This window comes from Equus przewalskii, chromosome 31 (assembly GCF_037783145.1).
Source record: "Equus przewalskii isolate Varuska chromosome 31, EquPr2, whole genome shotgun sequence".
NCBI classification, from domain to species: domain Eukaryota; kingdom Metazoa; phylum Chordata; class Mammalia; order Perissodactyla; family Equidae; genus Equus; species Equus przewalskii.
In genome coordinates, this window is record NC_091861.1 from 20,466,359 (window position 1) to 20,538,447 (window position 72,089).

The 72,089-nt window shown below is 36.4% G+C and overlaps 1 long non-coding RNA gene across 1 annotated transcript; it reads right to left on the minus strand.

Annotated features, from left to right (window-relative positions):
* Positions 1 to 21,407: 21,407 nt before the first annotated feature.
* On the minus strand, positions 21,408 to 49,127 carry LOC139080642 (uncharacterized). The gene is made up of 3 exons (XR_011535313.1): positions 48,790 to 49,127; positions 36,355 to 36,473; positions 21,408 to 21,872 (listed from the first exon to the last, which is right to left on the minus strand). It is a non-coding gene; the product is annotated as an uncharacterized lncRNA (long non-coding RNA).
* Positions 49,128 to 72,089: the final 22,962 nt, after the last annotated feature.

The window sequence follows — 72,089 nt, forward strand, 5'->3', positions numbered from 1 at the left end:
CGCACGAACTTAACTACTCGACCACGGGGCCAGCCCCAGTAACGAGAATTTTGATCAGAATAATTCAAGCATGTTACCAGTATTTCACAAATATTTTATTCTGATTTCATTGTTAAAATTCATTATCAAATTACAAACATTATAAAATGCAATTTGATTATTTTTAAAACTTATGAAATAAAACACACCTATGTTAAATACCACAATTAGGAAAATTAACATATATTAAACTCTGCTGTTACGTTACCTCATTTTTGTGTAAACAACTATTAATAATTATACTATAAATATGGTGTGTGTTTTATCTATTCAATAATTGATCTTTAACATCAAAATTAACACTTTTCTTTAACTTTCTTTAAACTTTTCTTTAACACTGTCCAAGGTCAAATCTCAGCTCTGCCTCTTACTGATTATGAGATACTAGACAAGTAACTTAACCTTCTTTGATTTTTTCTTCTTTAAAAATGGGCGGGGGGAGGGTCATGTTATTAACTTCCTAAGGATATTATAAGAATGAAAAGAGAGAAAAATATAAAGTTCTTGTGATAACTCAGCCAAGAAAAAAATGGTGGCTTGGATGAGGATAGCTGCAGTGGTGGTGTTGAGAAATGTGCAGATTTTGGATATATTTGGGTGTATTATAAGATACATTTAGTCAAATGGATGAGAAGCATCAGAGAGGGAAGAGTCAAAGAGAATATCAAGACTTTTGACCTGACCAACTAGAAGACAATATTTGCTATTAAATAAGATGAGAAGTGGTTTGGAGTTAAACCAAAGTGGTTTGGAGTTTTGAACGTATTAGTTAAATTTGAGACATATTAAGTTTAAAATGCTAACTAAAACATTTAAGTGGAGTACAAGGGAGACAATTGGACTACAGATAAAAGTTGGGGTCATCAATATATACTATGATATTTAAAGCTGTGTAACTGAATAAGATCACAAAGAGAGAACATGATACAGAATAGATTCAAAGACTGAGTTTTAGCATTTTCACATTGAGATATTAGTACATAAAGAGACGCCACATGAAGAAAAGAAGATGGAACAGTCAGTGAAGTAGAAGGAAATCCAGAATGTATGTCCTGCACGCCAAGTGAAGAAAGTGTCTCTGGGGGATAAGATCCAGCCTGTCGAGGAAGATGAATGCCCATCACCGACCTTTTGACCAATATTTCCTAGTTAACATATACTAATCCCTTTGGACCCAAATAGCAAAATATGACCAATTTTAGCAATTCCTGAGTGTTTTGATTCTTTTCACGTCACAGTTTCCCCTTTCCTAGCCCCACAGTCTTTATGGTGAAAGGAAACAGCAATAATCATCGTTCTGACTTTGGATCAGTAGTTCATTATAATCCACAGCTGCAGTTTGCATTGTAGTGTAAGTGTGTGTGAATGGGACTTTAATTCCATAAGAATGTATTATTTTTTATTAAATAAATCAGTTTTATTATTTTATTAATTGCACACCAGTATTCCTTGCTAAAAGAAAAATGTGTCACATTTTTCTGTTCTCTTTATGACATCTCAATGTTTCCAGTGCTTTATAATTGCATTTGGCTTTAAGCCTAAAGTTACTTGGCCCAATGATGCAATTTGTCACTTTTATGTGTAACTTCCAAATGATTTCAACGTGTCTTATGCATGTAAAAAAATGCAGGACATGTCCCTGAAGATGGTGAGAACATATTTTTGAATTACATGGTGAATTTTTATTCCTGAAATATTGACTTTTCTACTCAAGATACACTATTGAATGCCCTGTGGATATGATGTGTAAAAGGAATACCCAAGTAAAGCTGAGCATTGCTAACTCAGAGCTAACTGCTTTATCAACCAAGAGGCAATCACAAGAGCGATCTGGATCCTTTGTTTCCAGTATAACACTCATCACCATGCCCAGTGCTCCTGTAAAATAAAGAAAGCAGCTTAAACTGCTGCCTTAATAATAATAATAATAAGCCCTTGATCAATCACTGATTCAGTGAAGAACTTTCTTATGAAGTATATGCTGTTTACATTGAGTTATTTGTTGTAGGGGATATGAAAGAAAATTTTTTATTACCCATTCTCTACACTTAACAGAGAAACATGACTAAGGCCTGCAAAAATAGAGAACAAAGCACTGTATATTTAAGTTCTAAATTCTCTGTCATATGCTTACAAGCTATAGGATTCCAGCAAAGGGAAAGATCGCTGTGATTTAGGATACTTAAGGAAGATATTACGGAAAGAATGCAGTTGAGTTTTCAGATTTTCTTCTTGGATATGGAAAATCCATTTTAGAAGACAGATGGTAAATATCTTAATTTCTGCAGTCCCCAACTTGACCTAATAGTATTTAAGTTCTGCTGGAAAATAATTGCATGACTGAGTGGCTCAGGTAGCTGGAGAAAAGAGAAGTGACTTAGTGATCTCCGCAGGCAGAAGAACCCTAGAAGGAACAAAAATGTAAATGAGCTCAGCCTATTCAGGCCAAATATGGTAATGATCTTGGTTAGAACAAAATGGAAGTTCTGTGGTAAATCAATTCAGAAGAATAGGGTTCCACTTGCACACATCATTTAATAACATATCAAACCAGAATGATTTTAGAGGATGAAGATTTTATATTGAGAGCTTCTAATATATTATTCCCTTCAAATGTTCATTTAGTTTTCCTTAATTGTCATGTCCACAAATAGCTATGGAGATTTAGAGACAAATAATTTGAGAAAAGATATGATGGAATTGTTGAAAGCACTTTGCTAATCAAAATATAGGTACTGCTTAATTAATATTTTTCTAGACGAGTAAATTGTTTCAGTTGGTCTGATTAGGAAAAAATGTATTGTTCCTACTATTTAATTTTTTTTTAACTTTCTAAGCCCTCTAGCCACTTTTTTGCCCTGTTTTCAACCCTGAATATAGTTGGCCATAGTCAGAATAGGCTTAGGTAGAAATTATGATGCTTCTGGGCTACTACAAAGCATGTAAGAGGGAAACAGTAGAAACTAAGAGAGATCAACTAAGTCAAGTGTATAGGCTTGTCACTAAGTAAAGGGTAGGGCTGGGGGCAATTTATTCAGCTGCAGGGGCTGGCTTTGTTAATAATGGTCCAAGGTGCACAGAAAATGGAGAACTTAGACCTGGTACCAAAAAGAAGAATTTGGGCACCAGGTGACTCCACGCTGTGGTTCTGGTAGAGCTCTGACTCATGGCAGAACTCCAGCCATTGACTGGATACCTGGTGAGTAGAACTGAGTACAGGAACGAGCAAGGGCAGGTCAAGGTATCAGAGCTCCAGTATAAATGACTGAGACTGGGGACTCTGAGATAAAAACCAAGAGAAGAGAAACATGGGATGGAATTAGAGAGGGTTGCAAATGAAGGGCCTTAAAGATTTGCTAAATTTGTTCTCGATGCACAAATACGAGACCTGTATGAAATTAAAGGGTCTCACAGCTGCGTGGCAAGGGGTGACCTCTGCAATCTAAGAGCATAGAAATAATATCCAAGCTGAATCATGAAAACAGGAGAACTATATCTATATTAGTATACTTTGTGTTTCCAGAAATAAGCAGAATGCGTGTAACATAAGCCATTCAGAGAATTTTTTGAATGTCTAAATCAAAGAATGAAACAATGAAAAAACAATGGTCCTGATCTTTGAGGCTAGGATGGTTGACATTATTCCAAATTCCACCAGGTGATGGGGTTGATTCTGCTCTAGTTCTTGAACTAAGCAAGGAAGATGGCATTAAATTTTTCACAGACTCAGCAAACTTTAAGACCCAAACTGATAGTAAATACATGTTATTTCTTGCTTTGGTTGTCTTTGGTAACTGAGACCATCTGTGTCAATGTGACTTAAAGATTTGCCTGGGAAGGGTAAGACTATAAAACAACAAATTACTTCACTGTTGGCTTTTGGAAATTCCTTAAGATCAATTTATTGAAGACAAGAATCTTCTCAGCTGAGCAACCATCACTCCTCAGAATAATAGTTTACTGACTTTAACACCATCCCCTCACTGTGTTGATCAATGCTAAACTACTATATCAGGAATTTTGCTCAATCCCACCATTGGTCCACCTTGAAAGATCCACCTTAAAAGACGTGAGGTTAGCCTAGACTCTAACAGCCTATTCTGAACTTACCCCCTCTTTTGAATCAATCCTAAGACTCACTCATCCTGCAGAGAGTTGGAATTAGTTTATCTTTGCATTTGTGTGTGTGTGTGTGTGAGGAAGATTGGCCCTGCACTAACATCTGGGCCAATCTTCCTTTATTTTATGTGGGATGCTGCCACCACATGGCTTGATGAGAGGTGCTAGGTCTCCACTCAGGATCCGAACCTGGGAACCCAGGCCTCTGAAGCAGAGAGCACAACACCACCAGACCTGTCCCTATCTTTGAATTTTCTAAATAAGTTGTCTCGTGATGGTTTGGTAAATTCAACACCTTTCTTGAACTTGATGCCTTTCAACTGTTTCTTCTTGGCTACATTGCTAGTTCTGGTTCCCGGCAATCGTTTGTTATGTCACCATTCATAACAAGAGGGGACATATTTGCGTTAACACAGATTACCTTAAACTCAGAATTGTATAGTACAAGGTGTTGAATGAATTGCTGTGATTATATATAAAGTCATCCAGGAGGCCTCTTAAACAAGAAGGATGATACAGTATTAGAAAGAGCTTAAAGGCAAATGTGGATTTTAATGTGGGAAAGATCAAATTCTAAACGATGTATTACATGCATAATAAATAGAGAGAAAGCAAGCAACTAAACTATTATTAGTTATCATGAATAATTCACCAACCAAAGCATCATCGATACTAGCACGAACTAAATTTGTGATTTTAATTAATGTTTAACAACCAGAACTATTCTGCCTTATAGAACATGATAAATGACAAGGAGAAAAAGCACAATGCTTTTATCATTTAACACTATTATTAAAAATCAGGTTCTTAAAATGCTTTTTTTGGAGCTTCTTATTCAACTCATTATTTGCAAAATTTAGGTAAGCAAGCTAAATTCTAGCCCTTTCTTAAATTCTTCTGCTCAAGCACTATTTATGGAACATCATGTGTTTCCTATCATTCAGCTTCAATAAAGTATCAAAAATAATGTAGTAGTCCTCGTAATGTTAAATAATTTGCAATGTTAAATAAAAAGTTTGTGAAATAATTTTAAAAAGTGAGAGGGATGCTAAACTAGTTTATGCCTTACTCTCAACATGTGATTTTTCTAAGGCTGGGGATTGGTAGAATTCTAAATTTGACCTATGAGAACGGAAACCGTCTAGCATCAGAGATTTACTCTCTAAATTAACATGACTTCACTAAATTACAGGAACTGTTGCTTAGGAAGTAAGGCTGCAGGTCACTTTATTTATTTTAGGAATTTTCTGAAAATCTATTTACTCAGAAATAGACTCTTTGGCTTTCTCTCATCAGAGGGAAGTTCCTTGCAGAGCAATATCGCTCAACTAGACCTGTCACACAGCTGTCTACTTTTCAATCAACTGCTTAACACACCCTGCCTGGCTGTGTCTGCCAATCCGAATCAACTTTGCACAAGCCTAATCAGCACGTCCTGTTGAAAGGACCACCCTTGGGTACCAAAAAATATATAAATACTATGCTTGTGACCCCTCCCTTCATAGGCACTAAGTACAGAGGCCTTCCTTGCTGCAGTGGCTGTAAATTTGACTTTTCTTGTTCAATAGGTCATATTGGTAGTTCCTTGGTGAGTCAATACTTGGTATCTGACCAATGATAAAATCAGAATCTATCAAAACGGGAGAGCGTTAGGAAATTAGCTCTAATGTTATACAATATAATAATATACTATATACGTATATATTATATACGTTGATAGCACACATATATATAATCTCAATTAAAGTGAATTTTTTTATGTATGTTTTAGTTCCCCCTCTAAAAAGGAATATTTTTTAAATAAATTTCATGTGAATCCAAAAAAGACAATTTGGAGAATATTTATATAAAGAAGAGTATTAAAATGTATTCATTTCTGTGTTTGCAATCTTCACCATCCTTCAAAAGCACAATAGAGAATACACAAGAGTTGGTTGGAAATGAGATAGTGATGTCTACTGGAATTAGAGATTAAAATGCCTTTTTTCGAGGACTGTTTTTAACACTGCCTTCTGTGAAGCACCAGTTCCGGGAGATGTTAAAAGATGCATGTGAATTTTCTTCTATAGTCAAATATGGTTAGGAAAGTCTACATATTCCAACCGCTTTTGAGGGTCACAATGCTCATTAGTATCTTCAAGGTTTAAGAATTCCCCCAGTTAACTCCCAGGGTCTTCTAAAGTAATTTGACTATATAACCCTTTATCAGAGGAACAGCAGCTAGCTCCTTTAAATGCAATCCAAGGTAGTAATCACTAGACATTTCTATTTCAGAAACTCTGACCCAGTGCTTAAGTGTCTTTTTAAACTATGAATCATGTAATTTTAGCACCGAATATTCTGTACCATTCTCTAACCTACTGCTGTGTACCCACATTCTAGACACATGATCACCATCCATCCTCTGCTTGAAAATTCCATTGACTGAACAACTCATTACCCTCATGGCATCTTCCTTGTGTACAGATAATATGATATGCTATAAATATTCTTATTCATGACCAAAATACGCCTCCATCAAAAGTCTTATTATGGATATTCCTTTCCTTTTTTTTTATTCCAGAGTCTCAGAAATCAACTTAAATCTATAAAATAGTTTTTCAATCATTTGGTAGTATCAATCATGTCCCACGTACATTTCTTTTCTGGTCTAAAACTACCCCATCCCAGTTATGCATTTCTTAGACATGGTTTAAACTTCCATTTCTTCTATAAATGAAGTCTAGCTTTTAATTTTTCCTTTTGAATGTGTTGTCAAAGGTTGAGTACAGTTTTCAAGGCCTAGCCTCATAAATGTAGAGTAGATTGGGACCATCAACTCCCTATACTAGATACACTTCATTTCTATTCAGATTATGAAAACAATGTGGTAGCCTTTTATACAAAATTAAAAAAAAAAAAAAAACAAGAAAACCTCATCTTTTTTTATTTACTGTTTTTTAGTACTCACTTCCCCATAAATTTTATAGATGTTTTGCCACTATTTGTCCTATTGTTTGTGAGAGATTCCTAGTCACTTCCCAACGTTGAATCTCCTCATTCTCTTGAGTTGTTGGACCTAATTTCAAACTGGGCACATTGTCATGAAACTAAAACTTTATATTGTTCAATATGCCCTGTAGCTAGGTGTCTATGGCTGAGTAAATGAAAATAAAATATTAAGAGAAATTCCATGAGGGAACTTTAAGACATCTCCCTGAAAGGTAAAGAGATAATTTGATTTCACCCCCTCCTTCCTGAGACGGCAATGCAGCATAGCCATTTTGGACCAATAGCCACAGAGGCAGTGACAACCCACAAAGAGCGAACTAGAACAATGGCAAGGTAATGAAAAGACACATTCTCTTTCTTCGTTCTTCCTCTCCACCATAATACTACAAAAAAGTTATAATTAGAAAAGAGAGGGAAAGAGGTAGTAACACAAAAGAAGACGTGCTTTTTCTCTCTTCATTCCACGGGGAGAAAAAGTAAAGTTCCCTTGTGCCGCTAGCCTACCTGGTGAAGAGGGAGGGAAAAACATGGAACCGAATGTGAGCTTGGTGGTACGAATTAGACAGATTTTTAGCAACTGATAGTGACGTAAAATTTAAGTATTCCACCCTAGATATTGTTAAGGAACTTGCTACTTTTTTAGGAAATGGTGATTCATCATAGGAAGTTTGGGGAAATACATTGTAGGAAAAAAGATCTGTTTTATGTTTATTTCTTATTAAATTGAGACTCTTCAAGAAACTAGATGTATTTGTGTAGCATAGCTCAGAATTACAGTTTTAAGATACATTTGGAAGTCAATAACTATCTAAATAAATTACGTTGACCAAAATAAGCAACACATTGAAAAGTCAAGTAACACAGTTATAATTTATCATAGGTATTAATCATCAATCTGTAATGTAAGACTATTATTTGAGCTGATGAACACTGAGTTGCTCCTTGTTTCATTAGTCTAATTAAAACCTAATACCCTAATTCAAGATGAATTTTAAAGTTTTTCATTACCTTCTAATCGGTACAGATTCACGTGGTATGGACATCCATATCTCTTGTACCATAATCAAAAAATGTGCATGCTACCCTCAACCATTTATAGATTCAAACGCAATCCCAATCAAAATTCCAAGAGTATTTTTCACAGAAATAGAAAAAACAATCCTGAAATTCATACGGAACCATAAAAAAACTCCGAGTAGTCAAAGCAATGCTTAGAAAGAAGAACAAAGCTGAAAGCTGCACATTTCCCGATTTCAAACTATGTAACAAAGATATGATCATCACAATAGTATGGTACTGGCATAAAAATAGACACATAGACATATGGAACAGAATCAAGACCCTAGAAATAAACCCTTGCATATACAGTCAAATAATATTGGACAGGGATCCAGGAATACTCAGTGGGGAAAGCACAGTTTCTTCCATAAATGGTGTTAGGAAAAGTGCATAATCTCATGCTTAAGAAAGAATTTGGACCCCAATCTTATACCACTCACAAAGTCAATTTAAAATGGATTAAAGACCTAAACATACGACCTGAAACTGCAAAACACCTAGAAGAAAACGTGAGAAAAAAGCTCCTAGACATTGGTCTTGGAAATGATATTTTGGATATGACATCAAAAGCACAAGAAACAAAAGCAAAAATTAATAAGCAGGACTACATCAAACTAAAAAGCTTCTGCACAGCAAATGATCAGCAAAATGAAAAGCAACCCATAGAATACGAGAAAATATTGGCAAACCATCTATCTGATAAATGATTAATATCTAAACTATATAAAGAACTCATACAACTCAATAACAAAAGAAAACACAACCTGATTAAAAAATGGGCAAAGCATCATTGTGATTTTGATTTGCATCAATTAAAAAGAAAACAATCTGATTTAAAAATGGACAGAAGAACTGGATAGACGTTTTTCTAAAGAAGACATATAAATGGCCGGCAGGTACATGAAAAGGTGTTCAGCATCACTAATCGTCAGGGAAATGCAAATCCAAATCACAATGAGATGTCACCTGACATCTGGTTAGAACAGCTATCGTCAAAAAGACAAGAGGTTACAAGAGTCGGCAAGAACATGGAAAAAAAGAGAACTCTGGTGCCCTGTTGGTAGGAATGTAAATTGATGCAGCCACTATGGAAAACAATATGGAGGCTCCTCAAAAAATTAAAAATAGAACTATCATATGATCCAGTAATTACACGTTTGGGTATATATCCAAAGAGAATGAAATCAGGATCTCAGAGAAATATCTGTCCTCCCATGTTTATTTCAGTGTTATTCACAATAACAAGATATAGTAACAACCTAAGTGTCCTTGCAAAAACATGGATGAACCTTGAGGGGAGTATGTTGAGTGAAATAAGTCAGGCAGAGAAAGACAAATACCGCATGGTGTCACTTATATGTGGAGTTGAAAAAAGATGAACTCATAGAAACAGAAAGTAGAATGGTGATTGCCAGAGGCTGGAGAGTGGAGGAAATGGGGAGATGTTGGTCAAAGGGTACAAACTTCCCATTATAAAATGAATAAGTTCTGGAGAGCTATTATACAACATGGTGACTACAGTTAACAATACTGTATTGTGCACTTGAAAGTTTCTAAGAGAGTGGATCTCAAATGTTCTCACCATAAACAAGAAATGGTGATTACGTGAGGTGAAGTACTGGGCCTGTTAACTCCCCCTACCGTGATATGCTCCTTTTGAATATGTACGTGCATCAAATCATCACAATGTACACATTAGACTTCTAGAATGTTATATGTCAATCATATCTCAATAAAGCTGAAGAAACTTTTTAAACTTGGGAAGATTTTACATTCCTATCATGTAGGTAAGTTTATGTGACTTGATTTAGACGAGGACATTCGAGGAAAGTGATTGTTGATTCCGGGAAGAATCTTTAAGAAATGGCATATGGTTCATTTCATATTCTTTCTTATAGGATTCCTCTATCATGACAATTATGTCAAGCTGTCAATCCTCCATCAGCCAGGATTCTTAAGTGACTCTGATGAATATCTATCCCTTGATAATCTGCAATGGGCATCTAGCATAAGTGAAAACTTAAACATTTATATTTTATACTACTATACTTTCAGGGTTGTTTGTCACTGCAGCATGGCATACTCAAGCTGAGTATATCAAAAGGAAAAAATATCTTGAAAAGGTTTTTACTAAATTGAAATGTAATATATTTGCTATCATGTACACTCAATCACACAAAACATCATCCATTTTCAACAGTAAACCAAATTTATCCAGACAGCAAAGCAGCTAAGCAAACGATAGATGAACTAAACTTTATTTGTACTAATATGAAGACAGATTTTTATTTAATTCACCTGAATTACCGTTACAATTATTTTGCCAGAGTTTTGTTATACTCCATAGTATTCAGTTCTTAATTAACATTCCCTGCCTAAGATTATTGGCAGATCAGTTATTTTTTTCATTATTACCATTAAAAATAGGCCAACATATTGGTCAACATTAATAAACAGAAAGCTTAGCAATTCATAATAGTAGTTAATTGTGAAGTATTATCAATAATAATTAATATTTTCGTATGGACACTTTGTGGCTGTGCAGTAAAGGGTTAACTCAGCTAGGATTGGGCTGCTCCAATTCTGCACATTCCAAAGAAAGGAGTGGCTCTTGACTACCTCATGGGAGAAAAACCTCGGAGCCATTAAAATGTAATACCTGAGAAGCATATTTTTATATTCCTGAGACCTTGGGCCTCATTCTAGCAGTTTGATCAGGTAGTCTATGCTAAGAGTGGACTATGATAAGAAACCATTTTTGTGTGCTTGAGGTCCTGGGCCAGGCTGTGTTAGTTTGATCTCTGGGGAGCTAGAAATCAAAGAGGTAAGGTAGTCATGAGCTAAAGACTAACAAGATGGACGCCCAATAAAAAACTCTTGACACCAAGGCTAGCGTGAGCTTTCCGGGCTGCCAATCAGGTGAGCTTTCCTAGCTGCCAGTCTGTACCTGTTGACACTGAGCATTGCTGAGAGAATTAAGCTCACCTCTGTGTGATTCCAGGGAGGGGACACCTGGAAGCTTATTCATGTTTTCTCCAGGACCTTGTCTAATTCATCTTTTCCCTTTGCTGATTTTAATCTGTATCCTTTCACTAAAATAAACTGTAACCATGAGTATAACAGGTTTTCTGAGTTCCAAGATTCTTTCTAGTAAATTACATAGTCTGAGGGTGATCTTAGGGACCCCTGATACAATAACAAATGTTGAAATATCTTAATATATTCTAAGATTATTTTAACTACTAAATATGTTTATAAAAATTAAAAACTATGACACTAAAAGCAAAGGCAACAAAAGCAAAAAAAAACCCAAGTGAGACTATATTAAACCTAAATGTTCTGCACAGCAAAGGAAATCATCAACAAAAAGAAAAGGCAACTTACCAAATGGCAGAAAATATTTACAAGCCATATATCTGAGAAGGAGTTAATATCAAAAACATAAAAATAACTTATATAACTCATTAGCCAAAAAAAAAAATCCAATTAAGAAATGAGCAGAGAACCTGAATATACATTTTTCCAAAGAAAACATACAAATGGCCAACAGGTGTGTGAAAAGGTGCTCAACAACACTAAGCATCAGGGAAATGCAAATCAAAACCACAATAAGATATCATACCTGTTACAATGGCTATTATCAAAAAGACAAGAGAGAAGTAAGAGAGTAGATCTTAAAAGTTCTCATCACAAGAAAAAAAGAAATTTGTAACTATATATGACAGTGGATGTTAACTAGATTTATTGTGGTTATTTGCAACATATACAAATATCACATCACTATGTTGTATACCTGCAACTAATATAATGTTATATGTCAATTATACCTCAATAAAAAAACTCAAAAAAATACAACTTTATTAAAGAAATTAGAAAAGACTGACCACAGCAAATCAGCAAATGTTGAAGATGTGGAACCACTGAAACTCTCATACATTTCTGGTTAATGTGTAAAGTGATGAAATCACTTTGGAAGACTAACAGTTCCTTGTAAAGGTAGATGTAAATCTATTCTCTGACCCAACAATTCTACTTGTAGATATTCACCCAAGAGCAATAATATATGTCCACAACAATACCTCTACAGGCATGTTCCTAGCTGTTTTAGTCATAATACCCAAAACTTGAAACAACCCAAAAGTTCACCAACAAGACAATATATGAATAATAGATACTCATAAAAACAGAAAATGAGTAAGTGAAAACAACATTTGAAATATTTATGCAATCAACAAAAATATGATATGGAGTAAAGGGCAGGCACAAAAGAAAACAAAATGTATGATCCAAGTTTAAGAAGTTCATGGGGCCCATCCCACAGCATAGTAGTTGAGTTTGGCATGCTCTGTTTTGGTGTCCTGGCTTCACAGGTGCTGATCCCAGGTTCGGACCTACACCACTCGTCAGCCATGCTGTGGCAGTGACCTACACGCAAAATAAAGGAAGGTTAGCACAGATGTTAGTTCAGTGCTAACCTTCCTCAGCAAAGGATAAAAAAATAAAAAATAAATAGAAAGCTCAAGAATATGCAGAATAATCTATGATAGAAATCAGAACAGTTGTTTCCTATGTGGTGTGGGAATGAACTGGAAAAAGATATGAAGGAAATTTCTGGATTATGGATATGTTGCATGCCTTGCTTAAGGTGTCTGATACATGAAGGAAATTTCTGTCCAAATTAATAAAATTGTATAATTAGGATCCATGACTTTCTTTATAAATAAATTTTGCTTCATTAAAAAAAAATGGGTATTGCCTGAATTTTCTTGGCATTAGAACTAGCAGTGTACCCTTTTAGTTCTTTCTCCAATACTTTTTCTTCCCATCTTCTAAAGGAACCTTCAGTTTACCTTCTTTGCAGGCCTTTTCCTTTGGACGGGGCACTGCAGTGCCATCTGAATGAACAGGGGACTTGGTTTTAAGCCAATCACAACGTTCTTTCTTCTTTTCCAGTGATTACTTTTTGTGAAGGTGGGTTATGTGATTCTGGCAGATAAGATGAGATGCTAAGCCAGTTGACAGTTTCCTGGGAAAACATTCTTTTGTTCCTAATGAATACACAGTTTCATCTTTTTTTAAAAAAAATTATTGTCATGTTTATTTGAACGGGGACATGTTTTTGTGATCATTGTAATTCAAGCCTGAAGACAACCTAATATCAAGAAAGAAAAAGGAGAAAGATGGAAAAGCCTCGTCCTGTCTGATGCCACTGATTCAACAAATAAACCTACCCAGGGCCACTCTACCTGCGGATGACTTTTTGGGTGGATATAAAAGTTCCATACTATTAAAGTTACTTTAACTTGTGTCCTTTTTAACTTGAAGCCAAAAATGGCCTTACTGATACACCTCCCCCGAAACTTTCTTTATCGGTTTAAAAAGCAATCAAATAAGAATTTTTTTTGATACTCAAATGATAAATAGTTTGCCACACAAGACAGTGAAGAGCAAAATTGTATCAGCAGCAATTCATCAAATAGAAAAAATATAGGTTAATCAGCTATCCAATGTTGTGATTCAAATGCCTTGATCATCAAAAAGTTGCTTAATAGTCTAGGGCAAAACATAATTTCGCTGTTCCTGTATGCCCCAGTATGACAAATAATGATAATATATTTATAAATATATTCATAAATGATTTAAAAGAAAAAAATTTCCCAAGTACCAAAATACGCTATAAGATACACAGAGTGTATCTTATGGATACTCCATGTGATATTAACTTAGTACATTTACTCTTACTAAGGCTAATGTGTATTTCAAAATGTATCATTCACCAACACTAAATTCATTTTCAAATTTTATTTCCAACATTAATGATTAACAAATCAGTGATTATTACTTGACGCTGCCTTTCGCTTGACTTTGCAAAAGAACTTTCATATCACGAAATCGGCACCTGAAGTCTAAGAAGATATTAAAAGAAATTTTATTACAGTGATTCTTAATGACATACTAATTTAATCAGTTTCTAAGAAGTTTGCTTTCTAGAAAGAACTCCCAGTTGTTCTGAAACCAAAACTACTCTGTCTTCAGAAGAGAACTGATTGGAAAGCTACAAAATATGTACAGTAGAGTGTAGACAATGAATACAGAGTAGGCAGCTTCATGTGGATTTCTTCTAGTCAATTTCACTTTTTAGTTCTCAGCAAAAGTGCCTGAAGTGCTAGCAGAATATTTAAATGCTAAAGAGAACCATTTTCTCTTAAGATTCTAATATGATTTACATTAATTTTGTATTTTATAAAATCTTAAGATACATATTTAAGCATTATACTTTCTACAACAATGCTTTTTTAAGCTTTCAAAATGTACCTTCATGGATCATAAGAAGTGTTATTTGGTAGGAATTGAAAGAAAGTAGAATATTTAAATAGAATGCATTTTATTTAGGCTTGACACATATTTTCCAGTAAGTAAAAGACACTGAATCTTAAATCACTAACACATTATTACGAGGGCTGAGTAAATTAACTTAGCCAATTGACCTTTCTGAAAATAAATCCCTCAATAGGTTTATAAATGTTCAATTAATTTTCCTTTCATTACCTTCCCTTTCATTCTTATACACCCTTGAACTTACGCATTCAGAGCAGTTCTCAAAAAATAACAAGGAAAAAAAAACACAAGAAGAGTTTTCTTTGTAGCTTATGAAAGTTCATAATTCTCTTTTTTCAAGAGAGTTTTTTACTTTGATATGAATTCCATCAATCAATGTTATTTAGTGTTGTGTCCTGAAAATTGTACCTTACTGTATTTAAGCATTATCATAATTTCACATAGAAAATTTTTCCTACCATAAAGCTTTGTTAAGAAGTGATAATTTTTATTTGAACAGACAGAAAGAGAGAGAAAGGAGAAGGAAGGAAGGAAAGAAGGAAGGAAGAAAGGACAGAACACAATACAAATCCATTTTTCGCATACTACAGATTAGCAGTGAACTAACATAACCTACACTCATATCTGAATCTACTTCATATCTAGCATGAAGTCTTTCCAGTACGTTGAATAGATCAATGCTTTGGGGATTTCATACACTGAGAGATAATCTTTTGACAGTACGTAATACCCAAATATTTACATCATAACATCAGCAGTACTGCTTTACTCTGTACTATGGCATTTGATGGACATTGTAAATTACTGAAGGCACATATCACAACTATAATATCAGTATTGCACAAAAGAAACCAATATCGGATCAGATTTTCTATCTGACTTAAATTTGAGAGTTTTATCACACATCGCTTTACAGATTTGCTTTATTCAGAGTGTAGTCTAAATCTTGATGGCACTCTTTGTGATGATTATTGTAAAGGGAGAAAGGACCTCACATGCAAGACTGAATCAAAACATTTCAGAAATGAAAGGTAACTTCAAATAGAATACTGTCCATGATATTCAGTAAGAATGCTTGCATTTCAGCAGAATAAGGAATTCCTTATTCTGGATAATCAACCAGTCAGTTTATTTACAACTTCTCAGATCATACTATGCTTCTAAAGTTATGGAGGATGAGTACAGACTCCTCAAGAGGCAGGATCGAATTTACAAAAAATGCAACACTTTCTGGTTATGGAATATATCCTTTCTATAATTTCATATAACTTGCAATTAGGTCAAAGTCTGGTGTTTCAGAAATGTTTCCAACAGAGTATTTGATGAAAGAATGAATGCTGTTTAGTACCTAACAATACTTCTCATGTTCATCTAATGTTATTTGAAACATGTAGGCCACCTAACAGGAAGATTGAGAATATCCACACGAGAATTTCTAATAGCAGTTATTTTTGAAGCAATTTATACTTTCAAAGCACATGGATACGGATAATTAAAATGCAAAAGCATAAAAGCACACACCTGAAATCAATTATAGAAATGGTTTCAGATATAGTATATTATTTGATACAAAAAAAAGTCACTAGAGAATAAATCTGTAAACCTGTGTTCTGGTCCCTTCAAATGATTTACCAGCATCTTAGTCCTTGGGCATTTATGTAATTTTTCCCTGCTTTAATCAAGTCTGTTGTAAGATTTGGACAAATGGTTGCTTATGTAAGCAACTTGATAATTATAAAATCTATACAAATGAAAAGTATTATTACTGCCATCAAGAATGAGTTCTATACTCACCTAAGCATTACATTTATTTTTATATTTTGTGCTAATTACATTATTCTTGTTGTTCAGCAATATAGAAATGCAAGTTTATTAAAAGCAAATGAAAAATTCTATCTAACTTTGAATTCAAGGAAAACCTAACAAAACTTATAACTTTATCCAAAGAACAAGAGTTGTACCATCAAGTACAATTTTGTAAATCTACCAAAACTCATCCAAGACACTTCAAATGGAAGTTTTTATATAATTTAAATAAAAGAGTCATTAAACCATAAGTTACTTAGGACTTCTGTAAAAAATATATAATCTGTATACATTACTTATTTCTATTTCACATTTTTATTCATTTTATATTCTGATTACAATAAAGAATATTTTTTATTAAAATAAGTCAAACAAATTAGAAGTAGGCAAAATAGAAAGTATGTTTGCATTTTTAGCCCCAAAGACAATGGCAAAAGCTTTGATTTCAAGTTTTCCCATTTTCTTCTTTGTGTATATATACACTAACCTACAGTATAATAGTGATAATAATTTTTGCTTGTTCACAGGATATTTTTCCCAAATTCATATTATATTGGCAAATTATATATACCTATCTTGTGTGTGTGTGAAAGAGAGAGGATGATTGACCCTGAACGAACATCTGTGCCAATCTCCTTTTATCTTATGTGAGATACCACCACAGTGTGGCTTGATGAGTGATGTGTAGGTCCACACCCGAGATCTGAACCAGCAAACAGCCATCCCCCAAAGCAAGGGTGCACGAAATTCACCACTATGCCACTGGGCCAACTGCTGCAAATGATATTTTTTAACTTTACTATAAACTTGGTAACCCATTTCTGTATATAAAAGATTATGACATTCTTTTTTTGAGAAGTGCACAATACTCCATTGAGTGGACGTACATTTCCCCTTTAATGGACCTTTGTAATATAGTCAAGGTGTGCCATGAAATACAATGCTACACTCCTTATTCTTGTATGTATAATTCCAACTATTTCTTGGACTGTTTCCTAGGCTAATTACCAAGAGTCATTACTAAGCATCATACATCTTTATATTTAGAGAAATAAATAATTATCATGACTCTATCACTGCCAAATAGTAAGTTTAGGTGAGGTTAGGAAACAAAAATTTATGGTTGAGCTCTGTTTAAAGCACTTGTATTGTTGACAGTCAGTTGCTGATGAATCAGGCAACTAAATCTTTAGATATCAGAGTGCAGGCTACAGAGTGACACTTTTTTTTTAATTTAGAAGAAACAAAGTTATTCTAATCCAGAGGGTCCAGCTCATAGTCACAGAGAAATTAATAGCGCTTAAGCCTGAGGCCAGTTTTTTTTCAACTGTTACAGTACTTCCATAACTCCTAGCTGGGCACCTAATGTTGTTCAGCATAATTTATGGGTGGGTGATTTAAATCTTGGTATAAAAGTATGGATTTTACATTATGCCAATAGAATTCAAAATAATTCCCCCAGAAAGATATAGAAGGGGTTTTCATTTTAAAATGAACCAGAGGGGTGGGCCCTGTGGCCAGTAGTTAAGTTTGCGCCATCTGCTTTTGTGGCCTGGGGTTTTCCAGTTCAGAGCTTGAGTGCGGACTTACACACTGTTCATGAAGCCGTGCTGTGGTGGTATCTCACATAGAAGAATTAGAATGACCTACAACTAGGGTATACAACTATGTACTGGGGCTTTGGGGAGAAGGAAGAAAAAATAGGAAGATTGGCAACAGATGTTAGCTCATGGCCAATTTTCCTCACCAAAAAAGAAAAAGAAAAGCATACCTAAAAAGAAATCCTGAGCGTACAAATGCTGTTTACAAAAAAAAAAATGAACCAGAATGAGAAGGCCTGAGTCAAGCAACACTAAATTTGATGCCTATTGTTATTTTTCTTTATGGTTGTACTTTATTTCTCCCAGCTTTACAGAAGTATAATTGACAAATAAAAATTGTATATATAGAAGGTGTTCAACATGATGATTTGATATACATACATTCGTTGTGAAATGATTACCACAATTAAGATAATTGACATATCCATCACTCCACAAGGTTACCATATTTTACGGGGGTTGTGAGCACACTGAAGATCTACACTCTTAGCAAAGACCAGATTATTATGGGGTATATAAAAATTATTTTTTCAAAAATATAAATTAGAGATGCTTCCAAAACTTCGAACATTGGAAAATGATGCACTCAAAAGTCACATCTCTTGTGAAGCAATAATATTAAAGACTATTATTAAGGTTACAATTGTAAAGTTAGCAACTTCTATTTGGCCTTTCCTATTTGCCTCTTTCCAGAAGAGGATTTGTAGTCTGTGGATTGTATATATTAAACAATCAGCAATATTCATGAAGACTGCCAACAAATATTTCTGGTTCTTCTTTCGAACACACAGTCAGACTGCATTCTCTGCTCCCCTGGCAATTAGGTGAGGTCGTGTGACTTGATTTGCCAACAAAATGGGAACCAGAGCAATGCACACCATTTCTTGGAGAAAGAATTTAACAGTCTGTTTGTGGTTTAGTTTCCGTCTCCTTCTACCTCGTGCAAAAACAGTGCTTTCGTAATGAACAGTGAGATCTCCATCACCTTGGATCTTGTTTCAAGGACATCACAGGGCAGAAATCTTTCCCCATCAACACTCAGTGGACATGCTACTTGAGCAAGGATGTGTGAAGAGGGAGATTTTGATGTTGCTTATTACTGTAACCTGATCAATTCTGCATGATAGATATATAACCTTTAAGGAAGAATAATTATCCATTTACTATTTGGAGAGTTGCTGGTTTATTATTATAAATACGGTTAGACACAACTTATGCTTTGTGATTAAAAAAACATCTTTTAATTAACAAATTTTATTGGCTTTATAGGCCAGGACATTTAAAAACCAAGATTTCATCTAGAAAATAATTCACCTAAACAGTAACTGGATATTATTATCACTTAATAAGCATATTGAGGTTCCATGATTGAAATAACTTACCAATTAGATTTGTAGTTTAGCCACGCTAACCTAACACATAAGTAATGCAGCCATAAGCAAAACCCAACATGACTAAGTCATCCTCCAACCCCTTGATCGCAAGTCCAGAAATTTTATAGTCCATGAAGGTAGGAAGTATGCTGGTCATGTTAACACATATATCTGCTGAGCCGTGCCCACTGCATCTACAATAGTAAATGTTAATAAATATCTGCTTAAGATGGTGAAGATTCTTTAATCTTCGCTATGGTCATGAGTTAAAGAAAGAAGCGGACTTTTTTCTGGAAAAACAATAATTTCAATATTTTCTCACAGTTAACTTGACGTGTTCTCTGAGACCAATATTCAGTTTTCAAGATTTCAATTAAAACAAAGGTTATATTTCTAAAAACTCTGATGTGAATGCATAGTGTGACATTTACTGGAAACTTTTCTTTCATTGTCACCTGATAACACTACTAAAAATAAAAAGGACTGGTAAAGAACATGTTTGAAGCAATATGAATTACTGTCATAAACGGTCTTACTCTCAGAGCATGCCAACCGCAGGGAAAGAATGGAGAAAACTAGCACTAATTGCTAGCCACATTTTTGGTAAGGTAGTTCATTTAACAAGCACATATATATGCATTGTTGATCATGTATTGGGCTTAATTCTGTACAAATTTCCACATACTATTAATCAGCTTATGAGATAAATACTACTAGCATCCTTTTTAATAAAACAGATACTTAGGATAAATAAATTTTCTAAGCCACAGAGATATTAGGTAAAGAAATGAGAATTTAAATCAAGTATACCTAACTTATTAGGAATTATTACTTATTCTCAAAACCCAAGCTTTTCCACTTATTCTGTGGTACCGTTGAAGAAATTCATCAGCTAATCTCTCAAGGCATTCTCTATGGTGGGCTCCTGTGAGCGTGAGCAATTGCTACTCCACATGACCTCACTTCATTTCATTTTATTTCAACGGTAATCGATGATAGCAATAAAAAGGTAATAAAATACGGATCTCTGCCCTAAGGATATGGTATCTTAGACATTACATCCATACAATTGGAAACTAGAATTATATTTTGCTTAAGAAATAAAATGAGTCATTTTTGTGTCTAAGTAAAAAAAAAAGAAGGTATGAGTGGTTATATCTATTATGCCATATTAGAAGATCTACAATAATAAAACAATTTTGTTGTTGTTGTTGAGAATACACTATTTTCAGGAAAGATGTAAAGTGCCTTCATGGTATTATCCCTAAGCCACAAAATAATGTTCCTGTCACATCTGATCATCTCCAATACTGTAAAAATGGAAACTGAAAATCAGAGATGGGAACTCACCCTGAGACATAAAGTCACATAGCTGAGATTACAACCTTCTGGATTTAACATGTATACATTTGTTTCTGCCATATTGCACACGATAAGAGGCACCTATAGGATGGGAAGAAGTTGATTTCCTGCCACGGTAATTGAGGTCTTTAGGTTAGTGCCATCCTCAGGTTTATCAGTAGCAATTGGAAAGCGTATTGCTATTTAAAGGTACCATGACTCAACTCACTTGAAATTGACTGGGTAACTTTTTAAAAGCCATATAGCAGTGATGGTTCAGCTACATCTGTAGTGGCTGCCACGGAATCCCAAAGGAAGGAGAAATACAGTTGTAATTTTCTGGGCTGCATATCCACAGATATGTAGATATTGTAGAGCCACTGGGTTTTTCTACACACAGTACTATGATTGAAGCAATCTCATAAATACAACTTTTCTGATTAAAAAAAAAAAGTTGTCTAAACCAGGTACAATATGATGGGTTAAAAACATTAGAGAAGGGGTTGAAATGGTTATTGTTAACCATCTTGTGCATTTGAGGGCATTTGAAATAGACATTGAAATGATTTAAGACAGGGTTAGACTGGAGTAGAGTGAGAAAAATTAGAGCCTGTTATTTTTCCATATTTGTTTTATTTTGTTTCTTAACTAATGTCCTGTATATACATTTATACAATAATCTAAAATAATGTAGAGTAAATTATCCATTTTATGGGTATTTAGAAAAACTGAATCAAAATGGTGCCAAAGTTCATATTTAATAAGACAACTAAAAAGAATGCAAACATTTTCATTTAAATACAGAATACGTAAGATCTGCTTTTATAAAAGGATCTAAATTGTTTTTAGAATAAATTTTCACTTGAATAGATTAAAATTTTTAATTTAAATGCCTCTTTAAACAGCAAGTCATAATTGAATCTTCTTTCAAGATCCAGGAACAATATTTTTCTTCTGACCCTGGAATTAACACAAGGCATTTCCTCTGCATCAATTTGAGAATCTCTTATAGAAAAGTGCTTTGAAGAAAAGCTCTAACTTTTAATCAGGAGGGGTGTCCTTGAATCAACCATGCGTCCTGCTCAGCTTCATCAGTTCTGCCACCACACAGCTTGTTGCTAAGGCGATGAGATGGAGGACCAGCAGACGTCTGATGCACTTAATGCTTCTTTGTTTGTGACTGATAGCCTTCATTTTTGAGTCTCTATAATGTGAATTTGGAATTGATCAGTTAATTTTAATAGAATAGCGACACTGCAGGTGACGTTATTTTCTTCTTAAAGAATATTGGTTTTTATGCAGTAAATTTCCTTTCTAAAAGAACAACGAAGATACCCAGGGTGTTCTCCATACATTTATTTTATGTGAGCACCAAGTGGAGAGCACCTTGTATGGGGAGGGAGCAAGAGTAAGGAGAAATGGTTAGTTTTAGGTATGTTTTAAGTATAAGTGGTATCAACAGGACTGGCTAATGGACTAGATAGAGGATATGAGAAAGTAAGAAGAATCAATAATGAATTATGCTTCAGTGTGCATTAACTCTCTCTTTCTGCCGCAGTAATAAAACTGATGAGTCTGTTTTATCCAAGAACATTGATGAAAGAAGTCTGTGCCATGTGGGATGGCTTTAGACACACACACACAAATACTATCGCATCTTTACCTTACTGTAGAATAGGGATTGATTTAATTGCTTTATACGTATTATCATTCTTAAACTTCAGGTCGTCTGATGAGGTAGAAAATTTTATTATCCCAATTTAAGGTGAGGAAAATGAGGCAGAGGGCAGTTAAGTAGCTTTCACAAGTTTGGTCATACAGCTATTAAATGGTAGAGCAACTTAAATGCCAATAGTCCATCTCCAAATCTGGGCTCTTAACCACTATTTTATAATGCTTCCCAAGCATGCCTTTTTTTTAAAATTAAAGTATACCTTTTTTTTTTTTTTTTTTTGGTGAGGAATATTGACCCTGAGCTAACATCTGTTCTCAAGCTTCCTCTTTTTTTTTTCTCCCCAAAGTCCCAGTACATAGCTGTATATCCTAGTTGTCAGTGATTATAGTTCTTCTACGTGGGGTGCTGCCACAGCATGGCTTGAGGAGCAGTGTGTAAGTCTGCGCCCAGGATCCAAACCAGTGAACCATGGGCCGCCAAGCAGAGAGTGTGAACTTAACCACTCGGCCACTGGGCTGGCCCCCAAAGCATGTCTTATAAATTTATGCAGGTATTTACCAGTTAGGGAGAAGAGGGAACATTATAAATTTAATCTTAAAAATAGCATTTCTAAGAGTCAGGTCAAAAGAATAAATTAGGGGGGCCAACCCAGTGGCGCAACAGTTAAGTTTGCACATTCTGCTTTGGAGGCCCAGGGTTCCCCAGTTCAGATCTTGGGTGCGGACGTGGCACTGCTTGTCAAGCCATGCTGTGGCAGGCGTCCCACATATAAAGTAGAGGAAAATGGGCATGGATGTTAGCTCAGGGCCAGTCTTCCTCAGCCAAAAGAGGAGGATTGGCAGCAGATGTTAGCTCAGGACTAATCTTCCTCAAAAAAAAAAAAAGAAAGAAAGAATAAATTAAACAAATTGAATTAAATAAGTAGAGAATTAAAGTCAAGAGATATTTCCTGATTTGTTTAAAACTCAGCGACTTCTCTGATATTCATAAACTATTATTTCAGAAATAAAAATAGAATTTTGACATCTGTTTCTTAATTTTTCCTTCTAGCTTGTATTTGCCTTTGTGAAATGCATTGCTGTTTGAGCGGAGTTTTTTCCTTTGTATCACAACGTTCTATATACATCTTACTCTTCTTTTACATTCACTTTTTGTAAACTTGTATTTCAATGTGACAATCAATTTTCACCTGTCTCAAAAATTTACTTTGCTTTTTTCACTCCTATTTTTTTTCCTGTATGGCACAAAAGCTGTATGTATGATTTCAATGAAAAGTGTGGAGGATGAATTATAGGTGAGACCAAGAAAACTGAAAAATACTTGGAAAAGGGTTGTCCTTTCAAGAACGGTCACTATTTAATACAGTGGCGTGAATGGCTAGGATAATTTACACCATTACTTCAAGTTTGATTTGAGTTGTGCCCATAAAGCTGGTGGGTTTGGGTAAAACTTGACTTACACTCACATATACTTCTAAACAAGATAAGAGACGCTCAATTTTAGTGCCATTAAGGTTCACCTCCCTCACATGTTCACATCTGGAGTACCCCCAAATTGGATTCAAGCTATCTATGTTCAAATCAAATCATATTTGCCTAATCAATTCTTGTGTCATGTTTAGCAGGTTCACTGTCCTAAGTTTCATTTATCTCAACTACTGGATTCTGAAAAAACTACTGCCTATCTCATAGTTCTTAGGTTTATGTGAGAAAGTAGTTATTCTACAAGTTTATCCAACTACGCCATAATGACTGTGTTCATTCTCTTACTATATATCTGTTAATATCACTGCTTGTTTGTTGCTCGAAGTGTAATGGAATTACATAGACTATCACTTCTAGACCAATTATAATGCTAATGATTAATGATAGTCACAGCAGTGTATCTGTGTATTGTTCTTAACTTTAATGATAAATTTTTATTTTTTCATCATGGTGTAATTATTATATAACATTAATTATAGTATGTTTATGTTATATTTAGTATATTATACTGTATTATGTTACAGGACTATCCAACTATTTACATTTAATAAGGTTGTAAGTTGAAATAAAAGTTACATTTGCTCAAAGACTATGTTTATATCTAAAGAGAGCATCATGTTTTTAATCTTTGACCTAGTAACATGGTGAACCGTATGAATACATTTCTGAACTTGGAAACAACTTTCTCTGGACCGGAATGTGTTTGCGTGTGCCAGGCTCTTCTTTTCAGGGCTCCTAGATTTGGTTCTGTAACAGAGAGGGGAGAAGGGAGTAGAGACTGGGTGTAGATGAAATTTGAGAGAGAGGCTGAGAGTAGATCAAATAGGAGCTTGATTTGAGTAATTTAAAATCTCTTCAGGAGAAATTTAGATTCTATTTTAAGTGCACACCATTTTATACCTTCTCTCTTCTTGACACATCATCCTCTCTCCTCTTTCTCAGCTGATGAACTTGCTTATTTGACTGAGAAATAAGAAGCAATCAGAAGAGAATTGCTTAATGATCCCATTCTAACTCTAAAACCTCTCTACATCTGTACTCTACCTTCCTTCATCTAAAATTAGTGAAAAGTATCTTCTACTCTCTAAGGAAACTAGGGCACTGGAGAGAATCTTTTTTTTTTTTTTTTTTTTTTTATTGTTTACCTGTCTCTTCAAGGAATTTGCTATTACAATTAACCTCTTCATCTCTTGCATCAATATTTTTTTCTTTTTTCTTTTGTTTTACTTTCTAGTTGAAAATTCCCATCAGGCCACTAATATATTAAAATGTCTCTCATCTCCAACAATAACAGCATTAGCAATGATAACAACAAAGCAATGAGAGTTGTGATTCCATTTTCCTCCAATACTACCTCATTTCTCTTCTTTTCTTTGTAGCAAAACTCCTCCAAGTGTTGCTTGTATTTACTGTCTGCAATTCCTGATGCCCCAGTCTCTCCTAAACCCATCTCATTCCAACTTTTTTTTCACCATTACTCACAATACACTACTCTTTATTTATTTATTTTTTGCTGAGGAAGATTGGCCCTCAGCCAACGTCTGTTGCCATTCTTCATCTTTTTGCATGAGGAAGATTTGCTGTGAGCTAACATCTATGCCAATCTTCCTCTATTTTGTATGTGGGTTACCACCAGAGCATGGCTGCTAAGGAGTGGTGTTGGTCTGTGCCCAGAAACTAAACCTGGTCCACCAAAGCAGAACATGCCAAACTTAACCAATAGTCCACAGAGCTGGCTCCTCAAACTACTCTTTAAATCATCGTTCCCTGATATTGCCAGATCCAAAGATTAATTCTCACTTATTGTTTCCTGAAGTCTCAGCTGCATTCAAAATAATTGATTTCCTTTTATTTCTTGAACAATTTTCTTTACTTTGCTTCCAGGAAACCACATGCTTTTCTGCCTGCTTCTCTGTTTGCTCCTTTTCTATCATTATGTTCTCTCTTGACCCTCTTTTGACCTCTAAATGTTGTAGGGCTCCAGAGCTCAATCTGTGGATGCCTTCACCTCTCTAACTAACCCCACTCCCTTTCTCAAGACTTTAAACACCACCTATTAGCCAATGCTCAGATCTGCCACAGAAGTCTCATATTCAAAAGTCCAACTGTCACATTAGCATGTCAACTTGGATATCTAATATGTATTAAAATGTAATGTGTTCAAAATCCAACTCTTGATTTCCACCGCCATGCCCCACACAAACTAGCCCCTTACTCAATCTATTCATCTCAATGAAGGGTAATACTATTCATTAATTGCTCAGGTCTAAAACCTAAAGGACATTTTTGATTTCTCTCATTTTTCACATCCCATATCCAGTCCATTTGCCATTCTGTTGTTACCACTTATAATTAAAATATATCTAATCACTTCTCACTACCCCCAGGGCTACCATCCTAATCAAGGCCACTTCTCTCTCTCTTACAATATCGCTACATCCACTGAAGTGGACTCGTTTTCACTCCTGATCCCTCTATATACAGGGTGCTCTCCACATAGCACTCACACACTCTAAAACTGTATTTTAGTTTATTTTACTCCCCTGTCCCTCCCAAGGGCTTCTAATCATACTTAGAATAAAACTCAAGGTCTTTATTAAACTTGAACGTGCCTTATATATTCTGATTCCTGTATACCCTTCAGAAATTTCCTTTTCCAATGATATTCACCCTTGATCAAGCTGCTAAAGCCATCATGACCTCCTGGATACACCTTCAATAAGCACACATTGCCCCACCAAGGGTCTTTCTACTTACTCTTCCTTCTGCATAAAACACTCTTCTCTCAGATTATTACATGATGCTCTATTCTTTCATTTAAACATCTATTAAATATTAGCTACAGAGGGCTCATCCTTGACACTATGTAAAGTAGCTCTTCCCTATTTTGTTTTTTTAACTTTCCATTCTCAATTTCTAGAACTAAATCTGATATTTCAAAAGTAAATAGTTTCAAAAGAATTAATAAATGTTAGAAACAAGACAGAATACATAGGAACAGTTCGAGAATTTATTTAAGTATCTAGACGCAGAATGAATAAAGGAATGGAGAGATGTTAAAAGAGTGGCTTAGAAATAATTCCTTCTCTTAGAAACAAGGAGTAGATAAAGTGAATGTAATTCTTTCATGCTACAGAAAATGCAAATTGCAGTGTAATATGTATACAATGATTTCAGTTTTGTTTACAAAATGAGATGGATAAGGAAAAACATATTCACGACACTGGGTAAAATTAACTTTCATAAGCAATGTATGAGGCGTTTTCTAATTTGAAACATAGTTATTCTGAATAAGTGAGTCACACTTAAAAAAAATTTTTAAATTTGCCAAACTTCATCTGAGAGTTTATTTAAATAAAGAGCAAGATCTACACATTTAAAGTCTAATTTCCTTAACTGATTCATATACAAATCTCAGGATATATTAACATTATACATATGAAGAATCTCTCTAAGGATGACTATAGAGCTTTCAGAATGATGTAATAAGAAGTCAAACAGCAAAGGACTGGATGTCGAGAATAACTTGGTTTCAACCCTAGAGGTGCTGTGTGACTTAGTCAAGTCATTTAACCTCTCTGAATTTCACATATCTGTACAAAGTCTGAATAATAATACTCGGTCTACTTAGCATTTTTGAGATCAAATAAGCAAAGGTAATCTATGTGGTGTATTCAAAAAATACTAAAGCACTATGTTTAAGTGAAAATTCATTTTACACCAAATTCAGGAAATCCTCTTATGAAAATGAGACTTTGTCACACTTGTCAAAAAATGCAAGCAAATACGTAATTGGAAACACTTTGTTGACCAAAAATGACCTAAGCACTTAACCATGTTTTCAGAAAGTGTGCAATTTTTATAAAAGAAAAATCCTGCTTTTCACAGTCACCTAAAAAATTGGAAACTTGACTTAGAGCATTTAAAGCTTTATTTGTTCGCACAATGTTCAGCAGGAAAACATTGGTCATTCCTCTTTAAAGATCTCATTTATTACTTGTCAAATGGCACCGAGTTCAATACGCAATTGTTTTCCCACTGGAGCAGTTTCTTGGCTGAGGTGAATAAGTATGTCAGGCAGAGTTGGACAGCGAAAGAATTAAAATGTCCTAAATAGCACAGCAGCAAAAATTTGAGATGTGGCTCCTGGAGAATTTAAACAGTATAAAAACCAACAGGTATTATTCTTTTTAAAAAGATTTATGTGGCAGAGTGGGAGCGATAGTGGGGGTGTGAAGAATACTGTTCGAAGAGGAAACTAATTGGCAAATTCTCTCTTGAAGTCAAAGATAGCTTCAGAAATGGACAGCTCTGGAGGCTGTGGGCCGTGTATTAGCTGCTGAAGTGGCAAGTTGGCTGAATGAGGGACAAAGTGTCAGCGGTCAGGAGAGGCACAAACATTCCTATAACGGTCTCTACCAGAAAGACCTCAACAACCAGCTGTGTCAGCAAGAAGTTTTGGAAAGCTGGGAAAATTCGACTTGAATTGTTTCAGTTTATTTTATGAAATTCCATGCAGCAAACTTTAAGAAACCTAAGAGATGGAGAGACAAATAAGGATCTTCTTCCTGCAATCTGAAAAATCCTGACTGAACACGGTGTTTTCTTCTTTTTTTATCAGCTAAGAAGTTAGAGGCAATTTCAGTATTATGTTCAATTTTAGTCCCAACAGTATTTCAGAAAGTGTTACATGGAATCTGAAAGTTGCACCAACTGACAATAAATCCCCAAGTCATTTCCCCTTTACTCAATAATATCGCTAAAAAATTAGCCTGACTGATTACTGGTAAGGTTGAGATGGCATCTGAATCATTTACCTCATGTTTGGGGAGAAGGAGAGAGTGAAATAAGGAACCAATGATAAGTCATTGATTTATTTTTATTTTCATGACGATGCATGTTAAATTTTTGATGTTTCTTACTATAACATTTTAAGGTAACACTTTATTTAGAGGTTGCTAAAAACTTATAAATGAGAATGCTAAAGAATATTCTGGGCTTGGAAATAATAAATGGGATCACCTTTCCTTGTACAGAATGTGGGATCACCCCTCTTCATTCTTTGACAATTTCTTGACAATTTCAATAACCACCTGGAAAATCTTTCCAATTCCTTGACCACGTAGTTCCATTCCCCCCATCTCCAAAAATCTTCTCTTGTGTGTACTCAGTCATCCACTCCTATGGTCATTCCCTAGACCTTGGCATCACCAATGGCATCAATAACCTTTGCTTCAGACATCCTTCTCTCTAATTGTCATCTCTAATCATTCCTTTCTCTTCCTCAAATTCACTTCCTCATTCCTTCATCTAATGCACTGATTCCAACAATAATTCATGCCACCGTGAACTCCTACCTATTGACTCTACCATTTTTCATTCTCAATTATCCCTCTTCACTTACCATTTTTACCCACTCTACATAACATGGCTCTTATTTGTTAATATATTGATTTTCCTAATGTAGGAATTAAAGCTCAGAGGGATGAAATATCTTGCTCAAGTAGTCATAGGTTTCAAAATGAGATTTTCCAACTCCAAAATTGTGACTCTTTCCTTTTAACCATCCCAACATAGTTCAAGAATGACAAGTGGTAGCTAGATCAGTGACATTCAAATCTGGATGCATGTTAGAATTTCCTGGGGACCTTTCAAACATGCCTGGCTCTAATGTCCTTGTCTCATTCCTCCTCATGCCCACCTCTCTCCTGATGCCCACTTCCAGATATTCTTCTTGAAGTTCTTAATTTTGTACTTGTTTTCAGACCTCTTAGAAAACCTGATAAAATCTATAAACCTCCTCAGCAGACAAGTGCTCATGGGCAAAAAGGTGTGCCTACATCTTCAAAGGACTTTCGAGCCATCTGAGACCTGTATAATGAATAAAAGTTAAGAACTCAAGGGTTATTCCCAAGGATGAGTCCGGGTCTTGTGGATCCCTGAACATTATGCAATATTAGGAGCTAATCTTAAGAAAAATAATTCAAAATTACAAACACACAATTAGTAACAAGATCTTGGAAGAGGCCAGTATGAGAAGCCCTTAAACATAAGCTTCATTCTCTATGATTATTCCATTTCTGACTATACCATGTTGCCTTCCAAATACTGTTTTTCAAAAAAACTCAGTGATTTGGATAAACTAACTAATGAGTATGAGTCACTTGGCCTAGAGGGAGCTCTGACTCAGAGTTTCCTGTGGGCTAAATTAGGGGAAAATTTCTAAGTCCCTATTCTCATTGTACTTCGATGACTCAATGTCATATTTCTTTATGTATTGATGATCTTTCAACTTGCCTTTTAAGTAGTTCCAAGGGAAAGTAAATATTTAATGGCTATATGTAAACAGTATTAACAGTAACATGACAAAATATAGTATTTCTAAATAGAGAAGCTACCCTTTTAGTAATTTTTTTCATGAAAAATGATTCAGGATTTCTGCACATAAAAGGCAGCCACCCCTGGCTCCCAGTGATCATAAGGTCAACATCAACTGCTCAATCCTAGCCATGATGTAGCTATTGAATATTTTGCACCTGCCCCTTATCACTGATTTCCCATACTACTGTTCCAGCTCAGGCCCTTGTCTGGAAACAAGCAAAGACCTTACTACTGATCTCTCTACCTCCAGTTTCTTCTCTCAGTATTCCATTTTTCATCATCTAAATGGTTTATCCCAAAGTTGCCTTGTTCATTCAGAAGCACAGCTTTGATCTTACCATTACCTGCTCAGCGACTCCTTATTACTAGTAAAATACTACTAATATGTAGTAAATCTTTACCATATGCTTGGCACTTGTCATGCATCTTTTCAATTTATTCATAATGTCAAGATCATGAAGTAAATGTTTTCATTACCCTTATTTTCCAGATGTTTAAACTGAGTCCTAGAAGCAGCTTGACTACAAACTTTGTGGCAGCAGTAAATGCAAGAGGCAGGAATTAAACAAGGTCTGGCTTACTTTCAAGACCTTGTGCTTAACCATTATGTTACATATTAAAAACTAAATATGGAAATATTTGCCTTCTCTTTATCTTCCCAAACTTATTTCCCACAGTACAACACCACAGTGCTTCCAATGATGCCAAATTGAACCATTTCATGTTCACATCCTTTTCCTGCCCTTCTCCATCTTTAGGACTTTGTCCATCTTTGTTCTAGAATTCCTATGATTCCTTCTCCTCCTATTCAAACCCTACATATTCTTGAGAATCCACCACAAATTCCATGTGCTCCATAAGCTATTTCCTTTTTGCTTCTGAGAGTGATGTCTCCTTCTGCTGAACCGCTTTGGCCTTTTCATGTATTCTACCTACATGATCTATATCACTTTTCTATCTTACACTTTAATTTAGTGTTTGATTGTGTATTACACTTCACTTGTCTATATCCTGCGTGAGCTCCTAAAGGAGAGAATTTCCATCTGATTTATCTGCGTGTGCCTCAAAGCATGTAATATCTTCTCCCTTGTTGATGTTTAATAAATATTGTTGAAAGATAGATGCAGCATAGACAAGTGTTTCTTTCACTCTGTAAATCCTACTACATTAAGTTCTAATGGCCTAGATCCAAGATGTGTCCAATATCTTCCATGCGCTCTTACACTCAAGTGCTGTAACTATAGAGGAGATCATTCATTATTCATAGTTCCATAGAACAATAACCATTATTTCCTGTCTTTTACAACTATTCCAGAGTTCATTCTACTACCTACTGTAATTGTCACTCACTTACCACTAACTGAGGCACGATACCAGAAAGCCAGGCCCCAATGCAATGTAAGTAACATCATTGCAGGTTAGAGATTGCCTTCAGGTTATCATCCAGCACTACGGGCAACCTAGGGAACATTGGGAATTTCAAGAACTGAGCTTAGGTTCTGATTGGGTTACAGGAAAGCAATACAATACAATAAAAATAAAATGATAGGGCCTGGCCCCCTGGCCCAGTGGTTAAAGTTCTGCGTACTACACTTTAGTGGCCTGGGTTTGCTGGTTCGGATCCCAGGCACAGACCTACTCCACTCACCAGTCACACGGTGGAGGTGTCCCACACACAAAAAAATAGAGGAGGATTGGCACAGATGTTAGCTCAGGGCTAATCTTCCTCAGCAAAAATAAATAAAAATAAAAACGTTTTAAAAAGTGTTAATATCCAAAGACTTAGTAATGACAGAAGAGACTGCCTACGTTCTTCGTCTAACATGCACTAACAACAGGGATATAATGATCTTTGCTTTTCTCTTGCTTTCTGGCATTTGAGTCTAAAACCATGAAGTTCAATTTATGAATTTGGTGGGAAATGGTAGGTAAAAATTCTCTTATAATATAGTATCTCTCAGCCTCTGGTGGGTTCTGAGTCATCTAGATGTTCTGAAAGTCAGCAACACGTTTTTTAGCTGTACACCTAGTGTGCATTCTGTTAGTTATCCTTAACTTCTTCCTTCAGGGTGAATTTTAGAGTTTGCCATGCTTAAACCAAAGCTTTAAGTAAGCATTTGAAAAGTTCTTGACGTATTTTGAGCTTGGAATAATTTTAACCCCTAAACTGCTCCCAAAATAGAACAAAGTTTCTTCCTAAACCTAAATTCTAGCTAGGTCTTTGAGTCAGTGCTAACAGCGGGCTCTACTGGAAATTCTAAATGTAATGTAAAACTAATGCGTATTCTGAACTCACCTATTGAAACAGAACATTCTTTTGTTTATTATTTAAACATTATATGGATATTATCATTTGTAATGTATTTTTCAAAATTATGGGTAGTCACAAAGCAATATTATATGCCATATGCAGTCTTAAATATTCTTATAATGATAGATGTTAAAGTAACAAATGGAATGGAAAGTGGTTAATATTAATGATTTCCGTCTTTGATTATAAAAATAGAATCACATTTTGCATAATATCAATTCAAAATGTCATATTGTATCATATAATTGATTACTTTTTCTTGGAAACAGTAAACCATGAGCTGAAATTAATACAGGACAATAGCTAAATCTTTACGCTAAAACTTGAAATGCCTCGTTTATACTGTTACATGTTGTTTTTACATTAAGATTTGTTCTAATGTTTGACACCTTTCAATTGAAGTAAATATTTACAACTCTCAAAAATAAATTACAGGTATATTTTTTCTTATCTTAGATTCTGTGACTAGTAAAAGGTGTTACAACGATCAAATAATTATTTTGTTAAGAACTGGGCACAAAGGCAACAACACTGGCATATAACCTCCAACCACCAGTGAGAGAAAGAGCAATTTTGTAAGGATATAAAAATCTCTTTCCTGCTCTGCCATCGCCTGACAAGCTTATCCTCTCTCATTTGTAAAGTGCCTACGTAAAAAGGTGATATGACAAAGATGACAATAACAGCTAGCACTTAAATAACAATTCTACATTCTGTGCACTGTTTTAAAGTTCCCCTTCAGTAATTCGTTTAATCCTCACCGACTGTACATAGATATTGTCTTTAGTTCCCATTTTACAGACAGCAAAATAAAGGCACAGTTAGATCAAGTAACATGGTCCAACTTACACAGGCTATTAGTGGTGGTTCTGGGCCTTAAACCCAGGTAACCTCTCTCCAGAGGCCATGCTAATTTCACTACATCCCAAAGGGAAGGGCTACGCCCAAATGCCAGGGGGCAGGAAGCTTCTTTCATCCAGAGGTAGTTGCAACTTCCAATAGACCCCAAGGTCTTTAGATCTTACAGCTGGATTTCCCCATAAAGGCTGTAAACAGTGGCCACTTAAGCTCAGACTCAACACCCAACCAATCTGTGTGTACATGGCTCTTCTTATCCTGCCCCAAATAAAAGGAGGACATGGGCGAAGGGAGAACAGTTAATGTCCCTCTGTGGGAAGACAGTGTACCCCAGCTCTGCTCTGGGGTGCCTCTTGTCAGAGTACCAAGACATCTGGACCTGTGCACCCACTGTCTTTTGTTTTCTTCCTTTTCTTTCTTTTAGTGTTGTAAGGATATTTAAGATGAGATCTACTCTCAACAAATTTTCAAGTGTACAATACAGTATGGTTAACTACAGGCACAATATTGCACAGTAGGTCTCTAGAACTTATCTATCTTGCACAAGTGAAATTTTATATCCTTTGAACAGTGTTGTGACCTCCCAAAACTCCTATGTGAAATCCTTACCCCATTGCGATCACATTAGGAGATGGGGCCTTTGGGAGGTGAGTATGTCATGAGGGCTCTGCCTGAATAGTATTAGTGCCCTCATAAAAGAGACCTTAGAGAGCTCCTTCACTCTTTCTGCCACATGAGGACTCAGCAAGGAGACAGCCACCAGTGAGCCAGGAGACGGGCTCTCACCAGACACCAAATCTGCTGGCACCTTGATGTTGGAATTCCGGTCCCCAAGGTATTTCTGTTATTGCTACCTGAAGGGACAAAGACAGACAGCAACTCATCATTCCCCTCCTCACTGTTTTTTCAGTCTGTGTGTTACCAGTGTCAACAAATGGGTGACTCTTGTGTTCACTCTGAGTCCTTAGCAAAGGATTTACCGCCATTAGAAATGAGTTCAGCAAATGATCATGGTTCCCAGTGGAAAACATGAAAAATAGCTACCTTGGATATCTATTAACAACTGATCTATGCCTGGTCATTATTTCTTAGTTTGTTTCAATCATTAATCGTTCTAATTTCCCCTCAACTGTCCAACGCTCTATTTCTTTGCCTTGGACTCTTCTTGCTCTATATTTATTCCACAGCCAACGTTAAACATACTCCAGCTTCGATTCTGTCCACATGTTAGTAATTTTCACCCTCTAATCCTCAGCCTAAATCTCTTCTTGTAGCTCTGGACCTTTATGGCTATTAGACTGACTCATATAGAATCACTGATATTTTAATATTTTTTTGACCTACAAGATAGCAATATTATCTGGTAAATCTAATCATTGTGTGTTTGTTACTGTGGATATTTCAAAATATATAAAACTCATGCTCATGACCAGATCCACAATTTTTCTTCTTAAAACTGTTTATCTTTCAGTGTTTCCCTTCTGAGTGAACAGCACCATTATCCATCCAGTTGTGTGCACGAGAAATTAAGTATTCTCCCATGACCTCTGTCTCAACATGCAGGTCCAACTCAGCTAAACTCGCATCTATTTTACCTCTCGTACATGTCATAAACACTTCCACCCCTCAAAATGTCTATTACCAACGTCCTAGAGCAGGCGAAATTCTTTTTTTCCAGATTTAAGGCACTAGTCTACTAGCTACTAGCCTACTAACTGGCCTTACCTCAAATTTTCTCCCCATGGCGTTCAGAGAGATGTTTCCAAAATGCTAAATTGATCTTTTAAGCACTCAAATCCCATCCCCAACACAGTACCCTGGAGAGCCCACTTTGCCAACCTGTTATTCTTGTTCTCTATACGTGAGCCACTGTGCCTTCTTTCAGTTTCTACAGTTTCTATTCTCTCACCTTCCTCAGGATCTTTGCAGATGCTGCTGCCTCTGTTTAGAACAAGATGTCCTGCTAGCCTCCTCTGTTCTTTTCACCTCATTAACTCACGTTCATCTGTTCACATCCTGATCACCATCCACCTTGCTTCCTCCAAGTTTACCTCAGGCAACTTGGCTAGTGCTGTTATGGGAGTGTGTCACCCTTGGAGTATGTATATGAGGCTATGCCGATACAGTTATAGTGAGTTTTTTAGTTCACGACCTTTCTCAATACAGTGGAAAAAAGAACTTTGTTAATTTTTGGTTTCCTTAGTGCCTGATGTGCTTAAAACGGTTAATGCCAGGTACAGAACAGATCTTCAAAAGTATTTATTGAAGGAGCAAATAATCCAAGTATACAAAATGAGGACAAGTTAGCTGGCTCTTTCTGTACTTTAAAGTTGTGTCCACAACTCACTGCTGGTTTTCTAACTTTCTCTATACAGGTCAATGCACCAAAGAGATGACTAATTTATTCCCCAAAATTCTCAATATATTAAGATCTGAAGGACGTGAGAGTGCAAGTGTTAGTAGCTATGCCTTAATTTTCACAATTTCTGCATATTTCAAAAACGTACAGCTTTATTTCGTTTTGTTTTCATTTTCCCTAATAATTCTCTCTCCAAATTCTAGCTACAAGAGTCCAAATATGTCTCCCCTATTAGGAAATCAAAAGTCTTCTTTTTGTAGTAAATGATATATTAAATGACTTTTCTTATCACTGATGTGTTCAGTTAAATGAACAGAATAACATGACGTGCCATCTATTTTCCTACATGTGCTATCTTTAATAATAAAGTTAAATTCCTTTTTATTTCGTTGAAAGATTATATACTGTGGAAAAGAATAAATCATATATTCATACATTTTACAATTATCGTAGCTACATAAATTTCCGTAGGTCTAAGTTGTCAAGATTTCCAGAGGAGAGATAAGAGACCATATGTTTGCTGTACTGAAACTACCAATGTATACGGAGGGATTCTGACATGAATTTAAAGATGTTTATAGTAGAAGGGAAGAGGGCAATGATTACATCACCACTTACTTTTCTTGCCAAAGCAGGATTGTTCCCCCTGGTGTAGTTTCCACTGCTCTTTTTTTCTGGTCCAGTTTTACATGACTTAAGCAGTAAGGCTGGTGCAGCTTCCCTAGAGAGATAATTTCCTGCAATTTAATAGGTTTCTTTATCAGTATGTGTTTCCCTATTGAGCAGCCGTTGTATATATTCATTACATAATTTCCTTCCATTAGACATGGTCATCACCTAGGAGCAAAATGTGCAAAGTTCTAATTCATAATGTTTATGATAAGAAGTAATAAATTGCTATCACTATTAGCAGTAGTATCACTAGGAAATACTTTAAATGAATGCTTGACTTTATATTAATACTCCATGCTAATACTGTGTTCTTCTTCTTAAATATACAGTGGTGGGAGAGCATTAAAGACTTTGACCCCCCGAATAATTGGATTTTCTTGTAAATTAGGATCATAGAAATGAAGTTGAATACCTCAAAGAAAGAATAAAGTGTTAGCAAATATAAACATATGATAACATATGCTAAGGAATAATCAACTTAATTAGGTAGAGACACCTAATCCTTCATCATTTCATGTCATTAAAGTAACACTCCATTTTTTCTGATTAGTCAGTACTCATTTGAAGTTTATTTGTTAACTGACTCCCTTGGGCAGAACAGAATTAGAATTAGGGATTTATGACACAATGGTGAGCCACAATTAAAAGCATGACCACAAACCAACAAATTCTCCATTCACTGCCTTGCGTTTGAGTATCAACCCGACAGAACTGCCGCCTGAGACACAAAGAAGCATCTCCCGGTTCAGCAGAACAGAAAGCTAATCATACGAAATTATTTTGGTCTGTGAAAGAGTGGAGCACTGGATTAAGAAACAAAGATGACAGGGGCCAGTCTGGTGGCACAGTGGTTAAGTTCATGTGTTCTGCTTTGGTGGCCTGGGGTTCGTGGGTTTGGATCCCCGGTGCAGACCTATGCACTGCTTGTAGAGCCATGCTGTGGCAAGTGTCCCACATATAAAGTGGAGGAAGATGGGCACGGATGTTAGCTCAGGGCCTGTTTTCCTTGGCAAAGAGGAGGAGGATTGGCGGCAGATGTTAGCTCAGGGCTAGTCTTCCTCAACAAAAGAAAAGAAAAGAAAAGAAAAGAAAAGAAAGGAAAGGAAAAGAAACAAAGATGTTAGATAGCAGGAATACAATGGATTTTTGATCAAAGTACTTTCTACAATGGAAAAGCTCACCTTGATGAATACTTTAGAGGCATTGTAATGTGATAAAAATATATTAAGAGCACAAAACCAAGTTGATATAGAATCTCAGAGAAAACTTAGGATTATTTTATAGCTGCAAGCCTTCTAATATAAACAACATTATGGCACACATTATATATCTGTGCTTTTTGTAAATATCTAGATTTGCAAAACTGTTATATTCTCTTACCATAAAAATTCTATTTTATTTATCTCATTTTTCAGTGTTTGGATACACAATTTATAAAGTATATCAGGTATTTTTATTAAGGCACATAGTATCAACAATTATAATTGCAATAGTTTTATTCATGGCTGGAAAACAGCTTCTGACAATTTCTTAATCAACTTTGCAAACCTCTACCACAAACTTGGTAAGAAATTATCTTTTGAACTGTTTTATCATGGGGATCCTCTCCAAATTATAATTACTTTGACCAAAAATGGCCTTCAATTTGAAGCTGAGTAGTAATTTTTATCAAGAGGTCCTACAGATGATACAATAGTAATTTGAATCTAAGATTGCCGAAAAATCTGCAAAAAGCAAGTTAAAGGATAAGGTGCCCTTGTTTGAAGTAAGTTGAGGTTAACAACTTTGACCTCTCATCAAAATCTGCTGAATAATTCTGAAATAGTCTAGGCAAAGTAAATTGTCAAGATGCTAAAATTTGAACTAATGCCAGCCTTCTATACATATTTTTCTAAAGTCCTTGGGAAATCAACATTCTGCAGTAAATATCAGGGTGAAAACCTCTTCCAGTTTGGAACTGACTAACTCAGAGGGGAATGTGCAGAGAAAACATGAGAGAACTTCTCAAAGTTTAAGCCTCTCCAGCTGCTTCATTCATAGGCTCTTCATGGATAAATTATCAACTGAGTTTTGCATCTTCTTAGATATTAAAAATATGGTCTGAGTAAACAAAAAAATAATTGGTTAAGAGCCCTTGTCTTCACACATTCTACTTCTTATGGGATTGAATGCTACCCTAAACACTTATTACTTGTAATGTCTTATCTGATATGAGACACAAAATTAAATCATGCATGTTTTATCATGCACTCTCACAAGCATCGTATTGCTTGATTTTTACCACACTGTTCTGGAGTAAGCTTTTTCACAATTTAGTCAGTTCATCAGCCAAAATATATTTATGGAACACTCATTTTTCATCAGGTGATGTGCCAGAACTGGGATGATCATTGATAAACAAAATAGAGTCAGCGTCCAATATCACAGAGTTTAGGGTCTAGTTGGAAACATGTGCAATAAAGAAATATTTATAGGTAGCTAAACAATTTCAAGTTTGCAAAATACTGCAAAAAAAGAAAGAAGGACATAATAAATGAAAAGAATAAAGTTCAACCTTACTTCCTTATTTCTTTGAAGAAATCCAAGAAAGTGTTGGTCCAGAGCTCAAATTTAAATATACAATTTTAGTCTCTCATATACTATATAACACCTAGAATCTCTGACACCATCTCCCAGTGGTGTGTCCTCAAGCCAAGTGTGGACCAACGGAAATCATCCAGCCATTCTATCCCTCTCTTCCTACTCCTCCCACCACACCTGTAACCCCTGTTTTTTAAAAAACTACAGGTTGCTAATATATTATGATTCTACTTGAAAAAGAGAATCAGTGCTAGTTTCTGGACATATTTTGATATATTTAGGAATTCTGGTAAAAGGAAAACAACTTTCCTGGGCCAAAGACATTTAAGTTTCACGAAAATAAGCACTGTGCAATCCTATCATTACCCCAATGCTTCAAAGAGTGCTTGGTGAACTGTAGGCATTTCAAGTCCTACAATTGAGTGAAAGAATAAATTAGAGTGTAAGACAAGGAAAAACATAAGATGGAAGATTGTTTGCCAATTTGAGGGGAAAGTAGAAAAAGGTTTAAGCAAAATGGTTATGCAAATTTCTGGTACCCCAGTAGCAAGTGCCTATATATGTTGATGTTCTCAAGGAGATTTTGGTGTTTTCTTCACTCCATGTGAGAGAAATCTATATCATTAACATGATCTTAGAATTACTACATGTTTAACCTGTCTGCAGAGGGAATGTTACAGCTAAGCAGAGAGGCCCAGCAGTAAGTTTAAACGGTCCTTGAGAGGCAGTATTTTGTGATAAGTAGGGAGCTTTACACTCCACTTATATGGAAGAGGAAAAGACAAGAAGGACAAGATGAAGAAACAAAGCATAGACGTAGTATATTTTAATAATGGAAAAGAGTCTTTCAAGTTATGCTGTACTAGGATTATTTATTATTATTATTATTTATACTTAAAACCCATTAAGTCCTACCATTTATTACAATAACTATAGTCTGTCACAAAGTATTTTCAAGAGCTCGGAGACCCTTATACTGATAATTTATGAGAATTACAGGTCATATTTTTATTAGAGTGATAAGATTTGTGGAAATAAAATACTGCGGAAGTTTCTGGAAATATCATATCTTGTTTGAAGAAAAATAAAAAGCCTGTGTTTCAAATCAAAATTAAATTAATGAACTTCAGAATAAATCTTAAGTCTGGTAAGCTATTCACTTCCATTCAAGGCAGGGTTTCATAAAGCTCTCATGAAGACTTCTTTTCATGAGAATAGCTGGTAATACTAAATTATTTCTAGGGTAAACAGAATTCTAAGATTGGCTGCCAATGACCTTTGTCTTCTCCATTGAGTGTGGGTGGAATCTGTGAATGATGAAATATTACTCTCATGATTATGTTACATTATATAGCAAAAAGGAGATAATCTGAGTGGGTTCGATCTACTCACATGAACACATAAAAAGCAGAAATTTGCTCTGGCTGTTGGCAAAAAGAGAAGTTTAAGAAATGTGAAACTGGAAGAATTTTACAGGCCCTCATTGGCTTGAATTTCAAGGGGTCCACATGCAATGATCAGGGATCAGACACTAGCAGATGATTCCCAGCTGACGGCCATTGAAAAAATGGGGTGTATACACATGTGTATACACATATAAACATGGAATTTTCCAAAATAATTCAGCTCCAAATTTGAATCACATAAGTAGCAGGCTTCTCCAGAGGTCTAGGAAATCTTATTAGTATTAAATAAATAATGATGCTATATATAATATCTAGAAATCTATTATATTAAATATAAATATGCTATATTATAATGCCTAAAAAACACTTTTAAGACCTAGGCATTATTTATTAAATTTACTCTTTCCTACCTTCTTTCAAGATTATTTCTTTCTATACTATAATTGACAGAAGTATAACTTTTACAGCCTTTTATTAGTTGTATCTGGTTAGCATCATCACAGAATAACGTCTTCTATTTTATTCCCACTAGTCTGACACTTGACTGACCTCTCAGTGTTTTCAATCAAGTCATGGGTAATGTCAGAAAACTAGCACTCTAAGAAAAACAGCAGGAATACTTATTTATATTTGTATTCCATTTTACAAGTTCTAAAGAACTTCAGCCCAAATTCATTTTGGAATTAGAAGGGATCTAATTAAATTAGCAAAGCTTGGGGCTGCCAGTGGCACAGGGGTTGAGTTCATGTGCTCCACTTTGGCCACCCAGGGTTCTCCAGTCTGGATCCTGGGCGTGGACCTACACACTGCTTATCAAGCCATGCTGTGGGATGCGTCCCACATATAAAGTAGAAGAAGATGGGCACAGATGTTACCTCAGAGTCAATCTTCCTCAGCAAAAAGAGGAGGATTGGCAGCCGGGCAGATGTTAGCTCAGGGCTAATCTTCCTCAAAAAAGAATTATCAAAACATTTTTACAAATATTTCATTTATTATTGAAATAATCTTATGTAATAGGTTGTCAGTATTTCCTTTTTGCAGGAGAAAACTGAAACTGAAAACACTAAAAAATTATATAAATGATTTTTATGAGTCAAACACCAGCATATTGGAGAAATGAGATTACAGCACAAGATCTAACCTCTACTCTGAAGTTTCTCACACTTTAAAAGCTACCAAGTTTCGGCAAGGTAGTCTAGACATACTCCTCCACCTGCCAGTCTGCCAACAATTGAAATATCAAGCATTGTCTTCCTCTATACAAGCATTGTTAAAAACAAAGCAAAACAGCTTTGTGGTGGTGTCTTTAATATTTTTGGCTACTTACGAATAATTTGCTAAGTCTCATATCCTACAATCTGGTGCATTGACAAAGGAGCTAATCAATGTGATTTTATTATTTAATTGCCATGTGCTAATATTTTATGTGGTATACAGCAGTACCTCCTTATCCTCGGGGTCTAAGCTCCAAGACCCCCAGTGGAGGCCTGAAACCGCAGAGGTACCAAATCCTATGTATACCATGTTTTTTCCTATACTAAGCATTCGTCATGCACAGTGGCTACAACTTTTGCAGTTTGAGGCACTACCGCAAAACTAGCATGAATTTTTTTCTTCTTCTTCACAATTTCACAGATAGAAGATTCCTTCTTACAGTAGATTGTAGCAACCTTAGCATACAGGTCTTTTTCTTTCCTTATTAAGTTGAGAACTTTCACCTCTTTGCTTAAAGGAAGCCCTTTACCGCTTCTCTTCCAAATGCCAGTATCATTCCTCTTGCATGGTGGGGCCATTATTAAATAAAATAAGTGTTACTTGAACACAAGAACTCCAACACCATGACAGTCAATCTGATAACGGAGACGACTACTAAGTGACTAAGTGGTGAGTGGTGTATACAGCGTGGATCCGCTGGACAAAGGGGTGAGTCATCCTGGCCGAGACAGTAGGATGGTGTGAGATTTACCCATGCTCCTCAGAATGGCAGGTAATTTAAAACTTATGCTTTATTGACTTTTGGAATTCTCCATTTAACATTTTTGGACCTCGGTTGACTATGAGTAACCGAAACTTTGGAAAACCAAACTGCAGATAAAGGGAGACTACTGTATGTAATTGTGATATGTTATTGCTATATGTTGAAATAAACTCATTGATATTATGTCTGATAGTATATATAATATATGCTTAATTATTACTCAGTCATTGAACTGTAAAACTAATTCCTAAATTTTACACAATTTTTTCATTATTTCAAGGTGAAAAATGGTTAATATCTGTAATGCTCCCCTGACACCACCCACTAGGGTTAATGTTAGAGTGAGGGACACTATATTCTAGAATATAAAATTTCAGCCTCTGAAATTCTATTCTGCGCTCTGAAGCTCGATAGACGTGTGATCATATCTGCAAAATGGAAAAATAGTAATACTACAAATCCTTAGTTACACTGATTCAAAGAGATGGTCCCAGTACAGTGTGTGGCACATTGCAAGAGTATAATTAATATAGGTTTTCGTTTGATTATTATTATTGGTGATGGTGGTTCTTATAAATTCCAACTATGCCTGTCTTGTCAAATATTTTTAGTCCGTGTTTTTTATTCTTATGTGAGATTTTTTTTAAAAGGTTTTATTTTTTTTTTCCTTTTTCTCCCCAAAACCCCCCGGTACATAGTTGTATATTCTTCTTTGTGGATCCTTCCAGCTATGGCATGTGGGACTCTGCCTCAACGTGGCATGATGAGCAGTGCCATGTCCGCGCCCAGGATTCGAACCAACGAAAGACTGGGCTGCCTACAGCAGAGCGTGCGAGCTCAACCACTTGGCCACGGGGCCAGCCCCTCTTATGTGAGATTTTTTAAAAGCTTCAGAGAAAATACGTGACAAAATACAAGCTAGCTTTATCAGCATTTAATCACATAACCAAACCACTAGTCTGGATGTAAACACACACACACACAGTTTCTTACAGAGATTTGTCCCCATGCAACTGAGGGAACTGGAAAGCATTCTGTGTAGTGCTGCTGTCTTCGAGTCTCGTGCTGGAGCTTGAAGTCCAAACAGCAGGCCATTCATAAGAGTATAAATAGATGTAATAATGTATGTGAGAACAGGACAATATGGAACCTACAAGTATGAGTTAGAACCTAAAATTAGGATAGATTGAAACCTGTGTCAGTCCTAGCTGTCTCTGACCTTGATATATTTGAGTTTGTAATACACAAACAAAACAAACCAAAAACACTGGCACGTTTCTTCAAGATGTAAAAGACACACTGGGTGCAGGAGTCAAAGAAACTGAAGGAAATTCAGGAGAATATGGAGCAGTTGCAGGCTTGGCCTCTGCCCCACACCAATGAGGAGACCCAGCAGATAAGTAACAAGTTGTGAGAGTCACAAAATGGCAGTTGCTTCATTTTTCCCTCTAGAATCTCATACAAAAATCATTTTTGTAACTCACCCTACTGAAAAACATACAAAGAAGCGAATTCAGTGAAATACAGTTCAATCAAGTCAAACTGACGCATTACAAGGCCACCACACTAGCAAAAGTTTAAGGCATAACAAAAAAGTTAAAAAGTGGCAATAAAATGATAGATGTATGTCAATATATATTTGTCCAAAAGTATAGAATGCAAAACACAAAGAGTGAACCCTATAATACACTATGGACTTTGGGGGATTATGATGTGTCGATGTAGGTTCATCCTTGGTAAAAAATGTACCACTGTGGTGAGTGATGTTGACAAATAGGGAGGCTATGCAAGTGTGGGAGAGGGGCATATATGGGAAATCTCTGTACCTTCCTCTCAATTTTGTTGTAAATCTAAAACTGCTCTAAAAAAATGAAGTCTTAAAACAAAAAACTAACAAAAAGTAGTAATAAGACATAATTTAGAGTCTTAGAAAAGAATAAATTCCATTTCCCAAAAATTGAAAGTGACAGTTGACTCATACAATGTAAATAGGACAGTTAAAGTTCAATTATTTCCATGTGTCACCAGGATTACTTCACATTTCTTTTCTTGTTTTCTGGGTTTTTTTTTTTTTTTCCAGAGAAAGATGAGAGGGAGAAAACTCTAAAGAATGTCTAATATATTCAGAGTATTATTTGAATCCCTTACACTTCAGATTTTTTAAAGTTATTATTAAAATGGTTCTATTACCATCAAATTCATGCATGTTTGACAAAGTTCTTTAAGAATACCAACTAAGCATTTTATTGGATGTATAAAATTGTAATAATGGGTATATTAAAATTTAATTTAAATCAGATAAATTGAGCCAACAGTTATGCTTTATTTTTCAATTCAGATGTGTTTTTTATCTCCAATATTATTCTTTTATTATCATGATGCCTAAGGTATATATCACATATGGAACACTATTAGTGTTTTATATTGGAAATAAACTATTCTCAAGACTAAGCAATTAAAAAAAATCTCTTCTTCCTTTCCTTCTAATTTCTAATAGAATCCAATTCAATCTTATTCAACAGATTGTTGGAAAGCATTAAGCAGACACATTCTTAAGAATATTCAGCCCAATCCATGCTTTTTTACTGCAATAATTACAACTGAGTATGTTAATAGAATGGTTAGCTTGAGGCTTGAGCAAATAAACTGACTCATATCCTGCTCTCCTAGTAATAACATTGTTATTTGATTCTTTTTCTTGCAGTAGCTTCACTAATAAACAATATTATCTGTTACTGTGTTTTATTTTCAAGACTAAACTTGCCATTAGAAAGCATATCCTAATTTTAAAAAATTATCATTGCAAGAAATAGTCAAAGTTTAAAGTAGAAAGGACCAGCAGAGGTTCTGTTTCATTTTTCCCTAGAGAGATTAAAACCTACTTTTATTGAAAATGAAATCACCCTGCATGTTAGACTGTGCTGAAATTGACCACTGATAGAGTGGACAGAAGCTTTCAATTCATCTCCCTGGAGATTTAATCAACATATGGGAGGGGACAGGGCAAAAGGATAAAGCAAAAGTCTTAAAAGTAGAGATCAAACCACTAACTTGCTACTTGAAAATTTGAGAATTAATTGCTTCAGGATGACCTGTGGGCCAGTGGTTTGGGTGTTGGAGAAGAAAACCTTAAACCATTAGAATGAATTATTCTACTCTTTTATAAATTGACAAAATAGTCAAACTTCATTTTTGCTTCGTTCTTTCACCTTAAGCTCCAGTCATAATTAAGGCTAACTAGTGCACAAGGAGCCATCACAGCAGTCAATGTTGTGGAATTTTACAAGATATGGTTAGCGTTTCTTAGTGACACGGGACTTTACTTCTGTTAATTAAAATGTATTGACATGATTTTGAAAGTAAGAAGTTTTCTTTATTGCACACTTTCAGCTCATGAGGATGTCACTTTAAATGTACATTTTAGTCTAGTGAAACCTAATATTCTACAATAAAATCAGTTTCTTTCATAGTGGAAACCATATCTACTGAATTCCATCTGTCACAACAGGACAAAGACGTACTCTGTGGACAATAGGATTTCCATAGAGATTTCCTCATGAGGAGTAATGATGATTTTTATATTTTTACCATGAAGATGTTTTTTATTTTTGATATATCTAGTAATATCTGAGTTTATTTACTATTTAAATATTAGAATTATGCTAACAAGAAAAAGCAGCAACTTTTGGTGAATTCAGAATGGTTTTTATATTATTAAATTCAAAGAATGAATATGTGACATTTAGTACTTGTTTCCTGGTTATGACCTGGTTAAGAACAAGAGAAGAAAGGGGCTGGCGTAGTGGCATAGTGGTTAAGTTTGTGCACTCTGCTTCAGTATTCCAGGGTTCACAGTTTCGAATCCTAGCCATGAACCTATGCACCGATCATCAAGCCATGCTGTGGTGTCAGCCCATATACAAAATAGAGGAAGATTGGCACAGCTGTTAGCTCAGGGACAATCTTCCTTACGGAAAAACATCAAAGAAAAAAAGAACAAGGGAAGAGGAAGGAAGATGACATCTTGGTTTGGGGGCAACAAAGAGTAAACTAGATAATTCTCAGTACTTTAGTTAAGCAGTAGTTTACTGTTTAATTACAATAAACTGGATAATTCTCAAAGTAGAATTTTGAAGACAAAAAGCAGGTTGCACAGGAATAAATACAGGATGATATCTTTTATATGAAGCTTAAAGTCATGCAAGAAACCGTATATATTTAACTATGCAAACAATTCTAGTGAACTGGAATTATAAAAACAGATGAGGATAGAAGGTGTGGGATGAGCTTGGGGAGAAGTAGTTGGAGGCATCAACATTATTTGATGGTATATCCGTTTTTATTATGTTGTACATAACATCTTTTTCAGATTTAAAAATTTTTCACAGTAAGTTTTTTGTTGTTTTTTACAGGCATCTGCAAAAGTTTGCCAGCTGTACAGTTAGGAATGCACAATGCCACTCTAACTTCTGACATTAATTTCAAGTTCAGGGGTTCCCAAAGCCACCCTCACATTCAATACTTTACTAGCAGGATTCATGTAACTCACTGAGAGCTGTTATATTCAGATTGGCTAAGAGAAGAAGTGCATAAGGCAGAATCTAGGAAAAGTACTAAATGTGGAGCTTCTGTTGTCCTCACCCGTGAAGTCACAGACAGTGTTACTTTCAGGGCATCAGTGTATGACAATATGCTGGAGTCTTGCCAACCAGGGATGCTCACCTGAGCCTGGGTGTCCAGAGACCTTATTAGGGTTCCATCACACCAGGCAAAACTGACTATCCATCTGACAGATCTGTTTCATCTCCTCCGGAGATCTAACTGACCCACATAAACAAATGATCCCACCTTAAATCACATTTGTTACCATCTGGCTTGCCCAAGGCCCACAGGCAAACAAAACTACTCCCATCAAGCACGACACTCCAAGGGTTTGGAGATTACTGCCCAGAATACAGGGCAAAGGCTAGACCTCTCTTTGGTCAAGGTTGAATTGTTTACTACACAAGCTGTCACATAAATAAATAAATTCTCTGGGATGTGGACTAGGGAAAGCTTAACTTTCTGCAATATTTTAACGCTTATAATTAACATATATTCTTTCTTAATGGAGAAAAAGACCCTTAAAAAAAAAAGAGAGAGAACTTCATGCAATTCCGACATCTGTCATCAGGTGATCATCCATCAAGAAACACTGGTCTATGGGGCCAGCCCAGTGGCATATCGGTTAAGTTTGCTTGCTCCACTTTGGTGGCCCAGCACTCATGGGTTCAGATCCTGGGCACGGATCATCAAGCCATGCTGAGGTGGCATCCCACATACAAAATAGAGGAAGACTGACACAAATGTGAGCTCAGGGACAATCTTCCTTACCAAAACATAAAAAAGAAACACCCGTCTAAGGGCTTTCAGCCTCAGGCTATTGTACCAATGGTAAATAACCCAACACTTCACTTTTTAATATCTTTATCTGCAAGAAACACACCCAGAATTAACTCTTTTAATGGCCATTCAGTGATTTAGGTACCAGCTTTCTAAAGATAAATATATCTATTTGAGAAGAAAAAATTAAATTTGGATTTAAGAAGCTGTGTATAACCATCACATTTTTGTTTTTTCATCAATCATATTATTACTCCATAATTTTTAATCAGTTGCTTCTAAAGGACAGGAGCTGTTTCTCCATCTGATGTTTTCCTCCTCTTATTTTTCTAACTTCTCCTTGCCTCCTTCTCTCTCTCAATCTCTCTCTCTCTGTATGTAATTCACGTACATTAGTCTTTGTGGCATGGACAGTCACATCTCAAGAGCTGATCTATTGTTCCATTCTAAGCAGATTTGATTCTTAAATAGAAAATGCATTCTTTGGCCTTCTGCACCAAAAAAGAAAAAAGACACTTGGAAAAGTAAAAATAAAGTGTAATGATTGATACAGTGGAAACACTTAGCCTGGAATATGAGAGATTACAGAAAATGTTTTCAGGGAACAAACAAGCTCATAAAAGCTAAATATTTGGGACCAAAAGAGAAATTGAAAATATATTCTGCATTTGCTTTTTTTGTTTTAAGTGAATCCAGTCAAATATACTAGTATAAGGAAAAAATGTTTATTATCATCTTCAATTTGACATTCTCAACTAATGCTTATTGGGTATCTTTGTATGTGAATATAAGGAGAACACTTTCCACATGCTAGAACAATAAAAAAAAAAAAAAAAAAAAAAAACGGGTTTCAGTGGCAGCCTGAAAACTTTACCCTCAGTAAATATATATTAAATACTGAACTGAGATGTTAGAATTTCCTTCTCTTGAGTAATTAAAACCCATGATAAGTTTAAATGGCTTGAAAGATTTGTAAGTTTCTCTGGATGAAAGGAGGGCTAAAGACCTCTCAAGGTATCTTCTGCAACCACCTACCTTTGGAGATGTACCATATGTTAGGAACTGAAGCAGAGATGAAGATTGATAGAGAAGAAGAGCACTGATTTTAAGCTTGTAGACTTCAACAGGCAACTTAACACTGCTGAGAAATTCCTGTCAGTATTTGTAATTCATCAAGGATTTTACAAGAAAAGAGCCTTTGTATATTCTTTTAAGGCTCCTGGCACAAAACAAATCTCTTGGGTTTTGGGGCCCAAGGTAAAAAATAACAGTAAATACATTGACTTTGAATCTCGATCTTCTTCCCAAAGGAAGAAAAACTCTGGCACAGAAACCATTATCTCCTAAGAGCTGTTCAGTAAATATCTGTCAAATAGAACAAGAGAAGAGAATTTAGAACAGAATAGAATAGAACTTTTACTTTTGAAGTCATTCAAATAGCAACATATTTAGGAACAAGTAAAATTGTCCCTTCTTGGCTTTTTGAATATTTCTTTCAGTTTCTACAGTGTGGAATATTGTACTACACATTTAAGAGATACTGCTAACTATTTTTTGAAGAACATCCATTAAATCAATCAAAATGTACATAGCGAAAAATATAAAAACAATATAAATTGGGTAAATGTACCTCCAGATATTTTATTAAAATCTGAAAAAAATGTCAAAAAGTAAAACTGCTGGGCAGTAAGCTTAGTCCTTAGATGTTTAAGATAGCTTCAACTGATTATAGACAGCTACTGTTTTATTCTTGAATTCAGGTACTCTGTTAAAGTTCATCTCTTACTACAAAGAGAGCAAGTAGAGTAAAAGGGTATTCAGTTTTATGAAAAAACTATTTTTAATTGATATACTTAATTTTAAAGAAAATTTAAAATAGGAATGTATTACGTAATTTGTTAAGTATTTCAGTACCATTATTTTATAAGAATGAACTAATTTCAAGTTAAACAATTATATCTTGTACCTGCTCTTGGCAATTTGCTCTAGCACATTTTAACAATTTGAGGCCTTCTGGCTTAATGTGTTTAACCTTTCCTTCACTCAATAAAAGAATAACTAGTTCTAGTGACTATAAAGGAAAAGAGACTCAACGAGTCCCTTATCATGAAGCTTACATCTGAGAACTACAAACTCTTGGCACAAATGACTCCATCCAACACCCCCACACACAGAATCTAAGAGACCAAACTCTAGCGTGGCTTTTACAGCTCAAGGTTGTGTCTCGCAGATCACCCCAGCATCCTTAATGATGAGAAAGCTCAAGGCTGCCAACAGTGTTTGCTATTTGTTCCTGCCCAAACCTGTAGGTCTCTGATTTCCCTTTGCTTAGAGCATTTACTTTAGAAAACTTGCAATTGCAAATCCTTTTTCTGCCCATTTGAAATCAAAATCTTTTTCAACATAGAAATGTCTTGCACAAGGACCTGGGAGCCATCCCTTTGAAATATAGTCCCCAAGAATGTCCCTCAGTACTTGTCCTTTAGCACTTCCCAGCACTTTAAAAGCTTCCCACTTTTCCTTTTTTTTTTTTTTTTAGCAGAATTGAACTCAGTTTATCCTGGAGTCTCTCTCCCCTACTGCAATAGTGCAAATAAAATCTGTCTAGCGGCCTTTGGCAAATGCCCAGCTCTGTTTCTCTTCGACAGTTTCTTGGTGCTGTGACTCAGATCTTGGTAGCAAGCACCATCAGACTCTGGGACACAACAACTGGTCTCAGCACTAGCCAAGACCTCTGTCTGCTTGCTCATTTGTTTATCAACTGGTGAGTTCAACTCCTGATCTACTGTCCCAGATGGAAGCCTGTTGAAGCAACATGAGGATAGATTTTGATTCTTAAGTTTCTGAGCACACTCTAGGAGCTGGGTTAGACACCCAGGCTTCCCTGTCTGCAAAATATTATTAGTTAAGAACATAACTTCTTAGTCAATTAAAACTCTCCCTTCTTAAGTTCCTGCATACTATGAGCTTCACCACCACGGTCCTAACTCTATCTACTTTCTTTCTTGCTGGCAAAACTTTAATAAAGATCTTCTTGAACTTCAATAGCCTTTCTGGGGTTTCTGGGATATCTCCATATTAGTCACTTAAGAGAAGCCCTATACCAAAAAGGGAACAAAAATCTTGGATGTACAATGATCTGCTTATTTCGCCTGTGATGAAGAAGCCAATAAATAACTAAATAATTCAAACTGTCAAGGTTCTTAAACAATGTCTTCAGAAAAAATGTCTGGCCCGGTAAGTGCCCTATAGCCCCTGCAGTCACCTCATATTGTGCTCCTAGTTTTCCCCTGCATCCTTCTCTCCCAGAACGTCTTCCACCAGCTACATCTCCAGCCCCGCAGCTCCCTGCGAGCATAAGGGTCACCAGGACCCCCATCTCCTGCAGATAAGCCCAGGGTGCAGCTGACACCTGCTCCCAAGCAAAACCAAAGGTTAGAAAAACCTGAAAACTTTATTCTACAGCAAGCCCTAGAACTGTGGGCTCCCATTGGTTGTAACACTCGCTAAAATAATAAGGAAAAAGGGTCCTCAAAAGGAGGGAAAAAAGCTGAACTCTCCATCACTTCACAAGAAAATTATTGATTCCCCTCTGAGGATAGAAATGTCCAATGCTCTCAATTGCCATGAAACTCACAAGGGGAAAGAAGTCTAAACGGGCACTCTGCCACCTTTCTCATCAACACTGGGGCATCACGTTCTACTTTTACCACCATCTCATTTTCTGCCTCCATTCCTTGGAGTCAAAAAACTTTATCACTGAGAGATTTTGATAATTTACCTCATTATCTGCCTCTTTCTCAGCCTCTTAACATTCCTATGGGATCTATTAAAGCTCAGCACAACTTCCTTCTCAGTGATGCTATTACAGCAAATCTGTTAAAAAGGGATCTTATCATGAATCGGGGTATCAAAATTTATTGTGTTCCCCCAAAGGACTCCTTATACAGGTCCCCAACTCCTCCTTTTCATCCCTGTGTCCCTTAATGGTTTTGTCTTACTACCCCAAGTTCCTCTGCCCCATTCAGCCTAGCACTCTTTAACTAAGGACTTAAATCAAGTTAGGTAAAATTCTTTGTACTTTGTGGCCAAAAAAATCTCCAATATGGACATACATATCTCTGATCTGTACCCACTCTAACCCGCATGTTTCCTAAATGGTGAGAGGCTTTCTCTTGCTGAAACTCCTCAGCAACATCAGTTGCCAAAATTTTCCCACAACAAATTTTCCCCACTTTGAGTATCCCCTCTACCATCTCTACTGAGAGATGGTGACATTTCACTGGCAAGATTATATAGGAAATTGAAAAGGCAACATGCATTAGTCAAAAACTTCACTGCTCTTACCATTGTCCATCATCAGACACCATAGAAAGAACCAATGACATCCTGAAGACCAAACTGGCTGAACTATTTGAAGAATTGAATTTACCATGGTGACAAGTGTTACTCATCACCCTATGACACTCAGATCCTCACTTCTACCATCTTGTAGGCTATCCCTCCTTTGAAATCACTGCAGGAAGACCCATGAGAATGTTCTACTCATTCTGGCTAGCAGAAGATTCCAATTTAACTAACTCTTACTGATACTATCAGGAATTAATTAAATGCACACAATCCCATGATCAACAAGTAGTCAAAGCTGCCCTTCCCCTCAAACTCCCTGATGAGCCCTTACACGAGTCACAAGCAGGAAATCTGGTATTTGGAACTGCTACCATTGGAAAAATAACCTTCAACCCACATGGAAAGGATCTTATACAGTTTTACTCATTGCTAACACGGCTATCAAATTAAAGGGTGTTCAACTTTGGATCCACTTTTCACAGCTAAAGAAATACAAGAACTACTCAGATTAGAAAAGCACTCCAATTGGAACCCTCAAAGTGAGGCTCTATCATGAGCCTCCAGAAGTCAGCTACAGCCAAGGCAGAAAGCCATCCAAAGAACTACAGAATAAGTAGATGACGTCACAAAGTAAGCAGCTTCTACCCAAGATTGCAGAACAAAATCCCCTGGAGTTGCCTTCTTCATCCCTTGTCTTTTCATCCTTGCCATCTAACTAAGCATTTTCCTACGATTCTTGCATCCATCACAACACCTTGTCTCCATTTTTAATGACTCCTCCTCTTTGCCCTAAATATATCCCAGTTCTCCACAAAGATCCCCATCTGTTTCCTGCTTGTTTCACTCTGTCCTGTGTTTTCCTGTTGAGATCATAATGTCCTCGTTCTCTTAGCCCACCAAGCAGCCAATGAGACAAACCAAAGTAATTGCTAGGTTTGCTCTCACCTCCCCCTCAGCCCTAGAACTGATATCCCCTTAATAATTAACCCATTTATGCTTTTGGATGTGACTCTGGCAGGAAACACTATGTACATCCAACTAGGTAAGTCTCCCTTTTGGAATGATACTAAACTATGCCTTAAAGGCCCTCAAGACTGGGACAGTAATGTGGCCTCCTTAATCCAAAGAATGTGATGTTTTACTAGAAATCAGCCTAGTGAATATAGTCACCCTGTGGGACAAAATAAATGCTCCATGTTCCTATGACAAGGTGCATTCTATTTTCATGAAAGTGGAACTTGTTTTAAGGGCCAAACTCCCTTTAGGGCCACCACTCTCCTTTAATACCCCTGTGATGTCAATCTCATTTATTCAATACAAGATACAGACAAAAGAAACTGGTACTTAAATGGGACCAAAATACCCAACCAGTCAGGAAATGTTGGTGTGATCATATGACCCTCCCTTTGGAGCCTACTCCCAATTAGCCCTTCAAGATTTTGTTACACTCACTAGAGGTAGGAGCTATTATGCTCTTAAGGGATATTATTTTATATGCAGTCACAAAGCACACAGAGTACCTTCAGCCAACCAGACTGGCCCCCATTATGTGGCTTATGCTGTCCCTCCAACAGCTCTAAAACGAGCTTCCTAAAGGGAAATTAGAAAAGTGAGATCGCAGAACCTCTGCTCCTTAAACTCCCTCCATTGCTAGATTAGAGCAGCCTTAAACGGGTCCTGGAGAAAGCCACTGACCCAAGCCAAACTTACAGGGCACTCTGTTCTCCGTATCTTACCCTCTGCCATTGTTTCAACCCTCTCCTGTGCTGGGAGATATCCTATAAGATTACAAATGGTGTTAGAAAAGTGAGCTCCAGGACTGGAAGAGTCTATCTCTAGTTTAGGACAAACTGTTTTTTCATTAACCCATGAAATACTTGAGCTTCGCAAAATGACTCTATAAAATGAGCTTGCCTTGGTCTACTTACTGGCATCTCAAGGAGGTGTTTACGCATTCGTGGGTTCCCACTGCTGCCTATTTGTAAAGGACAGTCATAAAGAAATTTGTCAAGAAATAGTTGCAGCAGAGGTGCACGCCTGAGAAGCACCAACATAACTTACACCCCTCAGGAAACTGACCAGTTTGACTGCCTTTGTAAATGGTTTCTTTGACTTATTGGACTCCTTAAGGGACTTGGCTTCTTTACATAAGTCCTAATGATCATGTTTTTTCTCTTAAGTGCGTCACCCCCCCTATAGAATGCTTGTGCCACCAATGATATTACTAGACATCCTCGGTTGCTTCATCTGACATTTTGACGCCTCCTGAACTGCACAGTGGTGGGAAACAATGGCTGGACCCTTCTCAAAGGACCTCGATACGACAATTAATAATTGTTCTATTAACATGAGATCCACTCTTTCTCTTGAACAAAAAGAGGGACTGAGAACTGCAAACTCTTGACACCGACTCAATCCAGCAACCCACCCCCCTGCCCACACACACTAAGACCTGGCCAAAGCTTAGCATGGCTATTATCAGCTCAAGGCCTTGTCCTGAGGGGGACCTCAGCTCCCTTGAAATGCCTGTCTGAGAAAGTGAAACCCTTCAGAAAGAATTTACTGTTTTTGCCAGCCAAAACCTGAGGATAGATCTCTGACCCCCTTTTTCATAGAGCATTTACTTTAGAAAACTTACAATCCTTTCTCTGCCCCATTGAGATGTAAATCTTCTACAACCCAGAAATGCCTTTCTCAAGGACCTGGGAGCCATCCCTCTGAAGCATCATCATCAAGAAAGATAGAGCCCCTATGGTGCTGTCTCTGCGGAAGAGTAGAAGCCTAACTTCAATAAGTGTCAATTAGCAAACACAGATGGCCTAATCACATTGACCAAACTCTCCCTTCCCCCCAACTCCTCCCTTCACCTAAAGTCTTTCACTCCTTTTCCTTTAGCACACTCCAGCATTTAAAAAGCCTCTCACCTTTTGTTTCAGTGGAGTTGAGCTCAGTCTTAGTTTAACTGGAGTCTCTCCCTCCTACTGCACTAGTCAGAATAAAATCTGGCTTGTCATCTTAAATAGTGTCTGGCTCTGTTTCTCTTTGATACATTCCAGGGAGGTAAACAGACATTAACTAAATAGACACATAATGCAATGACTACAAGTGGTCGGTAATATTAATCATGAAAATCACAAGGTGCTATGGTAGAGAGTAAAAGCAATACTTTCTTGTGTCGGTTTGGCTGAAGAGGTGATGCATGAGTTGGAACATTGAGAATGAGAAAAATCATATGAAGAGATGGAAGAATATTTTTCTGTGGATAGAGACATAAAGTGAAAAATACAAGGGTTAAGAAAGAGGATTGGGTATAGTAAGAATGACAGATGACTGTGTCCCTTGAGTACAGGCAGCAAAGAGACAGAATAAAGCTGGACAGGTCAAGTGCAAAGCAGATTATGCAGTATCTTCTTATCACTGAAAGGGTTTGTATTTTATTACAAATGCTTTGGAGATCATTGTAAGAAAAAGTGATTAGACAATAAATCACTATTTTCAAATTATCACAGTAGGCTCTGTATATAAAATAGATGGGAGGAGAGAAAATACATAAGTTACAAGAGCTGTTAGGTTAATGCGGCTGTGTAGGTAAGTAGAAGGGTGGTAGTGAAGAACAATTTGGAGGCTGGCCTGGTGGCATAATGGTTTAAGTTCACCTGCTCCACTTTGGTGGCCAGAGGTTCACAGGTTCAGATCCTGGGCACGGACTTACATACCACTCATCAAGCCATGCTGTGGTGGTATCCCATATACAAAGTAGAGGAAGACTGGCATGGATGTTAGTTCAGAGACCATCTTCCTCAGCAAAAAGATGAAGTTTGGCAACAGATGTTAGCTCAGGGCCAATCTTCCTTTAAAAAAAAAAAAAAGAAGAAGAAGAAGAAGAAGAAGAAAGAAAGAATAGCTAGTTTTGAGATATTTTTTTTTTTTTGGCCGAGAACCATTGATTGGATATTGAGGATAAGAAAAAAGACAACATTTAAGATATCTCTAAAGTTTCTGACTTTAATAACTAAGGGAAATGGTTATTACAGTTCCTCAGACTTAAAGAAAGATGAGACTTTAAAGGACAAAAAAAAAAATAAGATTTCGATTTTGGATGGGCTAAGTTTAGAAGTCTATGAGCTATCCAAGTGGAAATATCAAAATCTCAGTGAAAATATCTTGGCTGTAGCTATACATGTGAAAGTGTATAGATGGTATTTAAGTGAATGAGATCACTCTCAAGTGATATCAGAGAGAAAAAACAGAGAAGAGAATACCTATGATCTGAGAATCTTCATCCTACATGGAAAAGAGACTCCAGGGAAGTCTAAGAATGACGGTCAGTGAGGCAAGAGGGATCCCTAAAGAGGAAACTTTCACAAAGGCTGGGAGTAGATTTCCAACAGTGAGGGTAGGGTCAATTCTGTTAAATACTACCAACTAGTCAAATAGTACAAAAATTTTAAAAACATACATTGGATTTGATTAAAGACAATCAATGACCTTGACAAAAGCAGTTTCACTGGAATTGTGGAATCTCCAGAGATTGCAATGATTTGGAGAGTAATTGAGGAGTGAGTTGTAGCAATATGTCAATCCAGACTACTATAATCTGAATATGTTACAACACAAATATCTAGGAATAATACATAATTGCTGCTTTTAAAAATCATATATTGCTATTTCAACAAGAAAAAAAAGTACCAGAAAAAAGAAAATGGAACTGAATACTGGAGAAGAGAGTTCATGAGCTAGTGTTGTAATGGGTCACAAAGTGGAGGAGAGAGAAACGGGACCTTTTAGCAACTAGAGGTTGCCTTTTCACATTCTATTGAAACAAACTTGTCACTTTTCTGTACACTTATAGAACACTTTCTTATCTCCCCTAATTCCTTTTTTCTTTTTATGTTTCACACCCAGAAAGAGCTTGGGTGAATTGTGAATATTTTCCAGAGCTCTGAGTTAATCCCCTTGGTCATACACTTATTATCTATGGTGTAGAAAATGGTGTTCACTTCCTAACTAACCTCTCATGTTCTTACTTCCTCTACCAAATGCCCCTCATTATGCACTTTCTAAAACCAAACCTGGCAAGGTTTCACTTCTGCTTAAAACATCCAATGGAAGACTATTAAATTCAGGTTAAAATAATGACTTGCTCATGAGGTGGCTCCCACCCTACCCTGCCAGGTTCAGTTTCCTTAATTTCACCATAGCATCCTATACAGTCATAGCAAACCGTTTACCAATATCAGAAATCATGTATGTCACTGCTCTAGTTGCTACACATGCTGTAAGATCTTCTTATAATATTTTTCTTCAACTAGTCCATATGATAATCAATCTCACCTCTTCAAAATTCATGATTAAACACAAATTGCCTCCTTTTAAAATATTTCCTGTTTTTGCTTTCTCCTTCTTGCAGGCAGAAAATGTTTCTCTATTCTCCTATAAGGCCTTGAGGCCCTTTCATATAGCAATGTTTATCACACTTTGCAATGTTAAATTACCCACAGAGACTATTATCTCCGTCCAGGTGGGCCACGTTCTTTTGGGCACAGCTGAGAATACACGCTCAATAAATGTTAAACCAGTAACAAAAAGTCACTAGAATAATCTGTTATTTCTTTAAACTGTTTTCTGTAATTTTGATTTTTAAAAATATTCAACTGTCGGGGCTGGCCCCGTGGCTGAGTGGCTAAGTTCGCGCACTCTGCTACAGGTGGCCCAGTGTTCCGTGAGTTTGAATCCTGGGCGTGGACATGGCACTGCTCATCAAACCACGCTGAGGCAGCGTCCCACATACTACAATAGAAGGATCCACAACTAAGAATATACAACTATGTACCGGGGGCTTTGGGGAGAAAAAATAAAATCTTAAAAAAAAAAAATTCAACTTTCATTCATTCATTACATTTATGTGTCAAACTGGTGTCTCAGTTGAAATCATTGTTCTGTCTTGTTCATTTATTTTTGAGACTGTATTTGTTTCCATCCTTAAAAGTATTTCTTCTTTCTTGTAACATTTTAAGTGACTTCTTGTAAATTACATCATTTTGGAAACCTTCGGTTGAAGTTAGAGAACACCCACACTAACCAGCTTTCCACGATGAGGAGAGTCACTGATAACAAAATTGGAATTCTGACAAGGAACATGCCGCACTTTTGCTGGATCTAGTTATTTAAGATGGCAAATATCACCCATTTTATGGAGTCTTATTGATATTAAGTGGGTCGCATGTCACTTCCTGTTGTCAGGGGCATACAATGCAACCTTGTCTTAGGCATGGTTTCTGAGCTATGTGCTTAAGGGGGAGATTGGTTTAGAATCATGAGGGGCCAAGTTTGGACCTGGGCCCTGGTCATTGGTGGCTCTAACTCGATGCCCTCATTCTAAGCCAACAAGAGAGGCTGCGGTCTTACTGAAGAGATAATGTCTACTGCACATATGACTGAACACTTAAATATCTATGTGCGTGTGTATCTGGGTTTTTTACCACATACTTAAAATTCATCAAAGACTAATGTGTGCCTGGGTTGTTAAGAACAATGCTGTTTTTAAACACAATGGATGCTTGTTATTTCTTTTTGAGGTTACTCTCAGATAAAAAATGTTTATTAAGCATGGAAACAATTGAACTTTACATTTTTTTTATCACATAGCTGATTGCTATTTTAAATTCATTTTAGTATCATATAAAACATACTTTTTAAAATATAAAACATCGAATTTGAACAAATATATATATTTTCCAGTTTGATATAAATGATTAACACAGTAATGAACCAATTTTGAGAAGAAAGTAGCTCCAAAGCACAGACAAGTGCTCGCTTTGGGATGAATCTTATTCTTCAAAATTTTGATTATGTATTGCTTAAAAAGGAAGACAAATAAAGCATATGTTAATATTTTTCTTTTGCTTCAGAATTTTTTCTCTCTCAAGCAATGATAAGGTTCCTTCGCATATTTAATCTGAAGATGAAATATTATTAAGGATTCAAAAATCAAGCAGTATAAGATAAGGATGAGATCAATAAAATGCATTAAATTGGAAGTGTTTTCATTTGAGATATTTTGTAATTTGTCTCTGCCAGGTAAACTTGTTTGTTATGATAGTAGCAAAGGTAGATTATTATAAAAGAGTTATTTTGCAGAAATAAACTTTTCCAATAAACTCCAAAGCACCAAAAAAATCAATCTTTGCTACACAAAATATTATCATATTTTACAGTCATTTATAATTTACAAAGCACATTCACAAATAGTGTCTCATTTATTTCCTATAAGAGCTCAGTAAAAGAGGTATTATTATTCATATTTATGGATGGGAAAAGTGAGAATCAGAGAGATTAAATTACGTATGTGAGAGAACCATAATAGAAAGCAGAGTTGGAACTTGAATTTAGACTGTTAATTCTCTATCTAGGGCTCCTTCCTCCGCAATCACATCCCTTTATGCCTCCAATTTAGAAGTTTGAAGAGGATTTATTATTCTCTCACATACAAGATGACTAGACAAATTTTGGGCAACCCTAATACAAATACGATGCTGGCTTCTTTCATGGTGATGCAAGGAAGGACCAGAGAAAAGAGTGTACACAAAATATCAGAGGCCTGAAGAAAACAGAATGAAGATTATTGCAGATGGATCTAGGGGTTGCGGAGAAATTAAGCCATAATTCCCACCTGCTTAATCATAAATTCTGCCCCTAGGGAGCCCACGCTAGTTCACCAGAGAACAAAAGGGATTTTTTAATATAGGGATTTGTGATCTCTTATGCAGCATAGCGATCTGGAGAATGATTTCCCTATTCCTGTAAATAGGTGTTTACTTTTGCGTGGCAAGAAGAGCAGTGTACCTTCAGGATGTAACTCCCAAATATATCAATTCTGCAGCATTGGGGTATATTCAGACTGAAGCGTCTATGAAAATATTTTTGATCTGTTAAATTGATGATTTCATGCTGGTGTATCCTAAATTTTAAGAAGTACAGGTATTCTAGATTGCTTGATAACATACATATGTATGTAGAATGTAAATTAAATTTTCAGAAAATAAAAGGGTCATTCCATTAATTTGTCACTTTCAGCGATCTAAAGAATTCTGGGATATTTCCTCTAAGAAAAAGACCAAATTATTGCCTCTTATATGTCTACCAATAAAATCAATTATAATTGATGGGTCTATATCTATATGTCTGTATACATATATATTGGCGAAAATATATCTCACAATTGGGTTTGTGCTTCAACTCACTGACTAGGTGATCGCACAAGTTCCCTGCTTTGAGTGGAGCCCAAAGTAAGAGAAGTCCCTTGTTGGTTCAGGCTGAAGTTTTCACAAAATGGCCATTTGGCTCCTATGAACATGCTGATGTTTGGCTTAAAGTGTGTATGGTGGTTATACATTCTACACAGATTCTGTAGATAGCCACTATAATTCATAGAGTTTTGAAGCACAGCTATGCCTTCTTGAGCAAGTTACTGTTCTCCCGCTGAGAAGTAGCCCTTGACTCCTATAGAGGCATAAACCTGATAATGAGATATCAGGAAACCAGGAAAGCTGAGCTCCCCTTCGTGAGTGAAATATCATCTAATTGATCTAGTCAAATAAATTGAGCACACCTATCCACTATGCACTATTAGGTTGAGTGTTATAATCAGTTTTTTGGCTGGAGGAGGTTCTGAAGGCACAAAGAAGTCACAGAAGCAGGTGGCTCTCATTCTCTGCATGCCTACTTGTATTTTACTTGACACCCCTCCCTCAATCTACATCTGTGGCCTTAAGGTAAGTCTCCTATGTTGAGTTGACTGAAGAGGGGATATTGTACCTGGTTTACAAATGATGTTTACAGGTATACCAACCAAGGTTACACACACTGTGCCCCTATAAATTCAGAATATGCCGTTCTTATTGCAGTCCTAAGAAATGGCACCCTTTTTAATTAGGCAGAGCATAACTTGCAATGTGCTTTTCATAATGGCCCAGACTCATCATGAAATGTTGAACCAGCTGGTGAGGGCCTGCTGAACTATCAGATCGAGGGAGATTCTGAAGGACTGTGCAGAAGAGACATAGGGAAGTCCTGTCTTCGGTTATAATTTAAGCAATGTAAGTTATTGTCCACTTTTCAAGGAAGTAAAGATAGCGTAGGCAAGAAAAAGCACCAATTAACGCACACTGAATCAGTGGTTTGGCCAGATATTCAGAGACTTGGAAGGGATAAATTTGGAAAATTAATAACAAGAAAGTTTGGTAAGATGTAATACAACTGGGTAGTCTACAGCATGTACCCAGGATATGGGACTATTCCTGTAACGTGAAATCTGAGCCCACTTTGCAGAAGCAAAATTAGACAAAATTATCTGTTTTCTGGATGTCATACAGCTGCCCTCGCCTATTAGCCCACTTGCCAAATGGGCTCATGAAAAAAAGGACAATGACACAAGAAAGTAAGTTATGTTTGGGCTCAAAAAAGGACTTTGCTTCACCAAGAATGACCCAGTTACCATTTTGGTCTAGTTTTCCAGTAGCAATGACCAATTTTGGACCCCCAGCATCTTATCATGCTCTTTAATAGTGTTCAGCCTCTCAGTGGCAGTTTGATTACATTAGATCCTGTTCTTCGCGGATAGAGAAGGAAGTTATTTTTTCTTATAGAAAAACATCATTTTTTATTTATATCTTACTTCCCTGCCTGTCATATTTCTGCCAGTACTTTTAATTCTGTATTTATTGAGTGCCTTCTAGCATCATGACTCCTACCAATAATACTAGCATTGTTTCTGATCAAAAGAGAAGAAAGGAAAAACAGCTGATGCTCAAAAGATACATTGCTCTATGTATATGCGTCTTTCTGAAAATGAAGGTGACCTCATAGAATATTGACTGGCTTTTTGATGACTTAGTTACAGTGCTAGCTAGAAGTAATGTTTTATGTGTCCAAGGCATCCTTTAGGAGCATGGAATATGTTTGAATGAGTAACCAATATTGTGAAATTTCTCATCTATCCAGAATACATGATGCTAGGCAGAAGCACTGAATGTGTTGATGTACACGTACTGATGGTGTACATGCATCTTACAACAGTATCTAATACTGTTCAGCATGGGGATGGGATTCTGGGCTCTGTTGGTGTAGAAGTTTTATTATCCAAGTGAGATAAGTTTCTATGAGGAAACTCAACCATGGTTTCATTTAATTGATAATTTAGACTGTCATTTGGCCTTTGCAAGTTTTACTTGCCACTAGTCGAACAAGGAGAAAGGGAACAATTACAATGGCTGAGGTGGCTTTTTCTGACTTTCAGGGAGAACATAGAGATTGGAACAAGATAATGTCTTATAGTGTACTAAGATGTCCTTTGGTAAACGTTCTTAGGAGACTACTCCAACCGTCTATAATAGGTATAAATAACAGTTCATATCCCTCAATGACTAAGGATTGGTTTACCCATCAGATAATATGCCCTGAGTTTCTACTTTCCAGCTGAAGGGATCTTGGAGTAGATTGTAGGGAAGAAAAGTCATACAAGCTACAGCCCTTAGCATGTACTTTTACTCTCTTCCTTATTGTGGTTTTATGTAAGTCTGGGTCCCAGGGAGAAAGGGATAGTAGTATATCATATTAGGATATTATTGATCACACTAGGACTATTCAAGAAGAGTTAAATAAATGACTATTAGCAATGAGATAGGCAGGAGTAGGAAAAATACAAAGGATGGTGAAGTTGCGTGAAGTTAGTGACAGTGGAGTTGTTCTCATCTCCAGGCAGGAGGGAGAGAAAGATGGCCAGAATCCAGAAAGTGAGACTTTTTTAGAGAGTATCACTTTGAGAGATGCAGAAACTTTCAAACGTGGGGCATAGTCAAGATGAGCTAAATGCACAAGGAAGCAAGCTAGGAATAAATATCTAAATCTCACTTTCCTCCCATCTGTTGCTTGAGCTGTCTATAAGCCAAAATACAATGGAAGCTAGAAAGAAAATGGGGTTTACTGAGGTGGTCTATACAGGTCAGCCTCCTGGGCACAGAACATGGTATAGATGAATGAAGACTATAGCTGGAGGAGCAAAAAAATATTCATAGCACAAACATTAATTATTGATTTTGCAGTTCCATCATTAGAAAGATTTTTGTATGTTTTCAATGGTTAATATTACAACAAAATCCTTCATTTATAGACTACTAAGGGATAATTGTGACAGAATCAGCAAAAGACTGGCCTACACCCAAAACTCCTGGACTTGGAGTTGAATCCATATCTGTTAAGAATTAGGGTTGGATGTTGTGGTTGGATAGGATGTGTTGAGGTGTGGATGTGATATGTTAGGTGAGAACATAAATATTTATGTATGAAGAAAAAGAGTGCTGTATTTCTATGCTGGGGACCAAAAAACAAAGAATGTGGAGGACAGTAATTATTTTCTTATTTGTTTTAATCACTGCTATTTTAATAATCACTGCTATCATGTCTCCACAGTGTATGAGATTGTTAGAAACGAGTCTTCCCTCAAAACATAGTACACAAAAGTGCAAGTATTGCCTTTTCCTTCCTCTTGGCTTCAAGAACATGCATATGGCCTGGGCTCAGCAAATTAGACATTTAATCCATGTCCCAAAGATGCACTAATAAGACATTGCTCATGGTGGTGGCACAGAGGGTCTCGTGGTAGTAGTGGTACTGAAAGTTCAGTGGCAATGGGGACAGGGTGACAGGAGGAGTGGCACCAAGAGTGCACCCTAATCAGCTAGTCCTGAGCACATGACTTTGTTTATGTTTTACGCAAAGGCTAGTTTTCTAAGCTTTTTCCTTCTGTCTTATTTTGACAAGAACTACCCAATTTCCTTGCTATGGATTCATCTTCTGCTTCTTAGCTAGGCTGGTTTCCGTTTCTCAAATCCAGTGTCCTCACTGAAATGCCATGTTCTTCTAGCCCAATCCCACCTGACATAGTTTCTCCCTCCATCTCAGCCTCCATTTCCCTATTTCATTATGTTCTTATTTCAGTTTTTGCACTTGCTATTCCTCCTTTTTTCAGAATGCTATTATCTTCTCACTTCTCCTAGTTAATATCAACTAATTTTTCAAAACTTGATCCAAGGATTGTATTTCCTCTGTCTTGCTGACAACGTTTTATCTCCTTATTTAAAGACCGAGCATCATGTACCTCTCCTTTCTCATACTTCTCACTGGTGCAATTTTACGTGTTTTTATTTTAATCAATAGCTGTGTAGTCCACCAGACTATAAGTTTTATGAGGCTGAAGACTGTCCTTTTTTTCACCGTAATATCCCCAGAACATATCACAATGATTTCTAAAGAGAAAGTATGCAATAAAAATTTGTTGAATAAATAAATGACTTAATAAATGGAAAAACAAACACATTTATTTCTTCTCAACCTACCTTACTGGTGAGATATATGTGGTTCTCATCTCAAAGTGATAGTTCATTTATTCTCAATAAAAATCATTATTGTGGCTACGAAGTCCACAGTTAGAGCTCTCCTTTGCATTAATTTGAGTACAGACCTTACTTGCCTATTAAAGTCAAGTCGATAGCGAGTACAGAAGTAAAAAGCTATTTAAGAGGAGTGATTACAAAATGCCTCAGCTCCAGAGGAAGCTCAAGTCTTTCCCTTCTCCTCCTATTTCATCAGGATGAAGAGCAGCCGCAGTCAGATCAAAGGTAGCCCTAGAGTGTGCCTTAGGGGAAAGAAGAGCAATCAGCGCCTTTTGTACTGAGATTCTCCCAACTGGTCTCTGTAGGTCTTTGGGTGTGAGAACATCTCTTGGTTACTTTTTGCTTTCTCCGGAATCTCTCATATAGCCCAACAGATAAGAAAGGGCCCTGGACTCCATCCTTTTGGGAAAAGGCATCTCTCCCACTGCCTTTGAAGATCATTTATATATCAGGTGGTCACACACTGTTAAAGAGAGGTAACTGGTACGGGTATTTTAGGTCTGTTTCTAGTTTAAGCAAACAGGAACATTGTACTTACTTATGAACCAAACTAGCCCATCACATTAGAGGACCAGGCAGAGTTCAAAGACTCCAGGTGAAAATAAACCACATGCATTTCCTGACATGGCCCTTCCTTTGGGAATTTTCAGTGACTACAGGCAATCTGCATAGATTCAGGGATGCTCAGCCCTAACTACCACAGTCATACATATTTCAGTGACACATGACAAGTATGGTTTATTATTACACCTACAACTCAACGTGAAAGCATACTACATACATTTACTAACATTGATGTAAAATAAGAAGATAATAAACGTGACTGGAGTAGACCAAATGTATAAGCAGCCCTGGAAAATGACAAAACAATTAAGCAAAAAATTAAAAGAATGCAGCGTTAACCTTACTTTCTATCTGAGCCAGATTAGATCCATTTCAAGGCAAGAGGTCAAAGCTAGTTTTTTTTTACTTTTTGCTGTCCTAACTACTTATTAGGTTACCATTATTACCATATTTACTACCATTCCTCTCAGCTATAACCTGGATGCTATACACTTTTCAATGTCTCCAAGTTAATTAAACAAGTGCATGAAGGAATAAGAAGGGCAAAGGGATGGAAGGCAGAGCAGTGATAATAGGACTCTGAAAAATAATTTTAAAAAGGAGAAGGCCCTTTATAAAATGAGTTTATATTTTACTATATCTTGTGGCCTGTAGGTTTTTAACAACAAGAACATACATAATTTTACTTGATTTAGTACCAACTATTATCTATACAACACAATTATACAAATGTTATTGATTTATTTTAATTCATTTAAATATTATAAAATTATTTCTAATCCAAAATCCCAAAAACTTGTTTTTAAAAACTTTTCCTCTGCATTGTTGTTCCTTTTTCTTCTCCTTTAAAGCTTTTTCCCCTATTTCCTTCTTTTCTCTTTCCTTTTCCTGCCTCTCTTCCTACAATCTGAAATTTCTCTGCATCTTTCTATGGAGACATGCACTTCTCCACTTCCACCTCCTTCCCTTCCTCTCTCACTCTTATCCTCTTCCTCCTTCACTATTCCCTTTTTCCCCCCCAACTACTTTTAAAATGCTATATTTTCTTTTCTATTTTCAGGTGAGGAAGAGTATGAGCTATCTGGGGACAGAGCACGAAGAAGAAAACCTTTAACCTCTCCTCACCTGAAAATAATTGAAAATCTTCAAGAAATGACAGTATTTGAATTGTATTCTATATTGAGGTTTATGTTAAGGTCAGAAATCCTGGCTGAAATTTTTCTTGCTTTAAGCAGGAGAATGAAAATGCCAACTTGTCACATGTCTTTGCCTTGAAAGTAATCTTAACTTACCTGGTTTGGGGATATTCGGATTATTTATTATAAATTTCTAATTAAACTGTTCCAAGTGTGATACATTTTTGATTGTGTAAAAATCATCTCCATTTCCTGGCATTAAACGTTTAAAAATAGCTCTGTCTGAAAGCGTCATTTCTTCCCTTTCTGCAAGAGACAGTATGTCTTCTTATCATCCAGAGTACACTTTCCCTATTGTGAAACCTAGAAATGAAAGTTGTATCGTTTACAGTGTTGCCTTTAAATTCAAAAACCTTCCCCAGCAGCAGTTTAGAGAATATAAATTTGAAAAAATATCCTAGGTCACCAACTGTATTTCAATGTTATAATTACTGCTTCTATTTACACGTGATAGAAAAAATTCACAAGTGCGTAATGGCGTTAATGATGCCAACTTTTATCATGTAGTGAAGGTTTAAATACCATGAAAGCATAGCACACATAAACTGTTTTATGAAGCTCTCTAGAGAAAAGAAAAATGAACACAAATGCTAGCTTGGGCTCCATCATCAAATCAGGTAGCAGAAGCTCCAAATGAGCTCACTGCAACCTGTGTAAACTAACAAGGTTTAAGCAAAATAAATTTGAGCAGACACAACGATTTCAACTCTCATCTCTTCCACACCTAGTGTAAATCTTCACGTTCATTACCAACTCCACCTTCAATAAAATTACACCCTAAAAGTGGGAATGATTGTATGTGTTCTCAAACATATACAATACGAACATAACATACACAATATTAATGTAGTTATCATCATCTCATATGATAAACTAACTTTAACAAATTTATTCGTTTTTAATAACCTAAACATAAGGGCAGAAAACAATTGTTTAATTATGCAAAAATTATTAGGTGTGATGTCAGCAAGATGGCAAAGGGAGCTGTTCCCTTTATCTCTCCCCCTTCAAACTAAAACTAAATGGACATTCATTGATTGATGGAGGATACCCACAGAGCACAACAGGACTCCTGAGAGCACCAGCAGCTATACATCTGAAGGTAGATGGACTACCTCAGGGAGGTGGTGGAGATAAGCCAGCACTCTCTGGCCCCAGGCAGCCCTGTGCATGAATGTGACCACTCTCTCCACCATAGTACCACTGTGGCCCTGAGGGTGGGAGTACACCTCAGGACAACTGTGAGAAAAGGTGACAGCAGTGCTGAGCCCCTGAATGATCATGTTCCCATCTGGTGGGAGAGCTCACATTGCCACTGCAGTCCCAGGTAGTGACCCAGGCTCAGACTGCATGAGGAGGCCCTGCTTACCAAGCACAGAGGCTGAAGTGACCATATGAAGAGGCAGTGTCAGATCTGTGCACCCAGGTGAATGATTTCTTAGCTGGCGCAAATGCCCATAGTGCCACTGCAGACCCAAAGGAGGGAGCATGCCTTGGTGTGACTGTGGGAGCAGGCAGCAGCAGCCCTGAGCCCCACTGTGATTGCTTTCTCATCCAGTGCGAGAACTCACAGTGCCACTGAAATCTCAAGGAGTGACCCAGAGTTGGACCCTGTGGAGAAGCCCCACCCCCCAAGCACAGTGTTGGTGCCACTGTAAGAAGAGGTGGCAGTGGAACTGCACACCTGGCTGAATGATTTCCCAGCAGACATGAATGGCCATAGTATCATTGTAACCCCCAAAATGGGGCATGTCTCAGAATGACTGTGGGAGCAGGCAGCAGCAACCTTGAGCCCCCATGTGATCACTTTCTCATCTGGAGGAAGAGCCCGCAGTGCCACTGTAGTCCCAAAGAGTGACCCTGGCTTGGATCCAATGAGGAAGCCCCACCTACCAACCACAGTGGCTGGTGCGACACCAAGAAGGGGCAGCAGCAGATCTACGCAGCCAGGTGAACACCCTCCCAGCTGGCGCAAGCATCTGGAATACCCCACAACTTCCAGCAGACAGGATGGGATCAGAAACACAGCTCCTGCTTCCCCCCAGTGGTGGGAGGTGGACTGTGTGACCTGGTACAAATGCCCTGGCAAAAGACTAGTTCATCAAACACCATGAGAAACTCCAGCAACAATTCAGAGCATAAAAAGACGGACAAAATCAGAAAACTGCAGCTCTCTTTCAGAACGAGGAAGCAATATTTAATTATTACTAAAAGCATAAAGGGAAAGAAAGCATCAAAAGGAATGATAAACACTTCAACTTAGTCACAAACTCACAACAGAAAACAGAATAATTTGTAATAACAACAACTCAGAAGAGGAAGAAGAAAGGGATGAAACCCACTTAGGCTAATGGAGATGAGAGGCAATCAGAAAATGGACTATCTCATCTCTGCTATCTTTTATACAAACCTCACGGTAACTACTCAACAAAAAATCAGAGCAGAACCATGATTCATAAATAGAGAAAAAACTCCCACAGAAAACCTCCAAGATGAAATGGCAGTCAGAAATAGAAAGGAAAGGAAAAAACGGAAACAAAGAACAATGGGAAAACAAGGGATAAAATGGCAGTATTATGCCCTCATATATCAATAATCACTCTAAATTTAAAGGGATTGAATTCTCCAATCAAAAGACACAGAATAGTTGGATGGACCAAAAAAACTAGACCCAACAATATGCTTCCTCCAGGAAACACAGCTCAGCTCTAAAGACAAACATAGCCTCAGAGTGAAGGGATGGAAGAAAATACTGCAAGCAAATGTTGAACAAAAGAAAGCAGATGTTGCCATACTCATATCAGACAAAGCAGACTTCAAGATAAAAAAGACAATGAGAGACAAAGAAGGGCGATATATAATGACAAAAGAGACTTTCCACCAAGAGGACACAACACTTATGAATATATATGCACCTAACACAGGATCACCAAAGTACGTAAAGCAACTATTAACAGACTAAAAGGGAGAAATTAACAGCAACCCAGTAATAGTAGGGGAACTCAACATCCCACTTACATTAATGGATAGATCATCCACACAGAAAGTCAACAAGTAAAGAATGGATTTAAATGATATGCTTGATCAGATGGACTTGATAGATATTTGGAGAGCATTCCATCCAAAACCAGCAGAACACACATTCCTCTCAAGTGCACATGGAACATTCTCAAAGGTAGACCACATGTTGGGAAACAAAGCAAGCCTCAATAAATTTAAGATTGAAATCATATCAAGCATCTTTTCTGACCACAATGCTATGAAACTAGAAATAAACTATAAGAAAGAAGCTGGGAAAGTCATAAATATGTGGAGACTAAACATGATGCTATTGAACAACCATTGGATCGATGAAGAAATCAAAGGAGAAATAAAAAATACCTGGAGATAAATGAAAATGAAAATACAACATACCAACTCTTATGGGATGCAGCAAACCAGTTCAAAAAGGGAAATTCATAGCAATACAGGCTGACCTCAACAAACAAAAGCATTTCAGGGCCAGCCTTGTGGTGTAGCAGTTAAGTTCACATGTTCCTCTTTGGTGGCCCGGGGTTCACTGGTTCAGATCCTCGGTGCAGACATGTGCACCACTTGTCAAACCATGCTGTGGTAGGCATCTCACATACAAAATAGAAGAAGATGGGCACAGATGTTAGCTCAGGGCCAATCTTACTCAGCAAAAAGAGGAGGATTCATGGCAGATGTTAGCTCAGGGCTAATCTTGCTCAAAAGACAAAAAGAGAAAAATCTCAAAGAATTAGTCTTAAACTACTCCTAACAAACTAGAAAAAGAAGAACAAATAAAGCCCAAAGTCAGAAGGAGGAGGGAAATAATAAAAATTAGAGCAGAAATAAATGAAATAGAAACGAAGAAAACAGTAGAAAGGAGCAAGGAAACTATGAGCTGCTTGTCTGAGAAGATAAACAAAATTGGCAAACCCTTAGCTGGATTCACCAAGAAAAAAAGAGAGAAGGCTCAAATAAGTAAAATTAGAAATGAAAGATAGATACCACAGAAATACAAAGGATTATAAGAGAATACTATGAAAAACTATATGTCCACAAGTTGGGTAACCCAGAAGAAATGGCTAAATTCTTAGACTCCTACAGCCTCCCAAAACCGAATCAAGAAGAAATAGAGAATCTAAATAGACCAATCACAAGTAAAGAGATTGAAACAGTAATCAAAAATCTCCCAAAAAATAAAAGTCCAGGACCACATGTCTTCTTTGGAGAATTCTACCAAATATTCAAAGAAGGTTTCATCCCTATCCTTCACAAACGATTCTAAAAAATTGAGGAAGACAGAACCCTTCCTAACTCATTGTATGAGGCCGACGTTACCGTGATACAACAACCAAACAAGGACAGCACAAAGAAGGAAAATTACAGGCCAATATCGCTGATGAACATAAATGCAAAAATCCTCCAATGAAATCCTGGCACACTGAACACAACAATACATTAAAAGGATCATACACCATGGTCAAGTGGGATTTATACCAGGGACACAGGGATGGTTCAACATCCGCAAATCAATCAATGTGATAGACAACATTAACAAAATGAAGAATAAAAATCACATGATCATCTCAATAGATGAAGAGAAAGCATTTGACAAGATCCAATGTCCATTTATGATAAAAACTCTCAATAAAATGGATATAGAAGGAAAATACCTCAACATAATAAAAATCATATATGACAAACCCACAGCTGACATCATACTTAATGGTGAAAAATTAAAAGCCATCCCTCTGAGAACAGGAACAAGAGAAGAGTATCCACTCTTGCCACTCCTACTCAGCATAGTACTGGAGGTTTTGGCCAGAGGAATTAGGCAAGAAAAAGAAATAAAAGGAATCCAAATTGGAAAGGAAGAAATGAAACTCTCACTGTTTGCATGTTCACATGATTCTGTATATAGAAAACCCTAAATAATCCATCACAAAACTATTAGAAATAATCCACAGCTACAGCAAAGTTGCAGGATACTAAATCAACTTGCAAAAATCAGTTGCATTTCTATACACTAATGATGAAAGAAAGAAAAGTCAAGAATACAATCCCATTTACAATCGCAACAGAAAGAATAAAAATATCTAGGAATAAATTTAAGCAAAGAGGTGAAAGATCTATACACAGAAAACTGTAAGATATTATTAAAAGAAATTGAAAAAGACATAAAGAAATGGAAAGATATTCCATGTTCATGAATTGGAAGAATGAACATAGTTAAAATGTCCATATTACCTAAAGCAATCTATAGATTCAAAGCAATCCCAATCAGAATCCCAGTGACATTCTTCACAGAAACAGAACAAAGAATCCTAAAACTTATATGGAACAACAAAAGACTTTTAATAGCCAAAGCAATCCCAAGAAAAAAGAACAAAGCTGGAGGCATTACAATACCTGACTTCAAAATATACTACAAAGCAATAGAAATCAAAACAGCATGGTCCTGGCACAAAAACAGAGACACAGATCAATAGAACAAAATTGAAAGCCCAGAAATAAAGCCATACATCTGTGGATAGATAATCTTTGGCAAAGGAGCCAAGAACATAGAATGGAGAAAGGAAAGTCTCTTCAATAAATGGTCTTGGGAAAACTGGACAGCCAGATGCAAAAGAATGAAAGTAGAACATTATCTTGCACCGTACACAAAAACCAACTCAAAATGGATTAACGACTTGAATGTAAGACCTGAAACCATGAAACTCTCAGAAGAAAATATAGGCAGCACACTCTTTGACATTGGTCTTAG